The sequence below is a fragment of the Juglans microcarpa x Juglans regia genome, chromosome 8S (genome assembly GCF_004785595.1).
Source record: "Juglans microcarpa x Juglans regia isolate MS1-56 chromosome 8S, Jm3101_v1.0, whole genome shotgun sequence".
In the NCBI taxonomy this organism is placed as follows: Eukaryota; Viridiplantae; Streptophyta; class Magnoliopsida; order Fagales; family Juglandaceae; genus Juglans; species Juglans microcarpa x Juglans regia.
In genome coordinates, this window is record NC_054609.1 from 1,424,790 (window position 1) to 1,496,878 (window position 72,089).

Below are 72,089 nucleotides of genomic sequence, written 5' to 3' on the forward strand. Positions count from 1 at the left end.
GTTATTTGAATATTATTTTTTAATAATATTATTATTTTAATATTTAAAAAAATTAAATTATTTATTATATTTTATTTAAGAATTTAAAAAATTTGTAATTATAAAATAAGATAAAATCATTTCCTACTTTGACAATAAGGGATACAAGCTAAAAAAAAATTATATCTTGATGGTAATTTCTTAATCATTAAGCTTAAAAGGATTAGTCAAAATATTGAATCATACAAGCATTCAAATTTCAAAGGATGGTTAAAGATTTTCGTATTGCGTGCTATGACTTTTGGAGGATAATTAGCGGACGTTTGGGCTCGTTTGACAGTGGTTGGATTGTTTTGGATACGTTAAATAAAATATTATTAAAATTTATTTTTAATATTATTATTATTTTAAAATTTAAAAAAATTAAATTATTTATTATATTTTATATAAAAATTTAAAAAAATTATAATGATATAATGAGATGAAATAATATCTCATATATCCAAATAGGATCTAAGACAAGCAGCCATTTGAGAGTCTTGAATATATGAAATAGTGAACAAAGATTTCCTCCCAATTAAATTATAATAAATTTTATCGAATCAAACTACTAAGAATAATAATGTGTATAATTTTAGAATATATAAATTTTACGTATTTTATTTGAAAAAAGTGTATAGATTGACTACAGTAAAGGTAGATTTCTTTCGACATTTAAACATTCTAAAATTGTATATATCAATACTTATCTATTAAATTTATTAAATTATCGAGTATGATTAATGATATTAGATTCACAAAGAACATGGTATTTTGATAATAAAAGAAAAATAGTTAACAGCATATTAATATGAATAATTCAATTTAAAAAATGTCTCTCTTACCTTTTTTAAAAGGTACTTTCAAGATTTCACTTTCCGTTATAAGCTATAGCCCCCATTTAAAGAAATTTCTCGCCGGATTTTGTTGACTGAGACCATATATAGCCAAAGAAGGTTTTCTATGGGTACAAGGAACCTTACCAAATGCCCCTTCATGCTGCTAATTTATTTTTGTCTCTTTTTGTTCGATCTTACATTTATTTTTTATTTTTTATTTTTATTACAAGTATAAGTAGATATCTATACTCTTTCTTTGACCGTCACCATATTATGAATGAGAAAAAGTGTTCTTTGGTATATAGACTCATCTCAACTCATCATTATAATTTTTTTAAATTTCAATACAAAATATAATAAATAATTTAACTTTTTCAAATTCTAAAATAATAATAATATTAAAAAATAATATTATAATTTTATCATCTCAACTCAACTCAATTCAACATTCAAACGCAGTCTTAATATTTTAGATGAGATGAAATATTAAGTGTCTTATTATGGTTTCAAAGTTTAGATAAAATGATATATTTTATTGAAAGTTAAATAATATAATTTTTTAATATCATTTTTATTTTGAGATTTGAAAAAATTAAACTTTTTATTATATTTTATATAAGAATTTGAGAAAGTTATAATGATTATATAAAATAAAATGAGATAATTTAATTTTGTATAACCAAACCAGTCGACAATTCAAGATGAGTTGAACAATAGCTCGATCCAATCTCGATAAAGATGATGATATAGGAAATATAAAAATTTATTTGCAAGCTTAACTTATTGACACGCCTGACATATCATAACATTTTATATTTATCCGATTTTTTTTTTCCAAAGGAGTAGAACTTACACGCTCTAGAATTGAAAATATCATTTCTCATATTAGTTAGAATAAAAAACTATTTCTATTTCAGTATTTTTTTAATATCTATAACAGTTCCCACAAGTGGTAAGATTACCCACCTATTTGTTAATAGTATAAATCAATAGGAAATTGATTGATGTAAGGGGCATGATTTATTCCTTTTTTAGAAAATTGCATGAATTTTATCTTCATCTTATTTGTGGAAAACTCAACTTACATAACTACTTAGCCACCAAACCTCAAGTAAACTTTTCAGCTACAGAAACGGTAGAATTGAAAGCTATTAGCAGCAAAAGAAAAAGAACAAAGATTATGCCCAAAAATGCAGAAAACGCCCAACGACCAATACAACCTGACTCACCGTAAAATTTCGTCAAAGCAGCCGCAGAGCCTAGTCAATGAAAAGGCAACTTCAACCATGCATCTGACTGACTCAACACCATTTTTAACGGTACATCTTTCCGAGTACTTACAAGAAAAGACCGTCATTTCTCCCTCTACAGAGACGAATAAATACTACCTACTTGAAATTAGTCAAAGAATTTCCTGGAGTGTTATCCAGTTATAACACGTTCTGTAGGAAATGATTTCTTTTCTGATAATAAGCAAGTGTTGTTTTTGACAGCCATCAAGATAACAGAAGCTAAAAGCCATTGAAATGAAGGCAAGGGGTTTCTGAAAAAAATCTTTTGCCAGTAAGTATACAATATAATAGCAGCCTATGCGAGGTATGGAAATGAAAAGGGCTGAAAAGAGAAGCCTACAAATATAACCACCAAAATAGAACAGCTGAGCAGATCAGAGAACAAAAACTTCCTTTTGCCGAGATCAACTCGGAATTGATGATTCTATATACACTACATTACAACATATATGTGAATGTAATGGACAAAACAAAATAATTCTAAAAAGGAAAAAAAAAAAAGGAAGGGGAGAAGAATGGAAAATAAAATACAAAAGGAAAAAAAAAAAAAAAGGAGAGAAAAAAGGTTTTTTTGTTTCAAAATCACCATAATTACCGATGTAAAATGAGTTGATGGTGTTTCACTCCCTCCCTTTTTGCTAAGGTTGGGAAGCTGGTGAGACAGCTCCCTCTGATCTGCGTGCAGCCAGGCCAGAAACTGACGACTTGTCCGACCCACGAACATTGTACCTCTCATACACCTTTTCACGATTCTCCGACCACCAAGTCTCAGCTTGGTGCTCACCAAATTTTCTTCGGCTGCAGATGCATTTACCATATCAGATTGCAAGGATACACTTACTGCATTGAAAGTTTTGAACTATAGATTTATTTTATAAATAATCAAGAAGCTTTATTCATGATTTAAACTATCGATTTTCCTTTGATAGGTAATCAAGAAGTTATATTCATGTTTTACACTATAGATATGAACATAAGGTAAGGTAGAGCGTGTGGGAAATAAATGGCGGCAGGACCAGATCCAAACTACCAGGTCCAACCATTATACCCACCATCTTTAGGAGGTCTAACAGCAACAAATTTATCATGAAAAACCATTCTCAACCACCTGAGTGAATAACACCCTTTTTTTTTTTTTTTTTTTTTGGTCGGGGAACCTCTCCAAGGCAGGGCCCTTCGGACCCATCCTTACAAAGTAAACCCTGGTCCTGTGCACCGCACCCTCGAAAGTTTCCCTATACCGAACTAGTTAAATCGCTGACTTTTCACCAGGAGGTGTGGCCCAAAATGATTGTTTGCACCCTTGAGGTGTTGAACCTTAGACCTGGAGTGATACCCCAAGACCAAGACCCGAGTGAATAACATCTACATGACTTGTTACTAATAACACCAAGTCTGTTGGGAGTCATGTAATTTTTGAACATCTTACCACACTGATCCATATAATTTAGCTCAAGTACCTGAAACGAACACGCTTGAGATCTCTACTGCCGTCTCGCAGGGCCACGAGAGTTATATATACACCAGGCTCATACTGTTCTATCCATTCTGCTTCAACTTGATTGCCGCTACCAGCCATCATAGAACTTCTAGATCTCGCACCATTTTCACCTTCTAGGAAAGCTCTGGATTCCTTGTCATTAACTGACTCTGATGAACTTGCGCTACTTTTCTGAAACCCTCCACCGCCATTTGGCAGCCTCGTATTTGGATTTTCACTGGTTCCGTTGGAGGTCACAAGCTCTTGATTTTCTTGGTATGCGCTAATTTCATTGTTTCCAGCCAGATCCCTAGGTGAAGGAGTTGGGCTCTGAGTTCCATTTATTAAAATAGAATCGATTCCTGGGGTAGAAGCCAAATAAGAGCTGCTGCTTGAATCAGATCTTGAATGACGCTCTACATGTGTGTCTGGATAGCGAATGCCATTTGGCCCTAGACCATTCGATGGGTAAGGCGGCCTCATTTCATCATAAACCCCAGGTGGCAGCCTCTCAGCCATACTTTTAAGCTGGAACACAGTGAAAGGCTGGTTATCAGAAAATAACTACAAGTAGCAGTTGCATTTAATAATTCAAAAAAACACAGTAAGTAGAGTTGGCATGGAGAAGAAAAGGACAGCTAATCAGCAGCGTAAACTATGCAATATAATTTAGGTTTGAGCAGAAACCTCATAACATATCTCAAATCTCACAGGTTCAAACAAAGTGCTGCTCGAAACTTTGCTCAAAGCAAGGCTAGCACAAAAACATTTCCTACTATTACATCCAGATGCAGTTTCAATGTCATGTATAGTAGATAAGTTCATCAAGTACTCTGCTTTCTCTCAAGGAAATTCAGTTTGTCATACATCATGATATTACAGGAAGACATCCCTAATGCACATAATGTTCTGCCAAAAAGAAAGCGTTAACTGAGTACAAGAAAAGGATTTCCATGGAATTAAGTTCCAAAATAACAAGTATAGAAACCAGAAAATAACCTGAGCTGTAAGAGACTTTATAACTTCTTTTGCAGCTTGAGATTTAGCAGATTCCTCTGCAGCGAGTGCCATAGCCTCTTGAGCCCTTTTCACTGATTTCTGAAGCTCTAATTCTTGAACGTCACATTTCTGCCTCAGGCTCCCCACCTAGCCAGATTCATGATCATCAATATACGCAATTCAAAATTAAATTATATACATTAAACCACAAGCCCTCTCTCAAGCGTTAACAAAATTATGAATAGAAACATGTAAAACTTGAAACTATCTACCTGTGTGCGTAACTTGACCAATTCTTGATTCAATAACTCATTTGTTTTCTTCAAACCATCAGTTACACTTTTGGAGAAGGAAAGTCCTGATGTTGTAGGAACAGGTGTGGCAGAACGTGGGGGGCTGGGTCTCCTCGAGAAAGGAGACACAGACCTAGAACTCACTCCAGAATGTGTGAGAATTGGCTTTGGAGCAGTTCGTCGCAGATCAACAGCACTAGCCAAAACAACATCCCTCAACTGCAGCAAAGAAGGTGCTTGAGAAGAGCAAACCAGGGAGAATGCATCGGCCTTCTTTCCTTGCTTGGCTGCTTTGCTATCTAATTGCTTTATCAAATCCATGTTAGAAGGTATGGACTTGGACAATCTTATATCAGCTTTGTCTAACCTATCCTTGCTGTCACCTGACAAGCGAGGTAAAGCATTCTTCTGATTATTACCACTAACTTCTGACACTTTGTTCAGTTTTGCATAACAAGAATCACAAACACGATATGGCTTGCCAGGATTAGGAGCCATTGCTGCTCTTAATGCTTTTCTAGAACTACATGAATGGCAGTGCACAAGTCCACAATTATAGCAGTTGTGCCTCCTTCTGGTAAATCCAAAAGCCTGTCTACAAGCAGAGCACTGTGACTGCTCTGCACCAGAAACCCATTTATGAAGACAAATAGCAGCTGTGTAATTTGAACCACAAGCAATATATTTTACATGTCTGTCCTTCAAAGCTTCAACCAGAGTTGGCGTTTTCCGATCTTCCACATCTCCATGACCCAACCTCCCATTAGCACCCTTTCCCCATGTATAAACTTCATTCCTGGAAGTCAATACTGACACGTGATATGCACCACAGGTGATATCATCAACATATTCACCAAGAAGCTTGCCCTCAACCAAGCAAGGTAGCTTTCCATCAGCATCGGGATTCCCAAGTTGACCATAAACAGTACTCCCCATAGTAAAAACATTTCCTGCTGTGGTCAGTCCAATGGTTAAACTGTGCCCACAAGCAATTTTGAGGAAATTATAATCAATAAGTGCTGGCACACACGTAGGTTTAAGCTGAGCTTCCTTGTCTCCATGACCAAGTCGATTTTTATCTCCATCACCCCAAGTAAACAATTTACCAGATGACACACTTGCACTAGACTGTGTCACAATAACTTCCACCACCGCAGCTGTATGCCACACCCCACATGCAACACCAATTGTCCTCAAACCAGAAAGAGATTCTACTTCTCTTGGGTAAGAAACACTTTCTCTATCTCCATGGCCCAAGACACCAAATGTTCCATCACCGAATGTAAAGAGCTGCCCTGTTGATGTTACCAATGCAGTATGCCATGGACCACAACTAACTGAAGCAACTTGAAGTCCCTCAAGTGGACCAGAGATTCTCTTCGGTATCCAATGACTGGTGTCCGTGCCATGTCCAAGAAGCCCAGCATTATGTGTACCATCTCCCCATGTATAGACTTCCCCAGCCATTGTAACAGCACAAGTATGGAACTCCCCACAGGCCACAAAATCAACACTACTAGCAGCCAAAGATTCAACCAGACAAGGTTGACTAACATCCTTTCCAACACCATGGCCAAGCCGTCCTCCAGACTCCTCTCCCCATGTAAAGACCTCACCTTGCCTTGTGACAAGGGCGGCATGCTTGACTCCACAGGCTATATAGCGTACATCCAATACTACATTGGATTCTAATGGCCTAGGAAGAAGCACATCTGCTTTTGGGGTCAAATAATTAGCATTTCTGTCAGACCCAACCTTCTCATTATCACAAATAACCTCACCCCAGATATATACATCACCTAACGCATCACAATCATCCGGTGCAGAGCCATGACTGGAAGTGCTGGGTGCACTGGAAACACTAACACGAAAAGCATCTGAACCAGATCCTTTTACTTGCATATTTGTCTCGTCTGATGCATATGACCTTTCAGAACGTACAGAATTGTCAGGCCAAAAGCTCTTTGGGGAGTTATTTGAGTTCAAGGAGACAGAAATCTCAGATGAGGTAATATCTCGAGGAGCACTAAGTGGACTGTCACTTGCACTATTTGATGTCAAGTCTCCACTGTCCTGAAAGCAATTCAGCACCAGACATGATATGCAGTTCACTAAGAACATGTATATAATTCACAACACATTTTGCTTCACTTTATTGTATAACAAAACACATTATAGGTACCACATGCAAGTCAATTACAATATATATGTAGTAAAACGAACTCGACTTTGAATAACATTCCAAAATATATAGAAAATTTCAACATCATGATCCTTAAGAGACTCTAAACAACTAACAATGGAAAGAACAGCATTCTCACTTAGCGACAGATTATTTTCTTCATTAACATTTCCCCAATGCAATGACATATTTATGTTTATGACACCATACTGCAAAAGAAAGAACAGAACAAATAATGAACTTGAAAACAAGGAGCTTTTAAGTAGGAATATTTACATCAAGGTAAAGGCCTCTATCAACCCGCCCATCAATTTTAGAGCGCCCACCTTGACCAGAGGATATTACTACTTTGAGGCCTGTAATCCAAGCCTCTGCCTCAACTTTGTCCTTGCAAATCTGAAAAAGCAACAACATATTACAATGCTTATTTGAGAAAAGAGAATGATTTTGCACTTTAAAACATAATTATAGAGACTTGAAATTTCATCACCAACCAGATCAAGGGACCGCTTTCCGTTGTTATATATAAGAGAAAAAGATAAATAATCCTTTTCAGGACGCAGATACCGTTGAAAAACAGCCTGGAAGTGAATTAAATCAAATGAATTAGATGGGGTTTATTTAGGAGATATTAAGAACTAAAAACTTTTAACTAATTGTGTAAGAGATGTTAAATGTCAAAACTAATCATTAGAGTGGTGACAATAGAACGAGTGGTCTCACTGTTCTTTGTCCAGGAATAATTCTTGAGACAGAAGCTAGCTTCAAACTTCTTTCTTCACTAGAAATCCAAATTAAAGATGATTCATCCTGCCATTTATAAATACAATAGTCAGTACAAAATAAAGAAACCCAACCAAGCACCAATAAGATCACAGACCAGAATATCAGAAAAGCTAACAAAGAAGCAATTTGTTAAAATTCATACAGTAGATACCATTGTGTGGAAACAAAGTAACGTATATTTCCAGCGACTGAACCACAAATACTAGCATATTAATTGTCGCTTAGACATGGGCATGACTAATATCATCCAACCCACTTGTAAACTTAAAGGTGAATTCACATATAGATCCAAGAGTTCTACCACTTTCCATAATTTGCAATTGAGAGCATTGTCAACAAATTTCTAATAGTATGGTCTAGCCATTATCTTCGAAACAGAGTTAGAAACCATAATTCACCACTACCCTAATGAACCAAGATCTGGATCACTTGATCCGAAATGGCATATACTTATAATCAAATAGTTTATTTCCAGAGATCCAAAAGTTCTTTTTATTCCATTATTTAGCCCTTTCAAAGGCAATATAGATAGTAAAATAAAACATTAAAAATATTTTAAGCTAAGACTACTTTGGTGCTTACTATTTTAGCCCTTACTATTAAAGCACTCAACATAAGTAGGAGAAAACTTTTTTTTTTATTTTTTTTTATCGATACATACGTGGGAGAAAACTATGATGAGATCCCGTGAACTGTCTCTAATTTTACTTTCAATTACGAACATGAAAACTGATGCGCAGTCCGCACTGTTTCATAGACAATGGTACAAAGATTTTAGGATAAAAAATTTACAGAAATATCCATGAAGATTACAGCACACATGCTGGTCAAAATTGTACTACCTCTGTTATTGACTGAATTTGAGTGGCATAGTGCCATAGCATGTGCATACATTATTTTATTTCCTTAGGATTATCCACTTGAGCTTTTTTGGATGACTAATTATGTCAACTTACTTGATGTTATGACATCATTATACTTTTTAAAGAAAATGAAGAAAACGAAGAGCAAATTTGTTAGTTTTTATACCAACATCGAAGCACTTTCAAATTTGAAACAAATTTCTAACCACCATAATCTTTGAGAGAAGGAAAGAGAAATAAACTTACATTTGACAATCTAAACGGACAAAACTTAGGCTTTCCCTTACGACCATATTTAAGCAGTTGAGCACCCTTCTTCAATGCAATTAATGTCTGCATGAGGTAAAACAACAAAAAAGAAATTATTGGCACACAAGCTTTGTAAACTAAGAAGGTAGGACCTGGAGATATCTAGATAAAGCATCATTTGATTAATATTATTAACCACAAATTCTATAGAAATCCTTAGAAAAAAATATATCAAAATTTATAAACTTTCCTGTTTTTTGGATAAGTGAAAATTTATGAACTTTCTTAAGAAGCATATATGGGTATTCCAAAATTAGTAACTGGGAGTTTCAGAAGCATTCAACTTTATTTTTTTTTTTCCTTCTATTATGGATTAAGGGATCCCCTATATTTATTTTGGATTGACAAGTGGATAATTGCTTCTTGTTTGCATCAAGAGGAAGAGTAAGAGCATCTAAACATCTTGATTAATCATACAAGATAGACAAAAACACAACTTTAATCCTCCCAAAGTGTGGTGCAACTTAACAATGCAACCTCACTGTCTCTGTTACGGCAACAGTATTTGGAATGAAGGGGTTGCTAGACCTATTGATATGAAGGTTCTTGAGAGACAACAATTGTAAAGACAGGCCATGATAGAAAAGGGTAATGCTTGAACAGAACTACAACCGTATGTTCCATATTTCCCGAAACGGGAAGAAATGCTAAAATGATGTTTGGCTCAGTCTTCAGTAATTTTACTTTCCAAAACGTTTCACTAACAGCCAGTAAACTCCGCTCGAATGGCACTTCTTCCCCCATAAAGTAGGGAATGAAGGGCGAGATCTTGGGTTCAGAACCAACCGGATGCATGTAACTTCTTAGGTACAATTTCTCTAGTTTCTGCCTTTCCTTTATGAAGCCACCGTAGGAGAATTGCTCTCGATGTCCACATTCCACTTATGTGAAAAACCTTCATAAGCTATCTAAAAGTACAAATCATGCCATTAAATTAAATGATTCAAGCTCCAAACTCATCCAAAGAACCAATTGGTCTGTAGTTACATGCAACAACATTTAACACCCGGACACCACATACTTACTAAAAAAAACATCCGGACACCATATGATCAGATTATAATATCATAAGTGCACATCCCCTTAAACCGAAGTTCATCTTCAATGATAATTAGCGGGAACTGTTTCAGAGAAGCTTTTCAGCATTGAGCACACAAATGTCCCTTCTTTCCCATTGTAAGACCAAATTTTCACTTACTACGTCTTAATTCCTTTGAAATTTTCATTACTGGGATCCAGTAGAACATCCAACCTCCCCTAAACTCCATCTGATGAGGTATTCGTTCTCTCTGCACCCAGCCCTCCCAAATAAGAAAAATTGACGCAAAGCAATGAAATTTCAAGAAAAAAGACCAAGTCTTCCAAAAAACAATGAATCATTTCAAGCTTCGCAATAAGAGAGAGAGAGAGAGAGAGAGACCTTCTCGATGTCACGGTCTGCATTCCCGTAGCTAACAAGATCGGCCATTCCATGTGCGAGATTTACCAAAATGCCACCACCCTGTCAGATCGCTAGCCGGAGCTCCGGTCATCATAGACTACACCTGCCTCGTCCGCACAGTACCATCCACTCCCGCTGCTCAAATTAGCCTCACCACAGATCCGAGACTCTCCTCAGGAACGAAAGCCCTATAGGGCCGCCTTCATCGACATTTCCAAGTCAAGCAAGCGCTGATTCCACCTCGTGGACTCCCTTGGACTGGCGAAAGCCAACCGGTTCAGAGCTAGAAATAAGCGGTTTCCCAGCGGCTATAAGTTGTTCCGAAGGCTATAAGCGGGCCTCAGAATTCCGGCGGGAAACGAATGATGCGGCGTAGGAGAACCGGACGGAGGAGACAGGGGAGCGAGAAATATCGGGGAGAGAGAGAGAGAGAATCGGAGTATGTAAAAGTTCAAAACTTCAAAAAGTCAAAGATAGAGAAAAAAAAAAAAAACAAGAGGAGAAGAAAAAAAATGAAAAAGCGTGAGAAGTGATTGAAAAGAAATGAATTAGCCCTACGAAATCCAAAAAATAAAAAATAAGAAACTAATATAATATTAAGAATTGGTTTGATTGTACAATATTAGATTATTTCATCTGATATTATTATTATAATTTTTTTTAAATTATAAAATAAAAATTATATTATAAAAATATTTTATTTAAACTTTAATAAAATATCTCATTTTATTTCATCTGAATTGAAAATGAGTGTTTAAAATTAGAAAGCATTATGAAATAGAATGAAAATTCTAAAAATCCGTGGCATTTACGAAATCTTGCAGAAAATTTTTTTTTGTTTTTCTTTTTGTTAGAAGGATGGGAGAAAACTTTTAAAACTAGAATTCTATAATTAATAATACCTACAAATTCCTTATTTATTGATGCATATGTATTACTATAAAAATATATACAATGATATATAATTCGAATTCCCATCAATATATTACTTGACATAAAGAAAATTTATATTCAAAACTTGATGCGCAAGACACATTTCATAGTGGTATAATTTGATTTTTAAGAAAAATTTATAAATTTAAATCTTATAAATCAGATTGTGTCACATCAATAATATGATGATATATGTTCACACTGACTTGTGAATACGATGATTCTATGTGTGTGTATATATATATTATATATATAACAAGTTCATTCATAAAATTTAGAATTAAGGAGAGATAGGCATGTATATATATATATATGTATTTATTTATCTATTTCAAGTTCATATGAACTAAGTTGATATAAGATTCACAACTAATATACTTAAAATGTACACACTTTTCCAAATTAAAATATTTTTGTATAGCAAGTCATGAGCGATTTGTAACCCATCTTCGATGCATGATGACCATGTAGTATGGATCTTTTCGATTATTGTTAATCACTAACTTTACTGAATTTAATTGTTGTTTGGCAATTGGGATAGAAAAACAAGCCAAAGTTGGTAACCATTGGAGTAGCTGGTTTTTTTCTTTAATTTAATTTTTGTTTTTTGTGTGTGTTTTTGAGAAATAAAAAAGTAAAATCGAGAGAATCTATAACCAAAACAGAGTAAGGAGAAAAGGTACAAAATCATATAATCATTAGAAGTCTTTTTGGTTTCTTTTGTTTTGTCACATCAAATTTGAAGTCATAGTCATATGATAAATGAAAAAAAAAAAAAAAAAATCCATCAAATTTGTTAGATGCAACGCATCAGCAAATCCATCTAACAAGTAAATCGGTAGGATAACTTCTAAAGCAAGAAATGCAAAATGAAATGAAGTTAAAAGTTCATTAAGATCAACACAATTTGAAAGACCCAAAGTAATAATTGTTTGAATTAATATCTTACACTAATAAACCAACATAGTTTTTTTTTTTCAATGAAATGGGTCCTATAAATAGAATAATTTTAAATAAGATTATTTAGATGAGATGAGATGGTTTTAGATGAAAATTGAAAATTGAATAAACTATTGTTAGAATATTATTTTTTAATATTATTATTGTTTTGAAATTTAAAAAAATTGAATTGTTTATTATATTTTGTGTGAAAATTTGATAAAATTATAATAATATAATGAGATGAGATGAAACTATTACTATATCCAAACGTGTCCTAAGTCTATTCAAAATTGAATACCTTAAATACATGAACCGTGTCATATTGTATTTATTGCATATTTAATATTATGTCAAAACATTTATGCAGATATTAATAAATACCGTCTTATATATTTATCTCTCTCACTTTAACACTCAAACTCGAATAAAATTTCAGAGAAATTTTTTCTATCACAAGAAACTCACACATTTAAAAATATTTATTATTATTTTTCTTTTTGTTACAAGAAAAATAATTGAAAAAAGAGATCAAAGAAAAAAAAAATGATATTACTTTACCAAATGGAAATGTAATCAGGGAATGAAAAATCAAACATGGATAGACAAGGGAACACAAAGGGATTGACAAAACAAAACAAAAGGGACAAAACTCGTGGATACATGATTTTGAAATGGGGTCGTTTCATGCCCTTTTTTCGGAAATTGAGGCAAAGGAAAGTGACGTTTTAATTTTTTAAAGACGATTTATATGTAATTGATTAATAATCAAGATTAATTAAAGTAGGTGATTATTACTCTGATCTTTCTTTGCTTTCGTGAAGTCACCTTTAAATGACCAAATTACCCACCCTAAAATCTTCTTCAAATCTTCTGGGTAAACTCATTGAAGTACGAAATAAATATATTATATTCTTTCTAATTTTATAGGTGAACCACCATGTTTTTAGACTTTAGTTGCTGATATCTCTGATACGACGACGTAGGACCCATCCTTTCTTATCCCAGTTTCATTGGAATAGAATTCTCTAGTTGCCTTGGAATTAATAGTATCTAATTCAATTAAAAATAAGTTTAGGATAATTATTAGATCTACGTTCGTCCACAATCCTACGTGTTGAATGAATCGATAAGCAAGCTTATAAATAAATTTTCTTTTAAAAAATATTATGTATTATGGTTGTTATGTTTTTAAGAATTGTTAATCATTTCATTCGTATAGTGCTATTAAATCACTAGCTATTGATGATTAGTGCCAATTTTTTTTATTAAAAAAATTATATTTACAAGTTGACGGGGAGAATATATTTTTGATCAGATTTGTTACTCATCATCTCCACACACGTTACACGATATTTATTTTTATTTTTTTTAAAAAAAATATTTTATTTTTTCTAAACTGATTAAGTACGTTTTTCTACTTATCATCTATATATCACACATTTGGTAAGAGAAAAATAAATAAAAAAATTATATGTGGTGTGTGATGTGAAGATGATAAGTAGAATTTTTCTATAAATAAAATTTATCTTTTCTTTTGAAATTAAACTCTTCATGAAAAAATGCAAAAAATAAAGTGAGAAATATCATGTTGACTATGTCACCAACCATTATAATATAGACTTTAATTTTACCTTTCCATCGTTTTGAATTGGACCGCCGTATGATGTTTTTGATTGTTCTAGACGAGAAAATTCAAGCAAATGATCTCTACAAGTTTGTCAATTATATTGCGCGTTGAAATAAATTACTTTAAAAAGGCTTGACCTTTCAAATATTATAATACAAAAGTATGAAATGGAGATGTGAACTTTCACTTATTTCAATTACCCAACTTTTATCAAAAAAAAAAAAAAAAATTACCCAACAAAAAGAGTACGAAAGCGTAAAATGTGTAAGCAAATTATATATAATACTGCAAGCAAAATGTTTATTTCGGATACTACAAGAAAAATGAACTTTTGTGATTAATTTATTGTAACTAAAAGATTATTCGCAACTAAAATTAATTGTAAATAATTATTTCGCTAGAATTAACTGGTCACAAAAATCTATTTTTCTTATAAAGAGACTAAATTTTTTGTCGTAAAAAAATTATTTTTATCGTAAATATATCGGTCAAGATAAACATATTTCTTTTTGTAATATACCAAGCATGTTTATAAGCATGTAGGAGTTTATTCACCATCCCAGCTGAACGTGCTGAGCTCAATCTATTATTTTTTATTGAATTGATGTGTACATTAATGCTACTCTCACTGTAACGATTAAGGAAATATTTTTTAATAATGTTGTGATTTTTTTTTTAAAAATATTTTAAAGTAAAAAAAAAAAAAAAAAAAAAAAAAATCTTCACCCTTATCGGACCGTCTCTACATCCTCGCTGGGTATAGCAATGCTCAAAAAACTTTGTAGCCCAGTTGAATTAAGTACTGCGTTTATGTTTTTTCCCATTCATTCACAATCGCGTGCACGTTGCAATGTTCAACAATGCCTGCATGCATACATGAACATTCACCCTCAAAAGCGATTTAAATATATAGCAAGCGTAGACTTGAAAATGATTTTAGCTAGATTAATTAATGTTTGCCAATCAAATGAAAATCTTGAAAAGTGCTTTGTTGCGTAATTAAGGAGAAATTCTGAATGAAATTATAATTTTATTTATCTTTTTAATTAATTTCTAATGTTAGATTAACTAAACATAAAATTATTAAATTTTTATCTATCTCCTGATTATATGGTGATATATTAAAAAAAATAATATTTACAATCTTACAGTGTACAAGTCTTGTACATTTCATTTGAAAAAAATAAATAAATCTATGACTTACATGAAAAATCATTTTTTTGATGTGGATCCTATTTTTTTACAAAAGTAGTACACAGCTTACACATCATAAGATTGTATATAGTATTTCTTGTAAAAAGAGAGAGAGATGAAAAGATGATTAAAATGATGAATTTTCCACCATATATTGCTTGATGGATCTTAAAAATTAAAGGCATATCATGAAAAAAAAGAAAAGAAAAGAAAAAGAGAAACGGGCACCAAATCTTAGAACTATTAATAATTAAGAGTCTGACTGGATGTTCCTATAATTGGTCCTCATGATTTCACATGATAATGATTGTCCACATGATATATATATATATATATATATATATATATATTTCATGTGTAACATTATAAATGATTATAAGTGGGAGATGGTCCCATGGATGGAAACTTGTTAATTTTAGTGTTAGGGTTGGGTACTCATGTACAGGGTATGCCCTACACTATATATATATATGGATTACATGCAAAGTATGCATTAATGTATTGAGAAAGTGGAGAAGTAGATCATTAAGATAAGAGGAGTAGTACTGTTTGAAGGGAAGGGCAGTTTGGTTTTTTAATCTCAGAAAGGTACGTACAAGGTGGAGAACTTTCGGAGTTGGATATATATAGTTGGGTGGGAAGTCTTAACGCTGCAATTATGACATTAACAACTTGATAACAACCTTGAAAGCCGCCATCCATCCATGCATATATATATATATATATATATATTGATATCATGTGTTTTTATATATATATGTGCTATATTAAATCTGATCATAGGAAAAAGTGCAGTTGGAATCTTGATGGGGATGAGAAATTAAGCACAAAATGATGAGAGAGAGAGAGAGAGAGAGAGAGAGAGAGAGAGAGGCAGTGTTGGTGGTGGTGGTGGAGGCTTCCAAAGGCTAACTTTGCGTAGAAGAAGCCAAAATTGTAAGGTGAGGGACCTCCTGATTTAACACAATTACGCAACCTTCATGAATTGGTCGGCCTCTTGCCCTCGACATGGGGACAGGCCATTTCATACATGAATCTCTCTCTCTCTCTCTCTCTCTCTCCCCCTTTTTTCTTCTTCTTTTTCGCTATTTAACTTTCTCTGTTTTCTCGTCTCCTCCTCGATGATCTACCGAAGAGGTCCTGTTCTTACTACATCCACTCTTCCATTTCTTGTATATTTATTCAAAGCCAATTTTGGCGATGTCAACACATCACTACAAAAAATTTAGTTTTGAAAGACAATTCTTTAAGGACGAATTTTTCGTCTCTAAAAATAGTCTTTTGAAACGAAATTTGAATTTCAAGAGGAAGTCTCTCTCTTGGGTGTCTCTTGTGGGTGTCTGAGGTGGGAGGAAAGTTTGCCTCGGGCAAGTAATATCCTTGGTACAAACCAGTAGAGTGCTTGTAAAAAAATTGAAAATGGAGGATGATCTGGCCATTTTATGTGGTAATTTATGTATTGAAAATGGAGGAAAAAACCGGAATGGAGATTGTAGTAGGTGATATCGAATAAACTATCATGTATGGGTAGTGTTGTCTGATTGGTGAAGTGGTTGCTGATAAACAATTCAACATTTAAAAAAAAAAAAAAAAAAAGAGTTAGGGTCCTATGTCCAAGAGGGATCCCTCCCGAAATTTATTGAGAACTAGAAAACTTTGATTATTACAAAAATACACTTGGAGTTACTAATAAAACTAGAAGAGCAGTACTACCCATAAGTTTCACATCTTGCACACTTACTTAAAAATATGTCATTTTATTTTTTTATCCTATTTTACTTACAAACATGTTTAGAATCATTTTCATTATGTGGGTAAAAAAGTAAAATGATATATTTTTAAATGAGTGTGCAGGGTGTGAGGCTTATGTTTAGAATTTTTCAAACTAGAAAGACTACCCAAGTATCCAAAAAGACCAATCTCAATAAACAATACACACCAAAAGAATAAACAAAACAAACAAATGACCCTAACAACCAGAACCCGAAATAAATAACAACGTAGCACCAAACAAATAAAAAGACGATGAACGTTGCTGCATTCACAATGCATCAGAACTCTAGAACAAAAAATTCCTCAACATCTCAAATAAGGTATACCCGATCTATCTGTTCTCAAAATTCCTTTGAGCAAGTGGGGTACTTCATTAAAATGTCGCCACAATCTTGAACAATTTCCAACAGCCATCCGAGCAAGAAAATCTATCCTAGAGTTACCCTCTTGGAAAGTATGTTTAAACGTCACCTTCATTCTGGCAATCATATCAACAATATCATCCCAATAATCCTTCAAATATCAAATACCACATCTCCCATTCTCAAACCATTTTATGATGAGAAGCGAATCTATTCCCACTTCTACCATAAGGATTCCCAAATCTTTGCAATGCTTTAAACCATAATAAAGCGCAAAAAATTTAGCTGAGTTATTCGTCCATTGTTCTAAATATTTCTCAAAAGCCAACAATAAACTTTCATCATACCTCCGAACAATTCCACCAACTTCTGAAACACCTGGATTTCCCAAGCAACTACCATCGATATTTAATTTAACCTAGCCAGAAGCTAGTTTTTTTTCCAGCTAATCAAGGACGTTGCTTGTTTCCTTTTCAACAGCTTAAAAGGAATATCTAAAGCTTGCAATACACGATCATCTCCCAACTTATAATTTTTTCCAGCACGAATTCAAAAATCCACCCAAGCATTGGCCATTTTAATAGACAACATTAAGGACTCAACATATTTTTTTTTTATACCTTTCAAACGTGCATTACATCGCCATACCTAGGGAGACCAACTTAAAATAACTAAAATTACCCCAATAAGTTGACCAGCTTGACATGTATTAAAGGCTTTTCTCATCTATAATTCCGTTCTTTCTCTCAACGAATCGACTTGAATAAAAAGGAATTCCAAGGTGTATAGAGGCACGATACCATACTTCATTTGCTAAAGGTCCATGTGAAAGCACATGATCCTGATCTTCGACACTGCCATCTACACAACATTCACACTTCGAGACAATTGGGCTACCCAACTCTCGAACTCGGCTATCCACACTAAGACAATAATTCAAAGCTTTCTAGCAAGTAACATTGTACTTTTTGCGTAAGGTTGAATTCCACAACCAATCATTCCAAACCATACGAGGTCCTTTTATACGACAACACTCCCAAGCTGACTTCAAATTAAAACCTCCATCTACATTTGGTTTCCATATCAGGGTATTTGCATCACTTTTATACTTGCCAGGACCTTAAATGATTTCCTCCAAATTAATGTCCCCCACTAGGTTTCTTAGAAGCTGAATGTCCCGGCCATTGTCTATCCTGCATTCTTTCACTAACAATTTCGGACAACCATTAATAGGGAGCACCTCAGCCAATACACCAGACTTCAACCACTTATCTCTCTAGAAAGATACATTTTCCTCTCTAAGACTCCAAATAGACTGATCTATAATTTTCGGAATCACTTCCATAATACCACGCCAGAAAATTGAGCCTTTCTTCGAGTCCACCACTGAAATATGCTAGTCTTTTAAATATTTTGCTTTGACAAAAGAAGACCAAAGAGAATGCTGAGTTAAAAGCTTCCAACCAAACTTTATAAATAAAGCTCCTTGCACATCATCTAGCTGCCGCAACCCAATACCCCCTTCCTCTATTGGTTTACAAAGCTTATGCCAAGCTATCGATTTACGTTTTGAATTGCTATTCGTACATCCCAAAAAAAAAAAAAAAAAAGAAGAGCTAAAAGTCTTATTGAGATAACTAATAACTTTCTTGGGAACTCGCATAACTGAAAGTATATGAATAGGATACTAGCCAATACATGCCATAATAACAAAAGTCTTGTACCATTAGATAACATTTTTGATTGCCACCCTTCTAGTCGAGATCTAATTCGATCCAATGATTCATCAAAATATGTAATTTTCATGCGACCAGATATCAAAGGAACTCCCAAATACTTTGCAGGAAAACAACCTTCTGAAAAAGAAGTCAACCGCAGCAAGCTTCTTCTTCTACTAAGCGACATGTTTTTAGAAAAGAAAATGGTAGACTTTTCTTTACTAACTCTTTGTCCAGACCACTCCTCATAAATATTGAAGATATCCGAGATCCTTTTTATCTATGATCTTCCACCATTAGCAAAAACAATAATATCATCATCATACAATAAGTGGGATATAAGAGGCGCATCTCGAGGATGAGAGAAAGAACCAATGTTGCCACTTTGAAAATTGTACTTTAGCAACCAAGATAGCATTTCCTCCATAAGAATAAATAAATAAGGCGACAAAGGGTCCCCTTGACGCAACCCACAACCACTCAGAAAAAATCCTTTTGCCGTTCCATTCATCACAATTGAGAACCAAGAATTTGATATGCATTGTCTGACCAGGACGCAAATCTGATTAGAAAATCCAAAGGGTTTTGTATCAAGAAATCCCAATCAATACAATCATATGCTTTTGTCATGTCTATTTTTAATAAAACAATTCAACATTGATGCTTTTTGTAACACTATCATGCTAAAGATATGGACGGTGACTGGGAGTATCAGTATTTCGGATGTGGGTTCCAATATGTTTGTTCTTGAATTTCAGACTATGTAGGACTTACTGAAAGTTAAGAGGGGGTGTCCATGGATGTTCGATTGAAATTTGGTTATCCTTAAAGATTTTGATGGTTATAACCTTGTCCACGAGATGCTGTTTGATAAGGAATCATCTTGGGCACAACTTCACAATCTCCTTCTGGGTGGTATGAATCAAAGTGTAGGGGAAAAAGTGGGGTCAGATCTTGGTTCTTTAGAAATGGTTGACGAGGATACCAATGGAAGTGGTTGGGAAAAGTATTTAATTGTACTCAAAGTATTAATTGATTAGACCAAACCATTAGTTAGGGGTTTAATGGTTAAATTTGGTGAGAAGCATACTTGGATCACTTGCAAGCATGAAAGGCTTCCAAAATTTTGTTTTTCCTGTGGTGTCATCGAGCATGGTAGTTCTAGTTGTGTTGGCGTACTGAGTTCCAATTCCACTTCTATAGACCATTGCAAGAAATATGGTGTTTGGCTTTAGGCTTCACAAACATCTGCTTTGAAAAGTGCTGGTAATATTTATAGTCAAGCATAAAGGCAGCGGAGGAATTGACAGAGAGGAAGAAGCAGTTGGCCTATGAGTCTCTAGATGGGAGTAGTGGGAAAGTTGGTGACGGTTGTCAATCTATACAAGGTTAGAGACAGTTACCTCTGGGAATTTAAATTTCAAATCCAGATAATCTTGGAATAATTGCTATGGTTGCTAATGTAAATAAGCAGTTTTTATCCAACCTAAGATTGTTTGGCTCTTCATCTGGTATCAAGAAAGGTCACGTAATAGTAGGGTTACAAGATGGTCTGGCTAAATCTACACATGCACTTTCTACAACTGGTAAGGTGGAGCTTAATTGTAAGTCTAAAAAGCATACGAGGTCATGGAAGAGGAAAGCACGATTAAACAATACTCCTTCAACATCTAAGGAACCTTTTTCTGCTTGTCAGAAAAGAAAAGCAAAGGGAGTTCGAATTGGTTTGATGAAGGAATCTGGGGTGTGTATTGAGGTTGGGAAACTAAGATAAATTTTCTTGTTGATGAATTGGCGGAGGCTGCTGCCAGCCCTGCTGAGCATTATGAATCTCCTAAGTTGGAACTGTCGAGGGCTCAAGAACCCTTACACAGTTCGTGATCTTCACCAATTGGCGATGAAAAATAATCCCAACATTCTATTTCTTTGAAGACTAAGTATGGAAACTAAGTCTAAGAGGAATACAATGGTTAATTTGCAGAGTAAGTTTGGCCTTAATAATACTTTTATAGTGGATAGTTATGGTAGTAGAGGAGGTCTAGCATTATAATGGAAGGAGGCCATAGTGTTGGAAATACAAAATTACTCTTTGAATCATATCAATGCTCAAGTATATGATCTTGGTAATGGTTTTGGATGGAAACTTACTGAGTTTTATGGTTACCCTGATGTCTGTAGGCGTGCTGATGGTTGGGAATTATTGAAATTGTTGAAATACTTTCATCCACTTCCATGGTTATGTTTTGGTGACTTTAATAAGATACTTTGCCAAAGTGAAAAATTTGGAGCAGCTTGAACATCTCCCTCTCAAATGGCTATGTTTCAATAGTATCTAGCTACTTGTGATTTGACCTATCTTGACTACAAAGGTCCAAGATATACATGGTGTAATAATAGGAAGGATTGCAACTTTACTAAAGAAAGATTGCATAGAGTTGCTAATAAAACTTGGATTGACAAATATTCAGACATGGAAATAGTAGTTCTACCAACTAGGAGTTCTGATCATTGTCCATTAGTGCATTTGGTAAAGAAGGTTCGAGTTGTGAGCAAGCCTAAGCCCTTTAGATTTGAAGCAAGCTGGACTTTAACATCTTATTGCAATAGGATTGTTGAGAGTGTTTGGTCTTCAAATAATTTTACTACAGGTCATACTATGTGCAACTAAATTTGGGGAGATGTCGACAACTTTTGAAAAGATGGAAAATTAATATTGGTACTGTAACGAGGAAATAAATCCAAGGAAAAACAGATTTTCTATCTCAATATCAAGATCTTGGTGATGTTTGAGTGGTGGATGACATTAGAAAAGTTCAACAAGAAATTGCAGATTTATTGGAGAGAGAGGAGTTAGCATGGAAACAAAAGGCTAAACAACAATGGTTACAACTTGGGGATTGAAACTCAAAATATTTTCATTAATGCGCAAGTCGGTGAAGGAAAGTGAATTATATTGAATATGTGGGGGATGAGAGTGCAATCTTTCCATAACTTGGGATGATATAAGTAAGGTATTTCTTAATCATTTCAATTCTGTTCACTACAAGAATTGTTGTCTTTCCCCGTGCCAAGAATCGCCAGAAATAATCTTTCTCAGCGATTTTTACTGTACTGAATATTCGTCGCAATTGTTTACTAACTTATAAGTTAAACCCGTGAACTCCAAAAATCGCCACAAATTAGCACTTTTTTTGCGGCGATTTTTTTGCCTCAAATTCTAAATAAAACGCTGCAAATACTCATTTGGTTTGCCTATTAAATCGCCGGGAGAACTTTTTGTGGCGAATTATAGTTGTCGCAAATATTTAATAAATCACCACGAATAAGGAGATTTATTCCAACGGTATAATTAAATTGCTGGGAAAACTTTTTATGGCGATTTATAGTTGCTGCAAATCCGATAAAATGTCTCAAAGAAGCATTTCCAACGATATTGGAACGCCGGAAATAAGTTAATTTGTAAAGAAAATATTTCCAGCGACTTTTATTTGCTAAAAAAGGTATTTCATAAAATAATAATAAAAAAAAAATCCACAGAAATCCTTATGAACTATACTCATCAATTTCAAACTGAGATTGTTGAACCGCTCTCGTGAATATTGCCGTGATGCTTTCCTCCAATCTGTTCCTGCTTTCATCATTGTGGCAAATTCCTCGTAACTTGTACGTCCGTCGACCTGCAAGTTTATGCAACAGGAATATGGGGGAATTTTAAGCATGAAACAATAGAACATATAGGACCCAGTCTCATGAAAGAGCATAGACTCACAGGCCTTTCAAAAAGAAAACGTCGTGGAGAACACATCATTGGTTTAGCTATTTAAGTATGACAATGTTACCACCAGCAAAGATGGATATTTACGAACATAATATGCCTAAAAGACATTTTTGGTGTAGGTCTAACATTGCTCACACCTCACATCTCACACCTCACATCTCACACATCATCTGATTCTGTTTTATAGGCATTTTTTTTTTGTCTAAAGTGTTTTTACCACAGATAAATATTCAGTGAAAGCCTACAAACCAAAATCGCATCTTATTGCCATCCAAGTATATGTATGCTTGAGATTGAAAAATACGGAAGCGGATGTGCTACTTCACATAAAACAAAAAGACAAAATAAGCAAGTATAAATGACTAAAATAACAGCAATTGTTAAGAAATTTGACAAACCTTGTCTAAGATAGCTACATCACGCATAATGGCATTAATGACTTCTTCACTGCTTCTCTCAATTTCATCAACTAAGGCATCTCGTAGCTCCTCATTTTCTATATATCCACTTTGGTTTTGATCAAAGAATTCAAAGGCTTTGAGAAGGTGCCCATCATCATTGCCCATCTTTCTTAAGTGAACAGAGATAGCTACAAATTCTCCACGGTCAAGATAACCATCCTTATCTACATCTATAACTTCCTCTACAAACAAATGCTCGGCGATTACCTGTGAATAAAAAAATGAATTAATATTCAGCTTAACACCAATCGACATCAACTAGCATATAAAGTTTTAACTTACAGAAAATGGAAGGCATGCAAAATTTTCTTGGACATAAGTATTTTACCTTGAGAGCTCTTTTCTTGAGCTTATTCATTAATGAAAATTGCTTGAGCCTTGCCCTCACAGTTTCACCCAAAGAAACATTAGGAGCTCTCTTTGCATTCTGTAACCAAGGATGATCTGCATTTGATGAAGGATTAAATACAAGAGTTTGTTATATTCCAATTCCACACTTCAAGTTTTTAAATACATAATCAATTTGCTTGGCAACAGGAATTCCATACATTAGCTATTGATTAGAACTAAACATTACCTAGCACTGCCTGAGCAGTAAGCCGCCGCTGTGGGTCAGGATTAAGCATCTTCTTCACAAGGTCTTTTGCATTATCAAAAACTATAGGCCAAGGATCCCTTCTAAAATCTACAACAGACCGTATAATTGCTTGTGCTACTCCTTGTTCAGTTTCTGCATGCAAAGAGAACAAATTTATGTATACATACATCTCATACCACGTTAAACATAGTTTAATACAAAACAGTTTTCAATTACACTTTGGGTAAAATTTTCACAAAAGCGAACATGGGTTATTTTTTCATTCATAACAAGACTAACCTGCCCAAAATGGTGGGAAACCAGAGAGTAGGATGTAAAGGATTACTCCGGCACTCCAAACATCTACTTCTGGACCATAATTCCATTTGAGCACCTCTGGAGCCATGTAGTAAGGACTTCCAACTATCTCAGTAAATCTCTCACCTAAAGAAATAGTCATTTCGGCTTATGTACATGGAAGGACACCATTAATTGATGAGACTCAGAACAAGATCATGACATGTGGCATCAATTAAAATAAAATTACCAGGTTTAAAGAATACTAAAAGCCCAAAATCAATTGCCTTCAAAGGTGTTGTTTCCTTCATGTTAGCAAACAGAAAGTTCTCAGGTTTGAGATCCCTATGCATCACACCATGCTTGTGGCACATCTGCAACACCATGAAGCAAAAGCACATTTCAAACCTCTTCTACCAACAAAAAGGGTTGGGGGGTAAAAACACAAATGAAAATTACCACTCAAAACTTTCTGAGTCTAGAAAATAACACTAGGATAAAAGAGAAGTCCATTAGTAAGACCAACATAGTAGTGAAATCTGGTGGCTATTACAGAAAGAGCCTATATATTTTTTATGATCATTTCTTTTTATGAGCACATAAAGAGTTTAATGGAATGCAATTAAGATATCCTAGGAAAGAATAATGTAGTCTGAGCAAATTGACCATAAGCCCAGTCACTAAACTAGTTTAGTTGAAAATGTTTCATGTTCTTCAATACAGCACATTAAATTATTTAAATTGAAAATGTTTCATGTTCTTCAATACCATGACACTGAATCCTAACTTATTGGAGAATATGATCTGATAACAAGTCCAAAAGAGAAATAATTTAACCACAACTAATAGTTATCCAAAAAAGGATCTTACACAAGTGCAATATGATATAAAAAATTCTGTTGACATACCTTAAGAAATCCAAAACAATTCAAAACCACACAACCATAAAATCTAAACCAGAGCAATATTCATTAAATGAATCATAATACCTAACCACGGACTGGCAAGATAAATATACATGTAGAATGTGGATACTCAACTGAACCTTAATCCCAAATTTGAGTTCTTCACAAATGTTAACAATGGTCAAGATCTTTATGAGTCCATGCAGCCAGTTTATGCGGATAAGATTAGATGAATGATATAAGCCTTAAACATTGCCCAAAAACTTATCTCGCATTGATGGTCGTGGGTTGCGAACAGAGCAAGGGAGAGAGGGAGGGCCTCGGCTTGCCGGGCTAGGCGTGGAGGAGAAGGGGGCTTTGACGGAGAACTGGCAATGACGTCGATGTGTGGGTGTGGCGAACGGCTCCCCTAGCGTTGGCGACATAGAGAAATCCGAGAGAGAGAGAGGGGTGACGCCAGATTCTAGGAGGCAAGAGATCGGTGGCTGGCTGGGAGAGAAGGAGTGGGTGGTTGTCGAGGTGAGGTGGCGGTGGCGTGGTGGGAATGTTAGATAAAACCTCACTAAAAATATGACAAAGTCATTATCAACGAATAAAATATTGCTCGAAATACTTATTTGCAGTGACTAAAAGTCGTTGGAAAAGATCTTGTACATTTTTCATAAATTTTGTAAAATTCTAATCCCTAAGTAGTATTTGCTGCGATCTGGAAATACCCTATTTTCTTGTGGCATGTGGCGATTTTAATAGTCGTCGAAAATAATACACAATTTTAGAAATAATTTTATTTGCGGCGATATTAACTCGTTGGAAATGCTCCATAAGTTGCCGCAAAGTCTAAATTGCTTATTTTCGACGATTTTATAAATTGTTGGAACTGCTTATTTCTGGCGACTAAAGATTCGTCGTAAATAGGCATCTACAATTTTTCATAAATTTTGTAAAAGGATATTTCTAGCGATTTATGTCGCCATTAATAATCATTAATTCGCCGCAAAAGCATCTATTGTGGCAATTTTTACTATTCGTTGCAAATAAAATACTATTACAATCAAAATTTATTTGCGTAGTGAATAGTAATTTCAGGATCAATCTTTCGAATACATTTCGTTGGATTTCAGCGGCGAGACCAAAATCACCGCAAATAAGGGTTAAATGCAGCAATTGTTTTTGCGACGATCATAAAATCGCTTGGAAAATGCCTATTTTCTTATAGTGACCTTTATGCTACCTCACAACCATGTAGTATAGAAAATATACTGGAAGGATTCACTAAACAGATTCCTATGAAGTTCATTGAAATGCTTGACAAATCATTTACTACTAAGGAAGTTCGAGGTGCATTATTTCAAATGGACCCTTTAAAATCCCCTGGTCCTGATGGTTTCTCATCTTGTTTCTACTAGACATATTGGCATGTGGTGGGAGATCATTAGTAAGGCTGTTATCGATCTTCTTAGTCAGAATGGTTCCTAGAAAGCTATTAATGATACATATATTTGACTAATCCCAAAGATGAAATCTCCTCTTAAGGTGATTGAATATAGGCCAATTAGCTTGTGTAATATTTTTTACAAAACTTGTTCCAAGGTACTTGCAAATAGGCTTAAACCAGTACTGCCTCATGTTATTAGTCCGTACCAAAGTGCTTTTGTTTCTGGTAGGCTCATTTATGATAATATTCTAGTAGCTTATGAGATCCTTCACTCAATGACTACTAAGATAAAAGGAAGAGAGGGTTATATGGAATTAAAGTTAAATATGAATAAGGCATATGATAGAATGGAATGACCTTTCGTTGAAGTTGTTATGAAGAAGATGAGATTTCCTAAAAAGTGGGTCACCTGTGTATGCATTGCCTCTAATCAGTTTCATATTCGGTTCAATTGAATGGAACTGCTAGTCAAAAAAATTTTCCGACAAGAGGGCTTAGACAAGGGGATCTACTTTCCCCTTATCTTTTTATTCTTTGTGCTGGGTGTTAAGTTATTCTCTTATGAAGGCTGAGCGTCAAGGAAAAATAAGTGGTGTTCCAATTAGGAGATGAGGTTTTCGTATAAATCATCTTTTCTTTGCTGATGATAGCGTGTTATTTTGTAAAGCTACTATGCAAGAATGCTGTACTATGTAAAAGATATTAGGAGCTTATAAGGCAGCATCTGGTTAGTTGTTGAATAAGATAAAATAGCTATGTTTTTTTTTTTTAGCAAAAATACCAGAATTGAGGCCCAACAATTTCTTATCAGTACTATTGGAGTGAAGGCTGTTCATTATTATGAAAAGTATTTGGGTTTGCCTGTTATGGTTGGTAGAGGCAAGTTTGAAACTTTTAAATATCTTCTTGATCTAGTGTGGCAAATACTAAGCAATTGGAAACTCAAATTCCTCTCCCAAGCTGGTAAAGAAGTACTTATTAAAGCAGTGGTACAGGCAGTTCTAACTTATTGTATGTGTATTTGAACTTCCAAGAAGGTTGTTAGGTGATCTTACAAAGATGGTGGAGAGACTTTGGTGGGGCCATCAACAAAAAGATCATAAAATACAGTGGATAGGTTGGTCGAAAATGAGTAATTCAAAAAGAATTGGTGGGCTTAATTTTAGAGATTTTGAGTGTTTTAACAAGGCTTTATTAGCTAAGCAAAGATGGAGGCTTGTTCAGAATCCTACTTCTTTGGTGCAATTAGTTATGCAAGCTAAGTACCATAGTTAGGGGAATTTTTTGAATTCACAGTTGGGATAACAAACTGTTGGAAAGTTTCCAAAATCTGCCTAGTCAACTCTGTTGTATTCTAAGAGATATTGGGTGTAAATGTGTGAATATTCTAGGATATTAGTTTCCTTAGAAGTTAGTATTTAGTTTATTCTTTCCTTTTTTCTCTTCAGCTGTAATCTATATATACTACCTTGTACCTATATTTCAAATTTTAATGAGAATAATTCCTACAAATTACTCTCTCATTCTAGATGGTATCAAGAGCAAGGTTCCTTTTCTGATTCATCTAAAAACCCTATTCCCTATGGCGGCTCAAATCAGCCTCTAATATCTTGTTTTTTCTTCCTTCTTCTTTGCCTTTCTTTTCTGTTGCTGTCAAGCCTTTCACCATGGCTGATACTTCAAACGAGGCCAAATCCAAAAGCAAACCAGAACCAAAACCTACCCATTCTGAACCCTACTCTGTCCAAATCACAAACATACAACTAAATGAGGCAAACTTCTTACGCTGGTCACAATCAGTCAGGATGTATATTCGAGGGAGAGGGAAGATAGGGTACTTGACTGGTGAAACCAAGGAGCCCGAGAAAATAGACCCATCCTATGTTATACGGGATGCAGAAAATTCAATAGTGATGGCATGGCTTGTGAATGCTATGGATGAAGAAATTAGTGCCAACTACATGTGCTATTCGACTACAAATGAGCTCTGGGACAATGTTAGTCAGATGTATTCTAACCTTGAAAATTACTCTCAGATATATGAATTGCAGCAGAAAATCAGCAATACTCACCAAGGAGAAGGCAGTGTGACCAGGTATTTCAATGTTCTTAAGGGACTTTGGCAGGATTTAGACTTATTCAATGATTATGAATGGAAAAATTCTGATGATTACAATCATAATAAGAAGATGGTAGAGAATGCCAGAATTTTTAAATTTGGCTGGACTTAATGATGAATTTGATGAAGTTAGGGGAAGGATTCTAGGGAGACAGCCATTACCTCCACTTGGAGAGGTATTTTCTGAGGTGCGAAGAGAAGATTGTTGTCGGAATGTCATGATGAAAAAAAAAGGAGGATGAAACTGTGGAGAACTCTGCTTTAGTTGCTGCCAACCCTGCTCCTTATTGTGCTACTAGCACAGATCTGTCCACTACCAATATTTCTGCACAACGGTCCTATTCTAACCAAATGAGGTTTGAAGATAAGCCTCGGGTATGGTGTGATTATTGCAATAAACCACGCCACACTAGAGAGACTTGCTGGAAACTCCATGGAAAGCCTGCAAACTGGAAGAGCAGCAAATCTGGAACCTCTGGCAGCAACTATATAGCCCCTAGAGTCAATGAAGCAAAGGCTAATTTCCTAAGTGCTGAGCAGGTGGATCATCTTCTTCAATTGCTGAAATCCACTCCTACATCCAGTCCTCCTACTGGTTCCTTGGCCCAAACAGGTGATACCCCTAGTACCTACTCTTGTGGCTTAACTCTTGCACCATGGATTATTGATTCTGGTGCATCCGACCATATGACTAGTACTTCACAATTTTTTCAATTTTATTACCCTTGTCTTGGTAATAAAAAAGTTAGAATTGCAGATGGAAATTTCTCATCCATTGCAGGAACAGGTTCTATCCAAATCTCTGACAAAATTGAACTAAAATCTGTCCTTCATGTTCCTAAACTTGCTTGTAATTTGCTGTCTATTAGTAAACTCTCACGGGATTCTAACTGCAGTGTCATATTCTTTGATTCCCATTGTGAATTTCAGGACCAACTCTCGGGTAGGATGATTGGCAGTGTTAGGATGATTGATGGACTCTATTATCTTGATGAGACCCTATTCAACATTAAACAAGCTCAGGGTTTGAGTAGTAGTAGTACCAGTTCAATGCCTGTACGAGAACAAATTATGCTTTGGCACCTTAGACTTGGACATCCTAGTTTTCTCTATCTAAAACATTTGTTTCCCAGCTTATTTAAAATTGTTGATTGCAACTCTCTGCATTGTGATACTTGTCATTTATCTAAGAGTCATCGGAACACTTATCAATCAAAAGGTTATTGTGCTTCAAAACCTTTTTATTTAATTCATAATGATGTTTGGGGTCCCTCCAAAATCACTACTGCATCTAAAAAAAAATGGTTTGTGACATTTATTGACGATCATACACGGTTGTGTTGGGTGTATTTGATGAGTGATAAATCTAAAGTTGAAAATTATTCAAGGATTTTTATCATATGGTTGAAAATCAGTTCCAAACACAAATCAGTATTATTAGAAGTGATAATGGTACTGAATACTTTAACAAAAGCTTAGGAACTTTTTTGTCAGCAAAAGGTGTTCAACATCAATCTACTTGTCGTGACACCCCACAACAAAATGGTATTGCGGAGAGGAAAAATCGTCATTTATTAGAGGTTGCACGTGCCCTCATGTTTTCTATGTATGTTCCTAAATATTTATGGGGTGATGCTATTTTGACTGCCTGTTATCTCATTAATAGGATGCCTACTCGTGTTTTAAAATACATCACTCATTTAGCCTGCCTAAAGGACCTTTTCCCCACTTGTCGAGTAACATCAGATTTACAACTAAAAGTCTTTGGGTGCACTGTTTTTGTTCATATACCAACCCATCTTCGGTCCAAACTTGATCCTAGGGCAGAAAAATGTGTTTTCCTCGGATATGCTCCTAATAAGAGAGGGTACAAATGTTTTAACCCTATTACAAAGAAAACTCACATCAGTATGGATGTTTTTTTCCTTGAAAAACAGCCTTACTTTAGCCATAACTATCTTCAGGGGGAGAAAGAGAAAAGTGAAGGTGAGTTTTGGCAAACTTCTAATTTTTTTCCTAATGTTTTCATTGACATTGACATGAACATCCATACTCCTTTAAAAGGTCAGGAAACAGAAAATCTATCTAGTGAAAATAATGGAATTCCTAGTCTACCTGTACAAGGCATAATTGATTCACAACTAGGGGGAGAAATACTACCAGATATTACCTCATCTGAACTTCATGTTTATACTAGAAGAAGAGATCGTCAAAATAATAGAAATCCTTCTTCCAATCCGGAGCAAAGCCAATCATCATCACCTTTACAAGTTGGTCCTTCCAATACACCAGGTAACTCTTCCACTCCTGCTCCTTTTAAAGACAATTCTGCTGATCTAGACTTACCTATAGCCCTTAGGAAAGGAGTTAGAACCTGCACCACACATCCTATTGCCAAACATCTATCCTATCATAGACTTTCTGATACTCATAAGGCCTTTACATCCAATATTTCTCACTTGTTTATTCCAAGAACCATTCAGGAAGCCTTGGATCACCGGGAATGGAGATTGGCTGTTAAAGAATAGATGAATGCACTAATTACTAATGGCACTTGGGAAATTGGTGATCTACTAAAGGGGAAGAAGACTGTGGGCTGTAAATGGGTATTTACAGTCAAATTCAAGGCTGATGGTAGTATAGAGAGATACAAAGCAAGACTTGTGGCAAAGGGGTTCACTCAAACATATGGAATTGACTACCAGGAAACTTTTGCTCCTGTAGCCAAGATGAACTCAATTTGTGTGTTACTATTCCTAGCAGTCCATTCAAAGTGGCCCTTGTATCAATTAGATGTGAAGAATGCCTTCTTAAATGGAGACTTAGAGGAGGAAGTTTTTATGGATCTACCACTAGGATTTGAAGGCAAAGAAGGCAAAGGGAAGGTGTGCAGATTGAGTAAGTCTTTATATGGACTTAACCAATCTCCTAGAGCTTGGTTTGAACGCTTTGGGAAGGTAATAAAGAGTCATGGCTACTGCCAAGGTCAAGCTGACCACACTATGTTCTATAGACACACTGGTGGAGGCAAAGTAGCTATACTTATTGTCTATGTTGATGATATTATTCTGACAGGGGATGACAGTAATGAAATTTACAGATTAAAGAATATTCTTACTAAGGAGTTTGAAATCAAAGACTTAGGTAACTTGAAATATTTTCTCCGCATGGAGTTTGCAAGGTCAAAGAAAGGTATATTTGTTTCCCAACGAAAATATGTTCTTGATTTACTTGGAGAAACAAGTTTTTTAGGTTGTAAAGCTGCAGACACACCTATAGAGCCTAATCTAAGACTCCAACCAGCTAAACCTGAAGAAGTAATCAATAGAGAACAATACCAAAGATTGGTAGGGAAACTCTTGTATCTCTCTCACACACGGCCTGACATAGCTTTTGCAACAAGTGTGGTAAGCCAGTTTATGCACTCACCAAGACCTGAACATTTTGATGTTGTATACAAAATCCTAAGGTACCTAAAGGGGACTCCAGGTAAAGGCTTATTGTTTGGAGGTCATGGGAGTTTACAAGTTGAAATATACACTGATGCATATTGGGCTGGAAGTGTCACTGATAGAAGATCAACTTCTGGCTATTGCACATTTGTTGGAGGAAATTTAGTAACATGGCGCAGCAAGAAACAAAATGTGGTGGCAAGGAGTAGTGCAGAAGCTGAGTTTAGGGCTGTTGCTCATGGAATTTGTGAAGCACTATGGATTAAAAGATTGCTAGAAGAGTTGAAAGTTACTAGTTCATTACCAATGAAACTGTATTGTGATAATAAAGTTGCAATAGCTATTGCTCACAATCCAGTTTTTCATTACAGAACAAAACATGTGGAGGTGGACAAGCATTTCATCAAGGAAAAAATAGATAGTGGGGTAATTTGTTTGCCCTATATTTCTATAGCTGAGCAAGTAGCAGATATACTTACAAAAGGACTGCCTAAGAAACAATTTGAAAACTTAATTGGCAAGCTGGCTATGGAAGACATCTTCAAACCAGCTTGAGGGGGAGTGTTGGAAAGTTTCCAAAATCTAGCTAGTCAACTCTGTTGTATTCTAGGAGATATTGGGTGTAAATGTGTGAATATTCTAGGAGATTAGTTTCCTTAGAAGTTAGTATTTAATTTATTCTTTCCTTTTTTCTCTTCAGCTGTAATCTATATATACTGCCTTGTACCTATATTTCGAATTTTAATGAGAATAATTCCTACAAATTACTCTCTCATTCTAGACAAACTTCTTATGCTTGGAGGAGTATTCATGATGCAAAACAACTATTACAAGAGGGTTTGATATGGAGAGTTGGCAATGGCTGTAAGGCTTTTATCTGGAATGAAAAATGGATTCCTAAACCTATGACTTTTGCAGTTCAGACTCCCACTGGTGCACTACCTAGTATAGCAAAGGTGCAAGAATTGATTGACCTTGAGAATTGCAGATGGAAATATGATTTAGTTAAGTCCACTTTTGAGGCTCCCGATGCTGATGTTATATTGCAAATTCCACTTAGCATGTTAAATAGTGCTTGACAAATAGATATCGAACTATACCAATTCAAGTATTTTTTTCAGTGAAGTGCATATCACCTCCAAAAGGTGTTGTTGGATTGGAGGAGAGGTGAATCTTTTAAGAGCACTGTTAATGAAACTGTTTGGAGAAGATTATGGATCATGAATACTCCTCTGTCAGTAAACGTATTTATTTGGAAAGCTTATTATAATGGGCTACCCACAAGAGTTAATCTGTTAAAAGAAGAAAGTGATTGATTCTAATCTCTGCCCTATATGCAGTATTGATAAGGAAGATGTGATGCATGCTCTTTAGAGTTGTACTGCAGTTGGTGATGTCTGAGTGTATCTTGTCAAAAAGTTCATAAACACGGAGGCTGCATGTTGGATTTTCTGGCACTTACTGAAATTCTTAGCACTAAACTTGATCAAAATGAACTTGCTGAGATGGCTGTTATTATGAGGAAGATCTGGTTTAGGAGAAATGCTATTATCTATGATGGGATGTTCATGCATCCAACTGTTTTGGTTGAGCAAGCAGTTGCACAACTGCAGGAGTTTCAAGCAGTTAGAGGTGAGTTGATGACTCAGAGTAGTAGGATCTCAATTGATCAACATCAATGGCTTCCACTTGAATCTAATTGGTTTAAGGTCAACTGGGATGTAGCAGTTGATAAATCTCACAATCAGATTGGTATTGGAGTTGTAGTAAGAGATTATTAGGGTACTATTATAGTAGCCATGAGGGAACCTATGGAGTTTTTGCAGTGATTTGGGTTTAAGGAATGTCATACTAGAAGGGGATGCTCAAGTAATTATTCATGCTGTTCATAAACATGAAGAAGATTTTAGTGCTTATGGGCATCTGGTGGAGGAAATTAAACTGTTTCTACATGGTTCTGCAGCTTGGAGCATTCAATATATCAGAAGAAATGCCAATAAAGTTGCTCATCAACTAGCGAAAGATCCTTTAACCTATAATCATGTTATTGTCGATTTGGAATTAGTTGGACATTATAGTTCTATTTAATTGATTTCATTTATATCCCGCGGATTCATTCTTTTCCCTATATTATATAATGTTTCTAGGCTGTGTTATTGAGGTTGCTGGTTGAGGTGGCTGGTATGTTTATCAATGAAGGACAAAAGTTGTATGTTTATCAATCGTCGAAAAAGGCTAGTTTGTATCAATGAAGGACAAAATTGAGGTGGTTGGTATGTTTATTGAGGACAACGCAATGGAATTTGATGCATTTTTAAATATGTCCATATAATCTGCAATATATTCACAAATATTAATTGGTTATTAATTAATATTTCTTGGTCATGAACTGTTGTGATCATCACGGAAGGTTTTGAACTTCTTATCAGTACATTATGATCATAAATTCATGTTTCTAGACTGTCTTATTTTTCTCATATAGTCTACACACTACAAGAAATCGTCAAAAAAGGATTGATGAATTATAATGCTCATCTTTGACAAATAGGATTCCAAGTCATGTCTAATAAAGTAATAAACATAGAAACAATGAAAAACTGATTTAAATCAATACTAACTTTCTGTCACAGCGACATAAACATGAAAATATTGTCGATACAAGAAAATAGTGCAACATTTAAATATAAGTTCAATCATCCATCGCGTGCCCAAACTATCCACGAGTATGGGCACCAATGGTAAATCACTTTAAAAGCTAGATCATATAAATACCCTACATCAAAATTTATGCTAAGATATAAAGGGAGTTGATATGATGATAAGAAAGAAGAAGCTGGTTGGAAAAAAATATTGGTAGCCGAAAGTGAAAAAATGCGGTGTTAGTGTTCATTTGGATGGCCTGCCAAAGGAACATCTAGTAGGGTTTAGTGAGTTATATCCTATTTGCAGGGTACATCCAGTAGTAACTTGGTCATGCCATTTTGAATTGTGAAGGAGCTCGAGATGTCTGGAGCCCAGGCAGTAATTAAATTCAAAAAGTGGCTCTTTAAATGGTGAGTCTTTGATGGATAGTTGGAGCACTCTTTGTAATAAACTCCAACATGAGGAACCAGAGGAAACAGCTATAGCAACAAGGTTAATATAGTCCAGAAGAAACTCTTTGTGCATGGAAAACATCTCAGACATCCTAAATATATATATATATAGCTCCAAAAGGAAAAAAATTACAAACTCCAACAAATAATACTATAGTTTGAACTATATGCACGTACGATCACCACCACTTCCCAGCCCGGTCCGGAACTCGGGAAACTGGATTTCGGTTCTATCAAATCTGGGCCGGAACCAGGATTGCCAAACCCAGGTACACCAAACCCGGTACCCCTTCTTTTTTTTTTTTTTTTTTTTTTTTTTCAGAAAATCATAAAACTCAATCGTCTGCATCAATATATAAGAACAATATACATCAGTAGTAAACATGCATGACTGAGAGAGAAGAAGAAGATTTTTGTGTCACAGCTCTTGATCTGGACGGCTTCTTGCTTTAAAGAAGATTTTTGCTCAATCATTAAAGCTTGAGCGGCCCTTTTTGCATAAAGCTTAGATCTTTCTCTGCATCTTCGTGCCATGATAACATGCCAATGGTTCTTCACTGCATTATCAGTGTGACCAGGGAATAGTCTTGCAATTACAGCCCATCTATTTCCATGCATTATCAGCAGGTATTGATTATTTAAACATAAACTGAACTTGGATGAACAATCCTAATCACTGTTGTATGCATGCCACAGACAGTAAGAACACACACATACACACATGTATATGAAAAACTCTATATTCAGTCGCCTCTTGCAAGCGCCGGGTAAGAGCAGGCTGACGTGGTAAAAAAAAATCTGAACGCACCGTTTTGTCCCTCTCTCCCTCCCTCTCTCAGTTTCCATCTCCCGTATTTTTACTTTCCATTCCTCCCTCGCTTGAAGTCGAAGACCACTCTTAGTAGCGTCTCCCTCCTTTCGTTAGCCTTCCTTCTTCTTCATTTCTATTCCAAGCTCCAACACATCGTTGCAGAAACTTCTAAGCTACATTGAAAAATATAAATCTTCAAATTGGAAAAAAGAAAATGACTCAGTTGCCCAGTGCGTCACAACAGAGAGAATAGTAAAATGCAAAATTAAAACAATTTAAAGTTTCTAGAGAGAAACCCAGTTAACGAGGGTTCGCTTCCTTCTCACCCAAAACATCATGGTTTATTCTTAGTAACGTACCCAGAAAAGGCTTGGCCTTGTTGCTTTGCAAATTCCAAATGAAATGCCACTCAATATCGTTTGGAAGCTACAAATGACGAAAAACTATCAGAGTTAATAACTCTTATTATAAAAGGACCCAAAGAAAAAATAAAATTTTACAATTTTCATAATTTGAGACCTTCAAATAAACCAAAAGAATAATTCGTTTAGAGATATATACCTTAATACTCATGTGGTTGCGGGCCAATTGCATTTTATAAAAAAGAAAATTAATGATTCCAGAGAGAGGAGAAATAAAGAAAGGAAACGAACCTAAGGAGCTTTCTCGATGAGCTCTTGAACGTGATTTTCCCCGAAGCATCGATGCCCAGCATTGTAGACTTGGTGGATAAGAGAGACCAGTTTGGTCTTGCTCACAGCCACCACTCGACACAATCGGACCCACGACCGAAGCGCTTAGTGGCTAGATGGGCACGTCGAAGGACGGACCGGAAAGCTGTTGCGACGCCTTTCGCGGTGGCTGCAAAGGTGGCCATGTCAGAGTCGCACTGCACAAGTACGGCTGCCCCTCTCTTCACTCTAGATTGTTCACCAAGACTGTTTAGAGCATTAATTTAATTTTTATGCCATGTCTGCCGATTGTATGCCGCTTGCACAGTGGCATTTGTATGTAGCGGAATTGATTTGTAATGTTTCCAATCACATCCCCAAGCAATTTTATTAATACAATTGGCACAAGAAAATGAAAATTTCCTTAGCACTTCAATTCTCCAAACTTCTTACCCTATATATTTACCTAGCTAGGTTGAGTGCACACAAAACAATGTGTTTATCCTTAACGATCCTAGTACTTGTTCTGTTCTTTCCTTGCATGCTTTCCTCTAAACAAAACAAAAGAAGATCTAGGAAAACAATGAAGGAAATAAAGTGAGAAGCTAGATCTTTTAATTTACACTATATGGCCACAGTTACATTATACATACACAAACAAATGCATAGGCAATTTATAAAAAAATTGAAAGAGAAAACCAAGCCTATTTCCACGACAATATCAGTCATCACTTGCTATCAACAACTTGAGTAAAATGGGAGATAAAAACGCTGTAAACAATTAAGAATTTCTCCAAACCAATTAAGAATTTTGCTTAATTGGAGATAAAAGCTACTTTCCTATATGTTGGTAAACAAAAGCAGAGGGTTGCTCTGTTCTAGGTTGGCTTATGACATTGAAGGGGAGGCGGTGGAGCATGGGGGTGGCCTTGCGGCCGTGTGGAGGGTTGACTTGCAGCGGTGCTGCGCCGTGGAGGAAGGTGGCGTAGGGCTTGAACGAGGAGCTTGAGTGAGATCTGTGAAGGAGAGAGCAGATCGACGGTGAGAGAGAGGGAGAGCTTCAGTGGAGGGGCTGGGGACTGTTTGGGGGGTTGCTACGCCGGTAGTTGGAGGTGGTGCGGCGGCATTGGGAACCCGAGGGAGAAAGGACTTCGATGGTGAAGAGCGAGGGAGAATTACTGGAGAGAGAAGCCGTGAGGGAGGAGATTGGTTGGGTTGGCTGGCGACGGTGACCGTGGATCGACGACGGCATGCAGTGGCTATTGCGTGGAGGCATGAAGAGTGGGGATCACGAAAGAATATGGATTGGGGAGAGACCTTTGGGGGGGGGGGGGGTGGGAGAGGAGGGAGGAGACGGTTGGAGGGAATTAAAGGAATGAGTGAAAACGCACAGGTTTAAATTTTATTAGTTTTTCTGGCATTAATGATTTGTCGCTAATAAGAAATATGACTTTTATGGCGACAATATTCGTTACAAAAAGTGTTTATTGCGGTGATTTTAAAATTTGAGGGAAATAAAAAGCTGCAACAGTTACAATATTTTTTTGTGACCACAAAAATCGCAGCAATAGGTATAAAAGTCGCCGCAAAAAGTAAACAGTAAATTCTCCTCCAACATTTCCCAACTTTGCATTGGAATTCAGTAGTGATTTAGAAATCGCCTCAAATAAGGACTTTTTGCAGCGATTTTAAAATCATTGCAAAAGGCTTAATTTCTTGTAGTGAAAATGAAATGAAAGATAAATTCCTCTAAAATAAATGAGATGAAATACATTCTCTTTTGGTTTTGAACATTATAACGAACATAGGATAGCAGTATAATAGGCTGCGGTATTGGTATAAGTTATGTGTATTGACTATTGGGTGGCCTTAAGTATTGCCTTAAGATAGCAGTATAATAGGTTACAGGCAGCAACCATGTGGGGTCAATGTTCCCTTAAGTATTGCCTGTTCGAATTTGAGGTCGAATGCCGCGTGCACCACTTGTTCTCTGGGGTCAGGTATCCATGCGATCAGGTTAGGAAGCAAAAGGCTCATAGCCAGGGTGCATGGTTGGGAACTGCATGGGGAGGGGATAGCATTCTTAATTTGGTTGCTGCCTGTAATTGTATTATAAATTGGGGATGGAGTTTGGTGGCATTATAAAGAAAGATCAACAGTATAGAGAAATTGAGAACATAACTTTTTTGTGAGAAAAAAAAGATAGTAATTAAGGATTGAAGAAAGTTAAGTCTGCTGAAGAATCTGCACCGGCCGAAAAACCAAATACCAGCCGATACATATGTGTACCTGCCGGTATAGCCGGTATCTTGGGCACTACAAAATAGAGAACTTATTTGTACCGGCTATTGTTCCGGTATAACATATACTGGCCGTACTAGTTGGTATGGTATGGTATGGTACCAAAAACACTGGAAGAACCCGTGAAGGAACTAATGCAAAATAACTAAGCACGCAAAAGCTCATCCCATAAGTATAAAAATAAATAAAAAACCATTATTATTATGTTAGTACAATATTTTGAAAATGGTAAAAACTGTTGTCACAAAATGTCAGCCATAAAAAAATAATGACTTGGATGTGATAGTTTTTATTTGTAGAAAAGAAAAGATATTAACATAGGAGGGTGTGAATTTTTTTAATTTATTTTTTGTTTTGGGAAGACAATTAATAGCCTCGTTTGGTTATATAGTTCAGATGAGATGGGATGTTTTGTTAAAAGTTGAATAAAATATTATTATAATATAATTTTTTAATGTTAGTTTTGTTTTGAAATTTGAAAAAGTTGAATTGTTTATTATATTTTATGTGAAAATTTAAAAAATTTGTAATGATTATATGAGATGAGATAATATAAGATAGTTGGTTTTGTGTAGCCAAACAATTTATCTTGAAGGTCCTAAAAGGGGTTTTGGTGATTGATAAAAGAGGGTTTCCTATTTTGAGATATACACTAAAGGTTTTTTTTTTTTTTTTTTTCCTAAGAGAATTAATTTACATGTATTACATTGTGTGTTTTGTGTTATCGTTTCTAATAAAATAGAGACTCTATTTGATTAAATTAGATATATAGTTAATTTGTGGTGGTGTGGTGTTTTGCTTTCATCTAAATACAAGTTGAGAAATAAAGTATATTTTTATTAAAATTTAAAATTCAACAGTACAAAATGCGCACCTGCTCACCGGGCATAATGCTGTGTGTGTATATATATATACTAGGTTAAGGTAACGTACAAAGCATGTTAGCCTAGCTAGATGAAATGATTATTTTTAAAAAATAATATATTTTTTATAAAAAAAAAAAAATGATTTGAATCAAATGTTATGCATAGAAAAAAAAATGTAAATTCTAGCAAATATTTTTGGATAATGATAGTTAAGTACATGCCTGCATAAATTAGAAGATAAAAACATTAGTACAAACACAAATAAGTTAAAATAGGCCATAGGTTGATCCAAGCTTGGGGGAATTGAAATTTCAATTTTTTTCTTAACAGATTTAGTAAAAAATTTCTTAAAATTTTTCATATGATCACAATTTTGATATAGCATAAAAAATTTCGTAAAAATTTTCACATGATCACAATTTTGATATAGCATTAAAAATTTCTTTTCTTAAATTTTTGCACGCTATATTAGATCATATAGGATGTGTTGAGAAAAAAAAGGGCTTCAGCATAAGACTTCTCGAGTTGATATTCACATACCATACAAGAGAACATGAACAAGCCCCCTTTAGTGAGACCTGGCTTAACATATACATAAGTTCCTTTCAAAATCCAATACACGGCCTAGATTTCTTGTGGCAACCACTCCAACAAAAACATTATAATACAGACCAAAGCTTGTATTGATTATGAATTCTATCCTAGTCCATGCTAAAATTAAATGCATGTCCAAAATAGCATATATGTTCTAAAGATATCAGTAATAACTTACTTATCAAAACAGATTTTAGTACTAATATTAGGATGGAAGAAAAACATTACTTCCATACTGTGGGAATTAATCTTTATTGACATGATAAATAACCTTGGGCCATGTTAATTTTATCCATCTTTGCAGCTTCAGATTGTAAGATTATAGAACTCTTCTTTCCATCAGCAACATTGATGTTGGCTTTGTCTTTCTCCTGTAAATTATAAAGAGACATTAATTTCTAAGAATGCATAAGGCGAATGCACAAGGCTACCTACTTGAGTGTTGAAAAGTGGTATACTAAGAAACTTGGCAGATCAAACTGACTTTATTACCTTCAGAGTCAAGAACTTGAGCTCTCTTTTTGCGTTCTGCTTCTGCTTGCATCTCTATACAAAATCTACTGCTCAAGCCAAAGCTTCAGACAACATAGTCATTATTAACTCAGGAGGGAATGCTATTTGTATACCTTTTCCAAGGAGGCAAGATAGAGTAGAATGTGACCTTTCCCATTTTGCAGGTGATACAATCTCAACCTTAAATCGAATTGCAGCCTTAAATAATAAAGGTAAAGTACCGCATCCAAATAAAAGTACCATCACTCAAAAGCACCATTCAGACCCAAACTTGTCTTTCAAAATACATTAGACAAAGATAAGCAAAGCCATCAAGGCCAAACATCAAAGCAAGCTTCAAAGACCCTACCTCTTTGGAACAAAAGAGAGTTAAAGAAGAAAAAGATCATACACCAAAGTTTCAAATACCCTACCTCCATAGATTGTTTACAGTTTTCTTTAAACTTCTTAGCTGTAGAAGGGTCTGCTCAACCTTTTCTTCCTCTAGGGGTTCCCCATTACAGAAAACAAAATCATCCCAAACATAATATTTACTATCATTGTCAAATCCATAAAAGTTAGGAATTGAAAAATACTGCTTATCAAATAACAATCAAAATCATAATCATAACAGTAAATAAGAAATCATGCAAGTCGTAGTACTCATGCATGATATATATTTTTTAATTACTTTTTTTAGTACAATTACTGCTTGGGTGGGACTTGTGCTAATTTATTGTGTTTGACCCAATTTTGAACTTTTGTTTGTTATGGTTTGGAAGGGAGTAGTAGGAATGCATGCATGGAAGGACAATCTTCAATTCCACAAAAGTGATAAGGCATTGAGCCCCAACAAGCTTTAGAAGTAGAAGGTCCCCCCACTCCTGCATGTCATCAAAAGCTACCTTCACGTACCAAATCTTTTTTTGCTATCATCTTCTATTTCTAAAGTATTACCACAGACCCTAAAGTAATTACTTCCATATTTATCTATTTGTTTTCCAGTGCTACCACCTACCTTTTCCTCATCCTCATCTATATATATATATATATACACACACACACATGCACACACACACATCATGTTTCAATTTAGAGAGGGTCTTTGATTTACTTTCATTATTGTAGTTTAATTAATGGCACATTATAACTATAGGGATTATATATATGCAGGTTGCTGAATTTGCTGTTTTCTTGACATGTATATATATATATATATATTATTGTAGTACGTGGTCGTGCACTTTGTAATTCTTCTCGGAAGGAAATGGTTAATATCACAAGACCTGCTATACTTTGTGACTTTCTGCAACATACAGTTCTGCTGCTAGTACTTGTACTTCTGCTACATGTGTATGAATACATTACTGATGCTGATGCGATATTAATAATGTCAGATTGGGTTAAGAGATACCACCTCTCATGATGGCTTGTCATTTTTGTCAATGGTTATTTATAAATATGTAGTAGCATGCTTTTTGGTTGAAATTTCTGACAAACAGAAACGTTGATATACTCTATCTAATATCTAAAAACGAATCCCTTAATTCTGTTTTGATACCTTTGCAGGTATATGAACACATAACATTCGAAATGAGAAACATATATCCATTGGGTGTTTTTGTTAACCAGCCTCCATCAGCAATAACATTCATATATATATATATATATATATATATACATACACACACAAGCACACACACACACACACATTCGAATGATATTCCTCATCTATATATATATATATATATATATATATACACACACACACACATGCACACACACACACATCATGTCTCAATTTAGAGAGAGTCTTTGATTTACTTTCATTATTGTAGTTTAATTAATGGCACATTATAACTATAGGGATTATATATATATGCAAGTTGCTGGATTTGCTGTTTTCTTTGGGTGGCTTTGGCAAACCATTTTAGATGCAAGAGTTTTTCTTTTATAAACATGTCTAATGTTGGTGAGGTATTATAGTAGACTTGTAGATGTGTTGGTCAAACCAACCAGAGGTTTGCATTTGCCCAAATAACTACAGGTTTGCAATTTAACTACAGATAATTTGATATAACTACATATTTATACAAAATTTGCAAAGTGCGCATATGCAAACCTTAAACCAAATAGGTAAAATCCGCTAGATAAACCAAATATATTAGAAAATCATAAACACAAACAATAAAAAGATGCAAATATCAATACAAAAGACAAATATGAAATCATATAAGCAACTTCATATTTAAACAAATTGAGAAAGCCCCTTGCTTAATTCAGAGAGCTTTCTCGTGCCAAAAATAAAGTCCTTACCAAAAACATTAAAATTCGTATCTACAAATTACAGTACCTTGAGAGCTGTCTGTGTCCATAGAATATCATTTGACTTGAACATGACAGCAGTAATCCAAATAGTAACAAAGAAACCTACAAGTCATGGCAGAAGGACAAGGTCACTAAAATTAAAGAAAGAAAAAGGCTAAAACATGCTCACAATGAGAAAGAACCATGTATACAGTTCAAGAAATTCAATTCGCTATATCAATCCCACGAACAAAAATTCATTTCCAAAGGAAGAAAAGAGCGAGGCCCAATCCCTCTAGACTGAAATTCCTTACCTCTTTTTTCAAGTCTTCACTTACACGTGGTAAGTGCATGTGCACAAGATCCACAACAATGGGCAATTGCAAAAGATTTCCCAACAACAGCAAGAAGCTCAAATGGAAAAGCAAGGAACCAGAGGCTGGATCTGTTGCAGACGGTGGTTGGCAGCTCGATGGATCATCCTTACAGTGACTGCACGGTGGCTACGCAGAAATTGACAGAGAGCTGCTGCTAGGTCCTTCAAGAAGAACTGCTAGCTCCAAACTTGGCTTTCGGATTCACACCGTCTCGACGAGAGAATGAACAATAGGATGCAAGGAAAAAATACAACAAACTAAAGAAACGAATAAAAATTTCAAAATAGATCTTCAAATCAAGAAGCAACAAACGCGGTGGTTTGAGAACCCCAAGCGTTTCTTTTAAATAGCGCGTCAGCGCAACGCGCCTCTCTTATTAGCTCCTAATTTCATCGATCACAAGATCGGCAGGTGAGGCTTCTCTCGATAGTGCGCGTGTTGGACAATGGTCACCAGAGAAGCTTGAAACGGCTACCCCATTTATTCGGCAAAAAATGTGAAAAAAAAAAAAAAAACAAACGAGACCAATAGAGACGACGAAGGGTCGGTGAGAAGAAGGAGGAGAGGAAGAGGAAGAAGGAGCCGAAGCTCTCCTTCCCCCAGCTGGATTCGCACGAGCGAATTTTTAGAGAGAGATGGTCTGGTTTACAGAGAATGAACTTTCTAGAGAGGTCTGCGTTTGAGAGAGCCCATTTTCGAATGGGACAAAAAGAACGCGGATTGCTGCTTTAACGTGAACTTAACGCCGTTTGATAGACACTTAACGGAAAACAAGAATTTCCGTCTATAGCCATCTGATATGCACTTATATAATAGAGAGATATATACCTTCTGTTACTTCTTCTTTTATATAAGAAAATACAGAAACTAAGAATAGAAACTGCCGAGGTTTGTGACCTAATTGACATAATTTCTAAATTTTCAAAATAGAGGTCTTGGATTTGAAACACCCATTCTCAAATAGATCAAAAAAGAAACTAAGAATAGATAATGATATAAGTATATATAAACTAGCAGTTGTAAGTTCGTTTCTTGCAAATCCTATTAAGCCACTGTTTCTTTCCAGTTTCACCTCAAACAATCAACATTGGAGACTGTACTTGAATTGAAGGGATCAAAAAACATAGTGTTAACGCCTAAAAAGGGCATAACAGGCTAGAAGGAGAGAAACATTCATTCCTAACCCGTTGAGATTGTTTTGGGCCTCGATTGGTGTCATGTTGAGCCCTCGAAAATAGTCTCGTGCAGCTATAAAGTGTTCGTGTGTACATCTATTATAGTGAATATATAGAAAATGCAATGAAAATAAATAGAGGAAGACACAGATTTACGTGGTTCGACACTGAGCTTACATTCACAGGACTTTGGGAAGGGGAGAGTCTACTATAATATGCTTGTGTTACAGCCTCTCATCCTCACTGTATAATAAATATCGGAGGTCTGTCTTCTGATGGAGATATTGTCGCTAGAACTCCTCTCATAAGGTTGAAGAAGTTGAAGGAAAAATTGAAATCCCCTAAGAGAAGCTTGGCCAAAAGTCCTTGAAGTCATCTGGTTTTTTCCCCCTTATCTTATGCCCCCCCTCCTTTATGTCCAATCTCCTCTTATTTATGTCACATCACTCATTTTCTTCTTGACATCTTATCTTCCTTTAGCCTATTTCTCCTTATTCTCTCTGGATGAGTCCCCCTACTTTGGGTTGGGCTTAGAAAACACCATGGGTCCAATATATTTTATCCATTACACATAGCTTGATCACGAGTCAATGAAATTGTCTTCCTCTTGTGCCTGTATCTTCCGATATATATAAAACACCAAAACCAACCTTATTGAATTGGTCTGATAAATAGCACTTTGATTTAGATCTTTAGAGCTCAAATGAATATTGATTTAGCCAGCCAGAAGAACCTGTTGGTAATGCATCAAGCAATGGAAGTGCTGTTAACTGCAAAAAATTATAGGGAGGACAGTAGTTTTTTACTATAATTTTGTTAATACCATTCCATCAGAAATCATAATCAAAAGAGTAATGATACATAGAAAATCCCTTGAGTTGGATTTTCATTCGATGAAAAAATCATTGGATATCTCTGGTTGAAAAGGAACAGATCGATGGGATATATTCATTTATTTATTTCAATCAATCTTGTGATCTGTAATTTTTTCATTGGGTGAAAATCAAACTGCAATATATTTTACAACTCTACATAATTAAACAAAATTTAAAATTTAAAATTAAAATTAAATTATTAATTTTAATTAAAATGGCACTATCTTATTAATTGGGGATAAGATAGGTTATGAAATAATGGTATAAATATCATTATTAGAAAAAGGCCTTGAAAAAAATGCTAATCATACAACCATATTGAAAATAAAAAGGGTAACTTCAAACGACATGCAAATACAAGTCTAAGTTAACTTATGGGAAAAGTTATATCCTCATTATCTAATTAATTAAATGCCTCTTGATCCTAAATTTGATTATCGTTAATCGCATGAATTGATATGATATATCAATGATTTTATCAATTACTTAAATAAAAATTAATTTACAGTATGATCAATCAATTAATTTTAAACTGAGTCTAACATCTAAACATCCAACTCTCAAATTATTAAACTCATCTCAACTCAAAACTTCTTTACACATGAGATCCACAATCTTTTTCAATTTAACACATCTTTATACGTGAGACTCGTAACCTTTTTCAATTTTTTATAACAAATATTAAATTTATCTTAACATTCAAACATATTTTAAACTCAGTTCAAATGAATTCTACATAATTTTATTAACTATTCAATTCATTACTATTTATAAAGAATTTAATTCAACTCAACGCCTTCACGCAGCCTTACTTTTACCATAGTCATTTGCAAACCAAACATTTCTGAACTCCAAATAATAAGTCGTTTCCGATTTATCTGTGCAGCAATAATGTGATAGTCGTTTCTCAACTCCGTCTCTATATTGTCTGACACTTGACGGAAAATTCTAACTGACTAAAAGAAAGATAAAATAACAGCATGGGTCTTCTTTCATTGTCACTAACAAAACGCAGCGTTTCCATAGCAATGAAACGCGGCGTTTTCCCATGGGCTCAACTGCAGCTTGGCATCTTCATTAATCCAAACGCACCGTCTGGACCAGGTGGAAACGCACCGCTTTGGCCTTATTCCTTCCGCATCAAAACCCACCGTTCACTTCCTTTCGATCCACATCAAAACGCGCCGTAGTATGTAACCCAAACTCCCAAGTCCCAACCCACCGTTTTTAGTTTAACTACTAAGATCAACTACTTCACTTCTGCCATTCACTTCTCTTCGAGCCAGAAAGCCACCTCTGTCACAAGCTAGGGTTTCCTCCATAGTTCTCGCCTTCCCTAGCTAGGGTTCCAAACATGTTATGATCCACAGCCAGGTAGTGGTTTTTTGTTTTCTCAAACTTCAGTTCGTCTTCATTGTACAAAATACGGAGCCCACGCTTCCGCACCGTCGAGCTGCCTGGGCCATCGATTGAGATAGAAGCGTCAATCCAACCATATATATCATGAAAATCTGGAAACAACACGCGGGTATATCAAAAATTTTATGTACAGTTATTTTTGTGTATTTTTTACACATTTACTAATGTGACTAACTGCATCATTTTTTTTAAATAAACATCAATAGAATATACAAAAAAATATGCAAAAATGACTTTACGTAACAGAACTTATATAAGACAGCCAGATGAATCCACCTCGATCTAACAACTTATTGAGATCACGTTCGGTGAGGCAATACATATGGAAATATTGCACATGATTGCCAAGATAGGTTTGATCCAGATGACCAATGAGGTTGGAAGGGCGTTGGGAACCCAGATTGTCATAAGCGTTACTCAAATGCCTTGGCACTGAAACAAAAGCACAAAGAGCAAGTCCACTCCAAGACGAGGGATTGTCACAAGGGAGTTGTCACTCCGATGGGTGAACCACACCACTATTTTAAGGATAACACAAATCATATACACATGAATCTTGTGTAAAAGACAGAAAATATGGTCAACTTTGCTTAAAAGGAGAGAATTTGTGAGATCCAGCCCGCTGCCAGGCCCAGGCCCGTGGAAAACGCTTCCAGATTTCATGTCACTCGGGTTCATACCTTATTTCCTCTTTCATGCACGTTCATCCCTTCCTCATTAGGTTTTATCTGCTTTCCACTTATAGTTTATATATATATATATATGTTAAGCTTTTCTCAACCTTAGACTAAGTGTCACTCGTTCTCCTCTTCGCAAAAGGCCAAACCGACATCCACTCTCTACTGTGAACCTCTGTCTGGACCTCACCATCGTGCCTAGCCACACGAAGCTGTTGCCCAACGCCCCGTAGCCTCTGTTGCAAGCCCCGAAATCCCCTGTTTTAGTTGTCTAAAATGTCCAAGCCGTTGCAATCACCCTCCACTGAGAGCTCCACCGCGCTGTGCCCCCACAAAACTGCCGGCGAGGACTTCCCATCACCCATGTTCGCTGCACGCCGCCATAGTCCCCCCGGTAAGCTTACGCCACCTCCAGATGTTTTTTGTTTCCTCTCGGTCTCTCCCTCATTCTCTCACTGTGCATCTCTCTCTCGCTCTCGCCGCCCAGCGTAGGCAGCTCGCTGCCGCACCCCCTTCCCATCCCAGCTCGACAGCCGCACCACCACAATATTCCAGCCTAGCCGTCGCACGGGACCCCTAATTCCTCCTGGTGTAAGCCCATGCTGCCGCTACACTACTATTTTTTCAGTGTTCTTGGATCGGTTCACTGCTAGTTTCCTCATATGGTGCGTGTGTGTGTATATATATATATATATATTTAAATTGTTAACCTAATAGTTGAGTACTATTACCGGTTTAACCTTAGTGAATTTTCACATATATGTTTTCGGAGTTTCTTTTTTGATTTATGATTAAATGGGTTTTTGTTTTAAGTCTCATAAAATATTATTTTTGTGTAGATAATATTTTAATAATATTATTAACTAAAGCAAGTAAATTTATTTTAAGAGATGAGTTTTTCACGACGTATTTTATAAGATTTTTAAAGTAATCAGAGTATTCTATTAATTTATAATATGTTGTTGGTATTTTATATATTTTAAATATTACTTTTTATTGAGTTCCGTAATTATCTTAATACTTGTTCGATTAAATTTCTTATTGGGTATGAATTCGATTAAGTGGATATTGATGGTTTTAGAAAATGATGATGTTTTATGAATTATGAGAATTTTGGGTTTTGAGGATTTTAAAATAGGTTCTTTTAGCATTTTAGGTTTAAATATCGAAATACATGGCTGATTGGAATTTTATAGGAATTATGTGATTTTTATAGGTGATGATTAATATTTGTTCGACATTGTTGAAGAATTGTTTTTGAAAGATTAATGAGTCTAGGTAAGCGGGGTTCCTATGCTAAATTTGCATAGAAAGGAAAATGAACTGAGGTTGGTTTGTAAAATGTGCATGATATATTTTAAAAGAAAACGTGAAAACAATCTTAGTATAATTGTGTTGCATTCGCTCATGAAAAATCGCTATAAAAGAGAAAATTACTTTTTGATATAAATAGTGTGGACATGAGCAATATTTGACATGTTTCTGAAATGTACAAAGAGCGAATATGAAATTTTAGATTTTTATACATGTGATATGAAATATCTTGGATTTGTTATTGATCATTTGAAAATGATATGTACGTGTTTGATATGATATAGATATGAAAAACCTTTGGCATACTTATCTGTTTTGATTCTGATTCTAAATATGGTTCTAATATGATGATATTGGTTCACGTGATATGCTTGGTACCAACATGATATGATATGATATGAGTGCACCCACTTTGAAAACAAAGTGGTCTTTAATGTGTTCTTTCTTGTATGCATACTCGGGGCTCCGAGATTGAAAAAGTGGAAGTTTCACAACATGATACTGTCTAGTTTGGCCACCGGGGATAGCACAACCCTACCACAAGAGTTAAATATGGTATATGACATAATATGATACGATATAATTTGATAAGATGAAGATGTGTAATTATGTTATGCCAAAGCAGTTTTTTTGAATATGAAGATGGTTTATGAATATGAAAAGATTTAAAAGTCGTTCTGATTTTTCTGATAACATGTTTCGAGATGTGCATATGAAAATGAAATGTTTTAATTCTACATACCAAACTTTCTAAAAATAGCTCATGTTTACATACTAGTATATGTTCTCTGTTTACTGAGTTGTTGATAACTCACCCCTTATCTTCATATATTTTCCTATGACATTAATTGCCCAGCTGGGGGTCAGGATTAGAAATTAGAACTTGGCTAGATATGGATAGAAGGTCGAGTTCCATTGTTAGTAGAATAATATAACTTGAGTATTTGAAGTACTTTGAGTTGTTTGGACCTATTGTGATTTGAAAATGTATTGTTTAATTTCGTTGAGATTTATCGGAAAATTTGAACCCCTTGATTTTTGTTAATTTGAAATGATGACTTATAGAGTTTGTATTATGGTTATTTAAAAAATATGAGATTGTGTGTCATTTATGAAACTCTTGGAGAGATAGGTTTGTAAGAGACATGTAGTAATTCTTCAACTCTTTCGAATACGGGGCGTTACAGAATTAATATTTTATATACAAAGGAGAGAATTAATGGTATATTGAAGCAAAACAATGAATCCTAAAAAATTATGACCATAAGGTTACTACCACTCCTAGTTTTGTTAGTGATCTTTTTGATCTGCTGACGAAACCTTATCGATATTTCAATTTCGAGGTCCTTATTAGAGTGGAGAGTTCCTCCTAGTCGGCCCACCTCATCCTCAGGTACTATTGTTTTGCTTCATTCAGTATGCTTGTACAAATGATGAAGTCCACATTCCATCGTAATAAATGGAAAATCACTCGCAAATGAAGCTGCAATGTAGCTGTACTGCATGTAGCATACCCGTCAATTCCTTACCAGGTATGTAGGCTATCCAACAGAAGCCACCTCGAGTAAGAGAACTCTAATAGATTCTTTATATTATCCTTTAAAATATATTATTAAAATTTATTTTTTTTATTTTACATTCTGATTTTTATAATATATCATACATCAGTTTATCTATTTTTTCTTCATATTATTTAAATATTATACTTTTTAATATTTTTTATTCATTTCAAATATATTTTCTAATTACAATGATATCCTCGTATTTTTTGATATTTACAATATCTTTTCATATATAATATTATATAATTATATTCTATTTTAAATTAATTCAAATTTATAAATTAAATCTAAATATAAATTAATTTAAAAAATAAAAAAGATATATTTTCAGTTCTCTTGAAGATACGAAATTGTTATTTGAAAGGATATGAGAAGCTAAAAATCATTATTTGATCAAAATTCGGTGTCTAGAGTTGTTATTTGAGAGACCCAAACTCTTTGACGCTAAACAAAGATGAAAGTTTAGGAGAGAGAGAGAGAGAGAATGGGTGATCTGGAGATAAAAGATTTTAAAGAGATGGGGAAAATCAGATGAAGGAGAGAGAAATGAATTAAAATTTTTTTACATGGATGAACAGTTCCTTTTAGATGTAGCGGGATTACTGTAGTAAAATGGAAAATAAAGATGAAATATTGTAGGTCATTTTTGAACAAACCGTTTGATTTCATGTCTACTTGTGTCGCAAGAAAGGACTTCATATCACCCAAGCCATGTAATGTTCACATTCGAAATTGACAATTATCAAGGAGGGTAGTTGAATCCCTGCGGATTGAAAAAGAAGCATATAGAACAAGTCTCATCCAATCATCATCACTGTCCAATGCCGAGGGTAAGCCCATTGCCACCGAGTGCCCATGGCTTTGACGAGTGAACCAGTCTTGAACTTTACTCGGAGGGAAACAAAAAGTTAAAAACTATTCCCAGTGGAGTGATGCAAGTCCTGTAAACATGGAAATTTGTTAGTGTCAAATAACAGAGAGAGAGAGAGAGAGAGAGAGAGAGAGAGAGAGAGCCAATTAAGTGTGAGGGCATGAATCCTTACCAGTGGGCCAGTTGCGTTATCGCGAGGACCAATTCTGCCTGCCGCTTGTGAAAAAAATGGAGGCAAGCATCCCAAATTTTTCTGGCTTAAGATTTGTATGAGCTGCGTCATATCTTGCTCATAGAGGATACGAACGCCACAACCTTTGATCGCAATACTGGGGCTGTTGGATGTAAACCGAGCGGTGATGCAGCTTTGCTCGTCTAGGTGGTTCCCAAGCCTCGCATGCACTATATATATGCAAAGTCCAAATGAATCATGGAGGTTGCATTGGTATTTAGGGAGGACTATGGAACAAGTTGCAAGACGGCCTTCATCCATGTTCAACAAGCTATATATCGACTTGTGAACACTATTTTGGGGCATCAGCCAAAGTTTCGACTCCATGAACATTAGTACGTAGCACTGTATGCAACACAATTCCACTTCAGCTGCTATATTTAGAGAGAACGTATGGTAACGGGACCGATATAGATGACCCATATTTGTGATTGAACCAAATTGGAATTGCAGTATCAGAAATGCGATGATATTCTTCACTTTGATGCATTTGCTCCTGTACAATATTGAAACGGAAAAATTAAAAGGAAAGAAAGTCTTAGCATGTTTGTGAATATATATATATGAATGTGAGAGAGAGAGAGACCTCCATCCACAGTGGCTGAAAGTGTTTATCTAGCAAAGAAACCTCACTCATCAGAATGTCTTCTCCACGGGCAGCCAAGCTAGGGCAGTTAGTAACAGTGTGTTCTCCTCCTGCTGAAGTCGACACAACTACTTGATTGGAATAATTTTAGAGTGAAGTACATTCACCAGCCATTACAAAATGTGTAGTTGAGGAAAGATTTGGCAATAACTGAAGCCGGCTACAATTCTCCAACTAAAGAAATTTAAGAGCACTAGCATTAGTCTGGCTAAATGCATCTTTAAAATTTAGTTAATATCATACTTTTTTATATTTTCTTATTCTATTTAAATTCAATCTCCATATTGGATTAGTCATTTACTCTCTATAAAATAATAAAATATTATTCAATTAATAATTTGTTTGTTTAATTTATTTGTATCACATTTTATAATTCTACCAATTTAATATTAATAATAATTATATTCTAATTAAATTAATATTAAAAAAAATCATATTTTTAATGGTCATTTAATATTAATAATAAAAAATCGAGATTAAACTTATCTAAATTTCTATCTAAATTTCTTATTCACTAATCAAATATTTAATATTTTATCTAAATATTCACTAACCATATTTTCAATGAAGTTAGAAATTATTATTTTTATTTTTGGTAAATCAATTTAGTTCTTCAAATTTAACCAATCATTATAGTAGAAATATAAATTATTTTAAAGATATTCAATCAATGTGAAGTATTTTTAGTATAACTTATTTATATGTTGGCCAACCTTCACTCTACCCAAACCAATGCTAGCTCTTTGAAGATGAGAAATGCTCTGTGACAAGAGTGTGAAATTGTTTATGCTCGAATTAGAAGGGGGCAAGTGATACGCTTACCACGCTATACTATTGATTTTTTTTTTTTTTTAATTTTTTTCCTCTGCAGGTCAGGACTTCATAAGCACATTTTAGATCACACTCTGCCAACGATTTGACCAAGCTCAGAAAAAAGTGTCAGCTTCTGACAAAAAAATATAAAATTCCTTTATATCAATATTCAAAGCAAAATTGTAGCTCACGGTGGGGAAAATGGTAGCCCACCGTTCATCTATTTAATTCTAATTTTTTATTTAATAATTAAGAAAATAAATTTTAGAATATTGATATATTTTTTTATTTTTTAAAAATATGAATAAAAATAAAATATAAAATTTATATTAGTAAACATGCTCAATCGTATATTAGAAATATGAAATTTATATTTGAAAAATGATAATGCTAATCCTCCAACTATTGCTTGCATTTTTTTTATTTTTTATTTTCGAATTATGAAAATATTTTTTAATAATATTGTGAATTTTTTTTTTAAAAAAATATATATTTAAAAATGTTAAAAAATGTTAAAAAAATAAAAAAAAATCAAAATAATTAGTAGGAATTAGAGGTGGTTGTAATATTGTCCTAAATTTAAAAAAAATGAATACTCTAATCACTAGTTCGTACAGCTCAGTGATACTATTAGAATTTTTTATTATTCTTTTTACTTAATTATTAATAAAGTTTTTTGTAATAATATTGTGATTTTTTTAATTTTTTTAAATATTTAAAAATATAAAAAATATATATGTAAAAAAAATAACAAAAAAAAAGAGACCGATTATACTTAACTGTGGACGTAGCACTAAAAAAAAAAAAAAAAAAAAAGGAGGAGTTTTAAGGCCATTTATTTATGTCAAATCTTACCGAAAATGTGTAGACAGAGAAATGATAAAATTGACAGCGTGCAGCACTGCTGAGGCAAAATAAATTAAAAAAAAAAAAAAAAAGGGTTAGTAGACCGGTAGTACAGCTCAGACGCAGTAAGGATATCATTTTCCAATTAAAAGACTCGAGGATAAGCCACTGATCATCCGGGAGTGCTCCATCCAATAGATTGCAGTCACTTGGATAGAACCATTAAAGAGAATTTTTATTGGATTAATTAAAGTTAAAAGATATTTTTAATAAATATAAAAGAAATTTAATTTTTAACTATTTTTATTCACATAAATCTTTACATTAAAATAACTATTTTTTATTATATAATAATAAAATAACATAAGATGAATTTGATTTTAATTTTACACATCAAATCTTTACGTTAGATTATATATTTATTTATTATATAATAATAAATAATTAATAATTTTAAAATTATTTAATTTTTTTAATTATTAATTTTTTTAATTATTAATTTATTTAATTTTATCATATTTTACTATTCTACCTATTATATATTAATTAATAATCATATTCTTATTAAATTAATATATCACTAACTCAAATTAATATATCAATTTCAAAAATATTTTACCATTCATAATATTATATATTAATTAGTAATCATATTCTAATTAAATTATAGATTAAAAATAGAAATTAGAAATACGTTGATAGAGACCTCATGAGAGAGAAACAAATGATATAAAATGAATTTGATGAATAAACAATGTCTTTCAAATTTAAAAATAACTTTAGAAGTTACTGTAGCTTTATTCTAATGGAATATAGTTATTCCAATATAATACATTGTATAGTTTAATAGCTAAATTCTCATTGAATTTAACTTTTAGCTAATCCAATGAGAATGTTCTAAAGATGTCAACTTTGAAAAAGAGCTTTTTGGCAAAGAGAAGGTTAGGAGTGCACCAATTGAAAAAAAACCAGGGAAAAGAGGTTGACCATTACATCCTGAGAGAATGAGAGTTTTAGTAAGAGTAGGTAAACAATAGATGACATTCGAAAAACTCAAAAGCTTGTTGCACCCTCCAAGATTTAGTAATGTCGGGCCAATTAGATATTGAATTGATAATGGGAGTTCCTCAATGGCAGTCCCATCCAAATAAAGCTCTGACAAATTCTTCCCAATCTCTTGAAACTTAGCGAGTCTTGAACAATCCAATAATATGAAAAGATTCAATGATTCCAAGTTGATCTAATGCAGAAGCCTACTCAGAGATTTACAATCTTTGAGATTTAAAAGAATAAGCTGATTGAGAGCTGCAATAAATGGGTAAACTTTGTACAATCTTGTGCAACCTTCAAAAATTAATCTAGGAAAAAGATCTCACAGGAAAAGCCGCTGGTAATTGCAGAAAGCTGCTGCGATGCATAATGAGTTCAACAAGATTGATTGGTTAAAAACTCTCCGGTATGTTCCGCCAAGAATATTGGTGCCATTCCATTAGTTGTAACCCGTTAGGGAGAGAATTGAGGCCCCGCGAAAGGTTCACATCACATATTTTAATTAATCTAATTAGTTTATTCATTTTTTAAACAAGTCTTCTTCTTGGTGTGGAGACGAGGTACTTAACATTATGCCTTCGACTTTATTATATGTTCCCTCGTAATAAAAAATAACAAAATAAATGAATGGAACTGTGCATGCAACAAACAGTCACAAGCATTGTGTGTGTGTATAGCTATTACACTAACAGATTTATCCCGTAGAATTTCAAGGATCTCATCACAACGCCATAATCTGCTGCGTTTTCCAGGCTTTTTTAGGTATTCACAGCGAACAATTTCCCAACCCATTCTTTGTAGTAAAACTATGCATCCACAATTTTCTCCCCAAAATAGTGACAAGAAAAGCTGTAAAGCCTCTTTTTTGTGTAGTCCTTCAATCGGATATATAAATTGCACTTCATGACTTGTTAACAAATGTTTATCTTTAGTGGTCCAAACCAATTGCAGTTCCCAGCTAATGTTTCTAATTGTTCTTTTTCATCCACATCATCAAGAACAATAAGAACTTTTGTGCCACATAATCTATTCCTTATCACATCAATTCCCTTCAACTCATCCCATTTTTCTTGGTCATCCATCAACTTCATATCAGAAAGGACTTTTTTCTTGCAAAGTAACTATACCATTTTCTTTAGAACACGAACTAACATCTTTGAGAAAGCTTCTAGCTTGGAATAGATGATTCAACTTTTTAAATATAACTCGTGCAAGAGTTGTCTTGCCCAATCCAATCATCCCGCATATCCCTATAAAGCGAACATCATTCGATCCAATATCTAAATGCTTATTCATTTCCTTAACATGAGAGTCTATCCCAACAAGGTTGTGCTCAGGATCATCAATAAGGGTTATCAATTTTCCATATATATCTTTAACAATGCTTTTGATAAATATCAGCTCATCCCTGTAAAATAGATAAAATAAAGCCTATTGATGAGTCAACTCAAAACCAACACAAATCACAAAGAGATATGTAAGGGCTGATTCTTAAACAAGTGCAACAAGTGAAATTTATAAGAATAATTTTTTTATTACCAAAAGCAAACACTTCGAGTCTGAGATGAGATTGCTTCTTAATTGCATAAAGAAATTTTACGAAAAAGCAAAAGTGCCATGCCAACCTTTTGCAACAGGGCACATGGTTAATTTGGTATTCTATTATTGATTTAGTATTTGGCATAGTGATGACAATAATATTTCAAAAATTAAGATGATTAAAAATAAATAAATTATATGGAACTTGTGGAATAGGTTTCTTCAAGTATACTTTTTTGGCAATTGAAGTTTATCAAAATAAAATGTGACGGAAGAAACGGATGAATTTCTAATTTATATAAACCTGATTGAAAGCTTACAGTATTTAAATACTTCTACTGGACCGATATTATGAATGCATGCTACAAATCACATCTAACTAGAAAGAAAAAGGATATTTATAACTGTGAATTGTGTAACCACCGCGTAATCATTTTGAAAAAAGTGAATAAAACATGAGACTCATAAAAAAAAATTATTTTTCAAAACGATTACGCAGCAGTTGCACACTTCATAGTTGTATGTAGAATTACTCAATTAGGAAAGTTGAGAAGAATATTGAGACAAATTAAGTCCTTAAATTTTGTTATAGTGATACAATAATAAATGTGTATTTTACAGCCAAAACGAGAAAAAGAAAATTGAAAAAGAAAAAAGATTCTCACTAGAGAAAAATCTTGCATCTTACTCATTGATCTTCAAAGATCTTCCAACGTGATTGGACACTTCTTTCAAAGCATTTTTCCAAGTTTGCAACTTGTCTTCGTTCACAAGATTTTGCTCGTGTTTAGCAAAGGCATCTCTAAAGGTGCTCCCCTGGTGCCGCACATCACTAGGTTCTACATGACAGAAAATGGGCAAAACTTTCATTTCTCTATCTTTCTTGCATTCAAGAATCTTTACAAGTTCTTCCAGGCACCATGTGGACGATGCATACTCTTTTGAAATAATGATGACCGCCATTCTTGACTTCTCAATTGCATGCAAGAGTTCCTCCTTAATGGGTGTTCCGATCTCCAGTCTTTCATCATCCTTAAAGGTGTAGATAAATTTATTACGCAATGCATTGCATAGATGGCTGGTAAATGTATTACGGGTTTCACCTCTGAAACTGAGGAAAACTTGGTATTTCCATTGGTGTTCGGAACAAGAGGAAGGGGCTGATGAAGGGGTTTGTATATCCATTAGATTATAAAAGATATACAATGCTTAAAGCAAGCCCTCAATGAACTGATCGATCTTCCCCAAAACTCATGCTAACACTGAAATCTACTCATCTCCAGGGGTGAACAATGAAAATCTGCTCTACTTTCAACACAAGTATTCCCACACATATTTTACGTGTGAACAGAAGAAAAAACGAGAATCTACTTTAATTTCAACCCAAGTAGTCACAGGCCTTTTAAAAAGTGAAAGTAATTGTATATTATTTTGCACACATATTAAAGTGTACAGTACTGGCCATGATTCACTGAGGCTGGCGTTTGATATCAGGCTTATCATCGTGCTGTATCTTTACAGCTGGATCCTTTAATTTTCTTTGAATCCCAGAAAAAATGCCCGCCAAGATTTTTCCTCTAGTTGGAGGCGATGACCCAAAAGAGGGGGCTGGATGTATAACATTCTTTTGACCAGAAGAGGGCAAAGTAACTTTCTTAGGAGAAGAAGAGGGGGCCGACCTAGTAACTTTCTTAGAAGAGGCCCTCGACGCCTCCCTCAACTCAAAATCGTCAGATATGGACCCCCCTACTGAAGTCGACACTACAACTTGATTGGGAAAAATTTTGCGTGAAGGGCATTCTCGATCCATTACAAATTGTGTGGTTGAGGGAAGATTTGACAATAACTGAAGCCTGCTACAATTCTCCAAATAAAGAAATTTAAGCTTTTGAAGCTGATAAATGCTGTCTGGCAAGCGTGTGAATTTGTTTCCACTCAAATCCAGAATCTCCAAGGAGGATAAGCCACTAAAATCATCAGGGAGTGCTCCATCCAATAGATTGCAGAAACTTAGATTTAGATTTACTAAAAAGGTCATCCCTGAAAACAAGCTAGGCAACGACATGGTGTGGGATGCACTAATTGAAAATAAAACAGGGGAATGAGGCTGACCTTTACATCCAGAGAGAATGAGAGTTTTAAGGGCAGGTATGCAACAAATGACACTTGGAAAAACCAAAAGCTTTCTGCACTCTCCAAGATTTAGTGTTCGAGGAGAATTCACTAGCGTAGTGTTGACTAAAGTTTTCAAAAGCAACACAATTCCTCTCCAACTATCGTCTTTAGAGAGATCATATGGTAACCTAATTGCAGTTTGAGGCATGCCATGATATTCGTTACTTTGATGAATTTGCTCCTGTACAATATCATAGAAAGGAAAAATTAAAAGGAAATAAGTTTTTAGTATGTTTGTGAATATATGAGAGAGAGAGAGAGAGAGAGAGAGAGAGAGAGAGAGAGAGAGACCTCCATCCACAGTGGCTGAAAGTGTGTATATAGCGAAGAAACCTCACTCAGAATGTCTTCTTCACGAGCAGCCAAGCTAAGGCAATTAATAACAGTGAATTCTCCTCCACCTGAAGGCAACACAACAACTTGATTGGAATAATTTTGGAGTGAAGTACATTCTCGAGCCATTACAAATTGTGTAGTTGAGGGAAACTTTGGCAATAACTGAAGCCTGCCACAATCATCCAAACAAAGAAATTTAAGCTTTGGAAGCTGAGAAATGCTATCTGGCAAGCATGTGAAATGGTTTTTGCTCAAATTCAGAGACTCCAAGGAGGATAATCTACTAAGATCTTCGGGTAGTGCTCCATCCAGTAGATTGGAATCACCTAGATCTAGAGCTACTAACGAGGTAAACACTGAAAAAAAGCTAGGCAACGACAAGGTGACGGGTGCACCAATTGAAAATAAAATAGGGGAAGGAGGTTGGCCTTTACATCTAGAGAGAATGAGAATTTTAAGAGCAGGTATACAACAAATGACACTCGAAAAAACCAAAAGCTTTCTGCACTCTTCAAGATTTAGTGTTGGAGGAGAATTCACATGCGTAGTGTTGAGTAAAGTTTTCAAAAGCAACACAATTACTCTCCAACTATTGTCTTTAGAGAGATCGTATGGAAATGGAATTCCAGTTTGAGGCATGCCATGATATTCGTCATTTTGATGAATTTGCTCCTGTACAATATCATAGAACGGAAAAATTAAAAGGAAAGTTTTTAGCATGTTTGTGAATATATATATATATATATATAGAGAGAGAGAGAGAGAGAGAGAGAGAGACCTCCACCCACAATGGCTGAAAGTGTGTATATAGCGAAGAAACCTCACTCAGAATGTCTTCTTCACCGGTTTATGGCAGCTAATAACAGTGAATTCTCCTCCACCTGAAGTCGACCCAACAACTTGATTGGAATAATTTTGGAGTGAAGTACATTCTCGAGCCATTACAAATTGTGTAGTTGAGGGAAGATTTGGCAATAACTGAAGTCTGCTACAATTATCCAAACAAAGAAATTTAAGCTTTGGAAGCTGAGAAATGCTGTCTGGCAAGCGTGCAAAATTGTTTCTGCTCAAATTCAGAAACTCCAAGGAGGATAAGCTACTAATATTGTCGGGAAGTGCTCCATCCAATAGATTGCAATCACTTAGATCTAGAGTTACTAAAGTGGTCAACCCTGAAAAAAAGCTAGGCAACGACAAAGTGCGAGGTGCACGAATTGAAAATAAAATAGGGGAAGGAGGGTGACCTTTGCATCCAGAGAGAATGAGAGTTTTAAGAGCAGGTAAACAACAAATGACACTCGGAAAAACCGAAAGCTTTTTGCACTCTCCAAGATTTAGTAATGTCAGGCCAATTAGATGTTGAATGGATAATGGGAATTCCTCAATGGCAGTCTCATCCAAATAAAGCTCTGACAAAAGCTTCATATTCTCCACAATCTCTGGAAACTTATTGAAACTTGAACAACCCGATAGGATCAAAAGATTCAATGATTCCAAGTTGATCTCATGCAGAAGGCTACTCAGACATTTACAATCTTTGAGATTTAATAGTATAAGATGCTTGAGAGCTCCAATAGATGGGTGAACTTCATACAATCTTGTGCAACCATCAAAAATTAACCTTTGAAGACTTGGGCATCCAGAGAAGTCAGGAGTCATCATCAAGTTTTCAGAACCACTAAAGTCCATGACTTTCAACTTCTTTAATTTCTGTGATGCAACAATATAGAAATTGAGAAATAGAGAAAATTTAAGTCTTCAAGAACTTATTCCAAATAAAAATAAAAATAAACTATTCTAGGAAAAATGTCTCACAAGAAAAGCCATTGGTAATTGCAGAAAGCTGCTGCGATGCATAATGAGCTCAACAAGATTGTTTGGCTGAAAGCTCTCCGGTATGGAACTCAAAGGATATTCATGCCATTCCATTAGTCGCAACCAATTAGAGAGAGAATTGAGGCCCCATGGAAGATTCACATCACATATTTTAACTAATCTAAGTTTTTTCATATTTGAAAAGGCTTCAGGATTCAACTCTTCTTGATGTGGAGACGAAGTACTTAACATTATGCCTTGGACTTTATATGTTCCCTGGTAACCAAGAATAACCAAATAAATGAATGGAACAATCCAACAAATAGTTACAAGCATTGTGTGTGTGTGTGTGTATGTGTGTGTCTCACTTACAGAATTTTCCCGTAGAACTTCAAAGATATCATCACGACGCCATAATCTGCTGCGTTTTCCAGGCTTGTTACGATGTTCACAGCGAACAATTTCCCAACCCATTCTTTGTAGTAAACTATGCATCCACAATTTCCCCCCCAAAATAGTAACAAGAGATTTGTCCACAAGAGTTTCTATATCAATCTTAGGGAAGCAATCACCTTCCAATAAATCTACCACTCGATCTTTGTCTTCCCCATTGAAGAAACAGGCAATATCTAATAACATTGTTTTCTCTGTCTCCCCCAATGCATCAAAACCTATTTTGAGTTTATGTTGAATATTTTTCTCTGTATACTCCAATGCATCAAAACCTATTTGGAGTTGCTGTTGAATATCTCTATTAGGAAGTACTTGTATTCCATTCAAAGAACTTTTCCATTCATCTCTTCCTTTTCCCAATAGGGAGGAACCCAAAACTTTAAGAGCTAAAGGATGACCGCCGGCGCAACTCACACAGTCATTGCATAGATCCAAAAAGTCTTGATCTTCACATTGATTAGGGTTACGAAAGGCTTCTTGACTAAAAAGCTGTAAAGCCTCATTTTCATGTAGTCCTTTAATCCGGTGTATAATTTGCACTCCATGTGCTGTTAACAAACATTCATCTCTAGTGGTCACAATGATTCTACTCCCTGATCCAAACCAATTGCAGTTCCCAGCTAATGTTTCTAATTGTTCTTTTTCATCCACGTCATCAAGAACAATAAGAACTTTTGTGTAAAGTAATCTATTCCTTATCACATCAATTCCTTTAAGCACATCCCATTTTTCATGGTCAATCTTCAACTTCATATCAGAAAGGATCTTTTTTTGTAAAGCAACTAGACCATTTCTTTTAGAAACCAAACTAACATTTTCAAGAAAGCTTCTAGCTCGGAATAGATGATTGAACTTTTGAAATATACCTCGTGCAAGAGTTGTCTTGCCCATTCCACTCATACCGCATATCCCTATAATGCGAACATCATAAAATCCAATACCTAAATGCAAATGCATTTCATTCACACGAGAGTCTATCCCGACAAGGTTGTCCTCGCGATCATCAATAAGGTTGATCAATTCTCTAGATATCATTTTAACAATTTCTTTGATAAACGTCGGCTCATCCCTGTAAAACAGATAAAATAAAGCCAACAGATAAGTCAACTCAAAACCAACACTAAACACAAAAAGATATGTTTGGGTTGAATCTTTGCGTGCTCGCCTTAAACTAGTGAAATTTATAGTAGGATAGTTGAGCATGATTTGGTTGAAAATTTAGCATTTCTAATTGAAAATGAATCATTTCTTAAGAAAGGTAAAACATTGTTTTTAATCAATTAGCTGAAAGGGGCATATTGATGTTAAATTTAAGCAGTGTTGTTCACTATAATGTTATGGATCCATCTTTGGTTCAGATGTGGTGTAAACTCCAGTTTTACACTACATGTTTGCATCTTCTTGGTTGTAGATAAAAAGGGTTATAGATTACTTATTTCGAAGAAAATAAAGTGATTATTTGTAAGAATGTGATCTTTTAAATGAAAATGCCTTGTGGGATTGCAAAGAAAGTTCAATATTGAGTCCATACCTTGAATGAAGAATTCTAAAATCAGGAAAATGAAAATGACACTGAAGCTACACAAGAAATGTCTCCTACTACTAGTTCATAGTCAGCTCCAAAACTAGAAAAAAAATTAAAAAAGAAGGAAGATTCTTTCTAGAGAAAATCTGTGTATCTTACCCGTTCTTTAAATGGAATCCAGAGAGATTGGCCACTTTTTTCAAAGCATTTCTCCAAGTTTGCACCTTATCTTTGTTCTCAATATTTTTCTCGTGCTCAGCAAAGGCATCTCTGAAGGTGCCCTCCTGTTTCCGCGCATCACTAGGATCTACATGATAGAAAATGGGCAAAACTTTCATTTTGTATCTTTCATGCATTCAACAATCTTTGCAAGTTCTTCCAAGCACCATGTGGACGATGCATACTCTTTTGAAATAATGATGACCGCCATTCTTGACTTCTCAATTGCATCCAAGAGGTCCTTCTTAATGGGTCTTCCAATATCCAGTCTGTCATCATCCTTAAAAGTGGAGATAAATTTCTTACACAACTCAAAGCATAGATGGCTGGTAAATATATCATGGGTTTCACCTCTGAAACTGAGGAAAACTTCGTATTTCCATCGGTGTTTGGAAGAAGAGGAAGGAGATGATGGGGTTGTTTCAATACTGATGGTGGAAGCCATATCGGACAAAAGTTTGATTATCGTTTCGACTACAATATGGATAAACTTCTTCTCATCCCTATAAAACAGATCAAATAAAGCCTATTGATGAGTCAACTCAGGATCAACACAAATCACAAAGAGATATGTAAGGGTTAATTCTTTACGTGTTCGCCGTAAACTAGTAAATTTAAAATAGTAGCATAGTGTCTAGAGTATGATACTTGTGCCTTAAATTTAAAATATGTTGTCCAATAAACTTTATGTGAAACTAATCATATGGTAGTACTAGTACTGGATACTAAATCCCAGAATAAGAAGGAATTTCTAAAATTTGACCATGTTTTGTATATAATTATTCAATGTCAAAAATAGTCACAAATATCAAGTAGTTTTCTTTTAGTAGAGTATTTTATTTTCACCAGTCCCCCATGTCTGATCTTGGATTTGTCTCAATTTTTTCCATATATATCTCAAATATATATAGCATCATATTCGCATACACATGATGACCCTCGGCATAACTCACATAGTGATGAAAATAATATCTCAAAAATTAAGATGATTAAAAAAAAATTATATGGAACTTGTGGAATAGGTTTCTTCAAGTATACTTAGCTAGTCAAGCCAATTACATCTAATTAGGACAGTTGAGAAGAATATTGAGACAAATTAAGTCCTTAAATCTTGTTATAGTGATACTGTAATAATTGTGTATTTTACAGCCATAACGAGAAAAAGAAAATTGAAAAGGAAGAAAGATTCTCAATAGAGAAAAATCTTGTATCTTACCCGTTGATCTTCAAATGGTATCCAGAGATTTCGCAAGATTTTTCTAGTGTTTAGCAAAGGCATCTCTAAAGGTGCCGTCCTCGTGGGTTAGCTAATTAAGGAACTTCCAGTTTAGATTTCTTATAAAGGATATACAATGCAAAAGCACGGCCTCGGTTAACTCTTACCCAGAATTCATGCTATAACACTGGTCACGTATACATAAACTAGGAAGGAAAATAGATGGATAAAAACAAAAGACTTGGGTAGGAGACCACCCTGCAATTGAAAGATATTGAAGTGAGAGAGAAAGAGATACCTGAACTGAGCGTCAGGGTGGGGGCTACGCTGTGTATGCTGCACTTGAATATTAAAAACTTTTTGAAAATTTTTGGAAGAAGGGATTCTTACCTAACCTTGGTGAATCTTTTGATTATTTTTAAAACATTTTATCTATCTCATTTTATTTTATTGATATAATTTTTATATAAAATATAATAAAATTTTAAAATAATAATATTAAAAATTAATATTTTAATTTTTAATTTTTATCTATTATTCTTTTACTAAATTTATCCACTCATTTTAATATTTATTTTTTTATTTAATAATTAAAATATATTGATATATATTTAATAATTAAAAAAATTAAAATGTTAACTATGACTGAATCACGGATTAACGATTGAATAGCACTATTGTTTACGTGAATAATGTTATGCATAAATTTTAAATAGATAAATTTTATATAAGTGAGTCATAATATATTTTTTATATTTTTTTAAATGGAGTCTATTTTTTAATAAAAATTTATATGAAGCTTGTATTTTGTTTGTATTTAAAATTTATTTTATTTTAATTTAATTTATTATTATAATTTTTTAAAATTTTTATATAAAATAAAATAAATAATTTAATTTTTTTAAATTTTAAAAAAATAATTTTTTAAAATTTTAAAAAAATAATTTTTTAAAATTTTAAAATAATTTTTTTAAATTTTTATATAAAATATAATAAATAATTTAATTTTTATTTTATTATTCATAAACAATTTCAATTTATTTTTAATTAAATCACTCTTTTTTTTAATTTAAAATATTTCATCTTATAACACAGTTATTTTTTTCCTAACTAGCTAGCTAGCTAGCGAGCGAGCTATAGGGATTCGTGATTCTGTACCTAACCTTACTTTTCCCTCTTAAATTAATCATTTTAATTTTAATTTTACTTTTCCCTCTTCTTTAAATTTTAATTAATATATAATTTTTTTATTTTTAATTAATTATTTAAAATTTTAAAATTTATATTAAATTAATCATCACATTATTTATAATAATAAAATATTATTATTTTTTATTATTTATATTTTTTAATTAATTTTTTATTTTATTTTCATAAATTTTAATAATTTCGAACAATCATATTTATTTTTATTTTACTTTTCATAATCTAATAATCTATAATATAATAATCTCATATGTATATAAATTATAAAATTTCATACAAATAAAAATCTCATATTTATAATATAATAATTTCAAAAAAAATTTTAAAATTTATTATAGTTTTTTTCATATTTAAAAAATAATAATAAATTTATTGTAACTTATATTTTAAATTAAAATAATTTAACTAATTTAATATAAAGTAAATATAAATAATATTTATTAAATTTAAAAATAAAGAAGTATTTAACTAATCCATGCGAATACTCTTAAGGAAGGCAACGTCATAATTTGCACGTGCCCATGGACCCCAGATTCCAGTCTGGCCTGTCCATACATACAAAAGTTTTAAGATTTACCATTTAATGTATTGTACCTAATTTATTTTTATAAAATTTTTCAATTCATCTCATTTTATTTTATTTTATTTTATTATTATAAATTTTTTAAATTTTGATATAAAGTAAAATAAATAATTTAATTTTTTTAAATTACAAAATAAAAATAATATCAAAAAAATATATTTTAATAATATTTTATTTAATTTTTTAACTTTAATTTTAATTCTATTCATTTAATTTTATTTGTTAAAATAAACGAGGCAAGTTTTGATATAAAGGGTTTTTCGTAGTTCATTGTACGTGACACTACCGGTTATGATCGAAAATAATAAGATTTAAGATTAAAAAAAACACTTGAATCTCTAATAATACCTATATATATATATATATATACTTTATAAATTTAATTTTAATCATTCACCACTGGATCAATTATAACTCATATAATGATCATACGGAGTGGGAGTGACTAATTGAAAGTGAGATTAATTAGTCTTACAAATTTTTAGATAATCAGATGACATGATAAATTTATAAATAGTAATGAAATCTTTAAAATTAAGATATTTTATTGTGTTTTGAGAAATAAAAGATAAAAAATTAAATAAAAATATATAAAGTTAAAATAGTATTAGAATTAATATATATTTTTTGAAATTTGAAAAAATTATATTATTTTTTATGTTTTATTTAGAAATTTAAAAAAATTATAATTATTAAATAGTTAAATATTTAAAACTGAAAAATATTTATGCTTAACTGATATTTAGAGATAAAATTATAAATTTTTTTTAGATGAAATGAGATTACATCATCTCACTGCCCAATGAAGCCCTTAGGTTCCAATACTCAAGTGAAACAAAAAGTAAAGTTTTGAAATTCAATTTTCATAACATGATATTAATTAATAATAGTTCCTCATATATTTATTCATGCATAGAGAGGTTGATCAGCTACATTGTCTTTTAGGTTCGAGGGTAATTATCCGTAGTAAATTCAATCATGAAAATGCAAATGGTTATAGATGGAGAACAAAATGTAATAATTAAGTGGTCATTGCGTGACCAAAGGAAAAGAAAAAAAAAAAAGAAATTATTCGTACTTTCAACTTCATCGTGATCTCGAGCTAGCAGACGAGACACGATGTCGGTAAAGGAAAAGTCATACATGACGTTAAATAAATAAATATACAAAAAATAAAACAAATCCACCACAAGAACCGATATGAAATATTATATAATAAAATTAAATAAATTAATAATAAAAAAAAAGTAAATATCTTTTTAAATAAATATTATTTTATTATATAATAAATATTATTTTATATTATTATATAATAAAAAATTGAATAATTCATTGTTAGAATTTGATGTGGATGGCTACAATGTTAAAAGTGATTCTGACGCATTCTGTACCTAACCTTGCAAGAGGCTTTTGTCTCGTGCACCCAACACGTTGGATGACAGCTGGTTACAGTTATATATTATTATCTCTTTAAATATTTCATTTGATATAACTGGTTACAATTATATATTATTATCTCTTTAGATTTTCCATAAATCTTTCCTACCTACTTCCTTGAAGTATTTGCATTGCAGTAGGCCCCGGCTTTTGTCTCTTGCATATCTGGTGTGAAATCGTATTAATAGATTGTGTTGATATTGTATTAAAATATATATATTATATTATATAAGTTAATTTTAATTAGATCTATTAAATTTATCGTATCTTATTAAATTTATTATATCAAAATTTTAAATTTTAATACGATTGATTAATTAATATAATTAATGTCGTTTTAATTCGTTTATTTAAATAGATTAAAAAAATTTAAAATTAATTCGTTTAATTTAATTAAATTTTATATAATTTTATATAAATATTAAAATCATAATATTTATAAAAAAATATAAAACTAATTGTAAGTTTAAAATTATAATCTAAATAATAAAAATATTAAAATTAAAATCTCAACAATTTTATTTTTTAGATATAAGAGTATAATTTTAATTTTAATTTTTTTAATAGATCATAACGGATTATAAAGGATCAATCTATTTTGATCCGAATCTATTAAAACTAAACTTAACCCATTTTTATCGTATCGTGTTAAGTTAACAAATCATATCACATATTCTCATCTTTACTTTCATCCAATACGTTAGATGAAATTATAAATGAAAATACAAATGATACAGCTTGTTTCAATTATATATTATTATCTCTTTGGATTTTTTCTTGTAACCAATCATTTGAAATTTAAAATTTATATTAGATTAATCATCATATTTTTATAATAATAAAATATTATTATTTAAAAATATAAATAAAATATAAAATTTAGTGAATAGCGTAACGTGAAAGAATTTTTGTTTTCCATATTATCGAGACAAAATGAAAATGAAAATGTTACTGTTTTGTCGGCCAAAGTTAATTGGCATGAGATTATGTGAAGTTGATAGCCTAGGAGTGAATCCTACACAGTAGAAGAAGCAGTGGGAATCCATCGTTAGGGACGGCGTACATTGAAAATTAGGCATCTCTAATTGAAGATGAATAATTTCTCAAGAAAACATAAAACATGCTTTTTAATCAATTAGTTAAAAACTAATGCAGCAGATCATCTAGAAAAGTAAGATTTCCATATCAAATCCAAGAAACATCTCCCTTCTCTAGAGAGAATTTGGAGAAGGGAGGAATTTGGAGAAGGGTCTAGGGTTGCTGCATGCTGAACCCTGCTGCCCTGTCGACTTCCTCGACGGGTCAGCCGAACGGAGACTTGAGAAATGATCAGGAGAAGGCTGGCTTGTTGGACATTGGAATTAGAAGATCTGCATGGGCTAGTATGATTCAAGGATATGCAGATATTGTTGTAAATCGACCTCAACCGTTGCCTGAGGTTGATATTCCGTTTCGTGAACCACGTTTCAATGAGGGGGAGATGTTTTTCATGTTTTCTCAATCTGAGATCATTAAATCTACTAAGCCTTTCCTTGTCTTAAAATTCCTATGTCGTCGTCCATCATTAGATCATTTACGTGGGTTCATAAAAAATAGATGGGGGGCGTCGTTCGATGCTGGTGGTGGAACAATTGAAGAATTCTTAGAACGTGTTGATTCGGTTATCAAATGAAGAAGATTATGTAAGTGTGATGGCTCGAGGTAATGCTATTGTGGTAGGCGTGCCATACAAAGTTTTTCATTGGACGCCAGGTTTTAATGAAGATGAAGACTCTCATTTGGTTCCTATTTGGATCTCTTTTCTAGGCCTCCCTCCTAACTATTTTCATTCCTCCATTTTGAAAAGCATTGGCGAAGGGTTTGGGTAATTTTTGAAAAGAGATAATGCAACAACCTGTGTCACAAAACTTGAGGCTGCGCGTATTTGTGTGGAGATGGATGTTTCATTGCCGTTGCGGCATCATTTTTGGTTAACTCCTCCAAGACTTGAGTTCAATCATTTTCAAGAAGAGGTGTATGAATCCGTTCCAATGTTTTGTGGTTGGTGCCGTAAACAAGGACATGGGGAACAAAATTGTGGATTGAAAAATAAATCTGCTATGAAAGGCAAACAGAAGCTGGTGCAAGAGGAAGGAGGTAGAGGGGCTACGAAACAATATGGCAAGTGGTAGGCGGTAAGAAAATCGATGACGGAAAGACAAATGTATGGGAGGAGGGTGATCGTCGAAATCCTGCAAAACATTAGATTTGAAGCAGGAATAAAGAGCAAGAATCACAAAATATGGAGATTTTATTCGAATCCTCTAATGGGATTATTACGACCAAAAATCAATTCAATCTGAAAGTGGAACCAATGGCATTGAAGGAAAGAGTTGAAGAGATTGTAGAAGAGGGTTCAGGGTGTTTGGGTTCTCAGTTGATTGAGGATAACATGATAATAGGTTCTTTGGAGCGTTCGTCAAAATCCTCATGGTTTGAACAATATGAAAAAATGGCTAGTAAGGAAGTTTTTTATGAAGTCGAGGATGAATTTCCTTCCTAGAAAAGCTCATTAAAGCTGATTGATGAAACATTGGAGTTTGAATTATGTCATATGTCGGAGAGGGGGTATGTAGAGGAGGATGGCCTTTTGGGGCTGTCGAGGATGCATGATCATTCCATGTCTGATAAGGAAGAAGACAATGAGATTGTAGAGTTGGTTGCAAAATGTTATGAATCGAATAGTGAGATTGACATTTTGATTAAATATCTTCGGGGAGTGAAAAAGAATAAAGCCACCATTGTTCTTGGGAGAACAACTCGTTCCGATAAACATTATTGATTAAATAAAGATTCTTATTTGGAATATTAGAAGTATTTGTTCGTCGAAGGTTAACTTGCGACGTTATATGAATAAACACGCCATTGGTGGTAGTTTTATTAGAACCTTTTCTTTCGATTAATCAGTGTCCTCGTTGGGCTCGTTGGGCACGTTGGTTACATCTTCCCAATTTTTGTCATGGTATAGAAGAGGCAGGAAAAGTTTGGCTTTTCTGGGCGAAGGGGATTGATTTTCAGTTGCATTCAGCAATGGAACAAGCATTATCAGGATGGTTTTCGCATGGAAATAATCAAATGTTTGCGACGTTCGTCTATGCGAGTTGTTTTCAACAGCAACGGCGTGATTTATGGAATTACCTAAGTGGTCTAGATGTGAATGGAAGGTCTTGGTTACTGGGAGGTGATTTTAATATCATCTGTTTAGAAACGGAAAAAATTGGTGGTATTTTTCGATCCTCTTGTGCTCGCCTTCAATTCAATAATTGTATTCAAGATTGTGGTTTACTTGATCTTCCTTCAACGGGTCATCGATTTTCGTGGTGTAATGGGAAGTTAGGGGGTGGTAGAATTTGGGCACGACTTGATAGAGTGTTGGTAAATTTTGAGTTTATTTTGGAACTGTCGGGAGGACAAATGAAATATTTACCTTGTACTTCATCGGATCATTGTCCAATGATTATTCATCTGAATCAAGAATGACAGGTTGGTCCTGGGCCTTTCCGGTTTCAAAGAATGTGGTGCTCTCATGAGAACTTCCTTCCTGTGGTCCAAGAGTGTTGGGAGCAGATTGTGCAGGGATGTCCTATGCTACAAGTTAGTGTGAAACTAAAGAGATTGAAACAAGTTTTGAGAAAATGGAATTTTGAGGATTTTGGCAGGGTGGACTCAGATATAAAGGTTATTGAAGAAGAGTTGATGGCACTTGAGCAGAATGTCATGGTTGATTACTCGCAGGAGATCGAAGCTGATTTATTACTTTGCAAACAAAAGCATCTCCATTATCTGCATAAAGAAGAAATCATGGGATGTCAAAAAATCTTCGATAAAGTGGCTTTCAGAAGGAGATGCTAATACGACATACTTTCATGCTTCTTTAAAGTGCAAAAAAAAAAATTTAGAGTGCTAGACAAGATGACTCTTGAAGATGGTAGGGTGCTTGAATCGACAGATGCAGTTCTAGAAGGGGCGATGGAATTCTTCCAAAATCAATTGATGACGTCAGTTGTGTCCATTGAGGAGCCAGGTATAAATTTTGTATCTCCCTTATTATCAGTTAAGGATAATATAGCTTTGTGCAAAGCTCTCGTACTGGCTGAAGTGAAGGAGGCACTTTGGTCCTTTCCACAAGATAGTAGTCCCGGCTTGGATGGTTTCTCGGCAGGTTTTTTCCAAAATGCTTGGGACATCACCAAAGAGGATTTATTGAAGATGGCCATAGAATTCTATGAGGGGAAGCCTTTATTCACATTTTTTGGTGCCACTAATATTGTTCTCCTCTCTAAAGTGGAAGAACCAAACTGTTTCTCAAACTTTGGACCGATAAGTTTGTGTTTAGTAGGCTACAAGATTTTGGCTAAGCTGCTGGTGTTTCATTTGGCACCATTTAGGGAGAAGTTAATTTATGAAGAACAATCGGCATTTCTTAAAGGCTGAAGTATTTTTGATAACATCTCTTTTGCTCAAGAACTTGTTCACA

At 34.2% G+C, this 72,089-nt stretch overlaps 5 protein-coding genes and 3 long non-coding RNA genes across 8 annotated transcripts; all 8 read right to left on the minus strand.

The window, feature by feature from the left end:
- Nucleotides 1-2,523: 2,523 nt before the first annotated feature.
- Nucleotides 2,524-10,980, minus strand: LOC121243969 (PH, RCC1 and FYVE domains-containing protein 1-like). Its single transcript, XM_041142025.1, has 9 exons — nucleotides 10,482-10,980; nucleotides 8,999-9,085; nucleotides 7,827-7,913; nucleotides 7,598-7,684; nucleotides 7,380-7,499; nucleotides 4,901-6,994; nucleotides 4,629-4,775; nucleotides 3,610-4,157; nucleotides 2,524-2,947 (listed from the first exon to the last, which is right to left on the minus strand). The coding sequence occupies exons 1-9, from the start codon at nucleotides 10,527-10,529 to the stop codon at nucleotides 2,788-2,790; spliced, it is 3,378 nt and encodes a 1,125-aa protein (XP_040997959.1). The 5' UTR covers nucleotides 10,530-10,980; the 3' UTR covers nucleotides 2,524-2,787.
- An 11,614-nt stretch (nucleotides 10,981-22,594) lies between these two features.
- Nucleotides 22,595-24,568, minus strand: LOC121244761 (calcium-dependent protein kinase 32-like). The gene is made up of 7 exons (XM_041142966.1): nucleotides 24,415-24,568; nucleotides 24,168-24,311; nucleotides 23,868-24,020; nucleotides 23,619-23,734; nucleotides 23,228-23,497; nucleotides 23,134-23,146; nucleotides 22,595-22,728 (listed from the first exon to the last, which is right to left on the minus strand). Exons 1-7 carry the CDS (start codon nucleotides 24,563-24,565, stop codon nucleotides 22,595-22,597), a joined length of 981 nt encoding a protein of 326 aa, XP_040998900.1. The 5' UTR covers nucleotides 24,566-24,568.
- A 15,560-nt stretch (nucleotides 24,569-40,128) lies between these two features.
- LOC121243978 lies at nucleotides 40,129-55,595 on the minus strand. Its single transcript, XR_005936356.1, has 3 exons — nucleotides 55,396-55,595; nucleotides 55,180-55,184; nucleotides 40,129-40,141 (listed from the first exon to the last, which is right to left on the minus strand). It is a non-coding gene; the product is annotated as an uncharacterized LOC121243978 (long non-coding RNA).
- LOC121243975 lies at nucleotides 40,324-41,426 on the minus strand. The gene is made up of 2 exons (XR_005936353.1): nucleotides 40,906-41,426; nucleotides 40,324-40,784 (listed from the first exon to the last, which is right to left on the minus strand). It is a non-coding gene; the product is annotated as an uncharacterized LOC121243975 (long non-coding RNA).
- On the minus strand, nucleotides 50,469-51,884 carry LOC121243976. The gene is made up of 3 exons (XR_005936354.1): nucleotides 51,655-51,884; nucleotides 51,264-51,552; nucleotides 50,469-50,624 (listed from the first exon to the last, which is right to left on the minus strand). It is a non-coding gene; the product is annotated as an uncharacterized LOC121243976 (long non-coding RNA).
- Nucleotides 55,596-57,292: 1,697 nt separating the features above from the next.
- On the minus strand, nucleotides 57,293-57,793 carry LOC121244763 (TMV resistance protein N-like). The gene has a single exon (XM_041142970.1). It carries the CDS (start codon nucleotides 57,791-57,793, stop codon nucleotides 57,293-57,295), a length of 501 nt encoding a protein of 166 aa, XP_040998904.1.
- Nucleotides 57,794-58,076: 283 nt separating this feature from the next.
- LOC121244764 (disease resistance protein RPV1-like) lies at nucleotides 58,077-60,319 on the minus strand. Its single transcript, XM_041142971.1, has 3 exons — nucleotides 59,898-60,319; nucleotides 59,075-59,791; nucleotides 58,077-58,964 (listed from the first exon to the last, which is right to left on the minus strand). The coding sequence occupies exons 2-3, from the start codon at nucleotides 59,756-59,758 to the stop codon at nucleotides 58,077-58,079; spliced, it is 1,572 nt and encodes a 523-aa protein (XP_040998905.1). The 5' UTR covers nucleotides 59,759-59,791; nucleotides 59,898-60,319.
- LOC121244765 (disease resistance protein RUN1-like) lies at nucleotides 59,945-63,250 on the minus strand. The gene is made up of 4 exons (XM_041142972.1): nucleotides 63,072-63,250; nucleotides 61,307-62,456; nucleotides 60,935-61,210; nucleotides 59,945-60,829 (listed from the first exon to the last, which is right to left on the minus strand). Exons 1-4 carry the CDS (start codon nucleotides 63,248-63,250, stop codon nucleotides 59,945-59,947), a joined length of 2,490 nt encoding a protein of 829 aa, XP_040998906.1.
- Between the last annotated feature and the right edge of the window lie 8,839 nt (nucleotides 63,251-72,089).

Excerpts from the sequence above, each read along its gene's own strand:
- LOC121244763 (XM_041142970.1), bottom strand. The coding sequence starts at position 57,793 with ATGGATATACAAACCCCTTCATCAGCCCCTTCCTCTTGTTCCGAACAC.
- LOC121244764 (XM_041142971.1), bottom strand. The coding sequence starts at position 59,758 with ATGCCTCAAACTGGAATTCCATTTCCATACGATCTCTCTAAAGACAAT. Across the intron at positions 58,965-59,074 it reads TTCAGCCACTGTGGATGGAG|GAGCAAATTCATCAAAGTAA; the intron begins GTCTCTCTCTCT and ends GATATTGTACAG.
- LOC121244761 (XM_041142966.1), bottom strand. The coding sequence starts at position 24,565 with ATGTGCTTTTGCTTCATGGTGTTGCAGATGTGCCACAAGCATGGTGTG. Across the intron at positions 24,021-24,167 it reads TTTCCCACCATTTTGGGCAG|AAACTGAACAAGGAGTAGCA; the intron begins GTTAGTCTTGTT and ends CTTTGCATGCAG. Across the intron at positions 23,498-23,618 it reads TCAAGAAAAGAGCTCTCAAG|GTAATCGCCGAGCATTTGTT; the intron begins GTAAAATACTTA and ends TTTTATTCACAG.
- LOC121243969 (XM_041142025.1), bottom strand. The coding sequence starts at position 10,529 with ATGGCCGATCTTGTTAGCTACGGGAATGCAGACCGTGACATCGAGAAG. Across the intron at positions 7,914-8,998 it reads GTCCGTTTAGATTGTCAAAT|GATGAATCATCTTTAATTTG; the intron begins GTAAGTTTATTT and ends TATAAATGGCAG. Across the intron at positions 2,948-3,609 it reads CTCAAGCGTGTTCGTTTCAG|CCGAAGAAAATTTGGTGAGC; the intron begins GTACTTGAGCTA and ends ATGCATCTGCAG.
- LOC121244765 (XM_041142972.1), bottom strand. The coding sequence starts at position 63,250 with ATGAAAGTTTTGCCCATTTTCTATCATGTAGATCCTAGTGATGCGCGG. Across the intron at positions 62,457-63,071 it reads GGATTCCATTTAAAGAACGG|GGATGAGCCGACGTTTATCA; the intron begins GTAAGATACACA and ends TCTGTTTTACAG. Across the intron at positions 61,211-61,306 it reads AAGTTCTACGGGAAAATTCT|GGAACATATAAAGTCCAAGG; the intron begins GTAAGTGAGACA and ends CTTGGTTACCAG.